This window comes from Cervus elaphus, chromosome 9, assembly GCF_910594005.1.
Source record: "Cervus elaphus chromosome 9, mCerEla1.1, whole genome shotgun sequence".
Taxonomy (NCBI): Eukaryota; Metazoa; Chordata; class Mammalia; order Artiodactyla; family Cervidae; genus Cervus; species Cervus elaphus.
Window position 1 is genome coordinate 12751954 of NC_057823.1, and position 72089 is coordinate 12824042.

Sequence of the window (72089 nt, forward strand, 5' to 3'; positions counted from 1 at the left end):
TACCACTATGTCACAGAAAAGGATACATATATGTATGTATATATCTATATTCTTCTTGAAAACTGGGTTTTAAGATATATGTATACATCTAGATACAGAGAGGGATGTGCGGGGGAGAGAAAAGTCAAATGGACACAAGGGGAAATAAAGACATAATTAGCTCAAATGGCCCCTGAGAGACTGTGGTAGAGAAAAGCATCTTTGGTTCTGGTGATAATTCATGTACTGTTCTATTGCCTTGATATCTGGGAAAAAAATTTAAAAAATCAAATATAACTTTATCCAAATGATAAAGTAGTGGTATCTTTATGATATGAGGCATTTGCAGATTGCATTGCCCAAAAGAAAAATGAATAAAAGGACTAAGACAGCACTTCACAAAAGGATGTACGTAAAGGACAATGAATATGGGTTGAATTTAGACCATTTTTAATATCAAGCAGTAAAACTTAATTCCCCTGTGCCTGTTTCATATCTGTTTGAATAACTGTTTACATATGGTTCAATAGTAGACAAAAAAAAAAAACACAGCCTCTTTAGTGCTTTTTCATATGTGGCATCATCTCTTTGTTATTCTTTGGTTTTGATTATTTTTGTGATAGATCCTATGGGCTCATTCTAGTCTTAGTTCTGATCTTTGTCCAAACATCAAGTATCCATGAGGTCCATACTCATAAGACCTACCCGCATTGTGAGAATTCCACACTTACCACTGAGTAATGTCCTTCATATCAGTCATCACTTACCACTGAGTAATGTCCTCGTATCATAATGAGAACACTATATTCTACACACATTTCTTTCACTGTACTCTGTCTTCCTAATCATAGTGCAAGATCCAAACAAGAAGGAACTTCACCTGTTTTTCTCACCTTTGTATTTTAACAAAGTATGTGAATAGATGTTCATTTGTACAAAAATTAATTTATAAGAATGAAAAGTTAGGAAGTAAAAATATGACAAGGAGTATGAAACCAGGCTAAATAGAACAACACTGAAACAAATGTAATAAACAGAATTAAAAGAAGTTTTCAAAGCTATCTGAATAAGATATAATAACAATAATTTATGACATCAACATGGATTAATTACATTAACAATAACCTAGAGATAAAATAATATGATGTATTATGTTCATAAAATGCTCTATCATGTAACACATACTCAGTTATTGCTGTTGAATGAATCAGAAATAGGTCTCATTACATTTGGATGTTTGACATATGGCAAGGTTGTATTTCACTTTATTTGAAAAGATGGAATTATTAATAAAAACTGGCTTAAAGGTCTATCTTACAAAAATATGAAGTATTCCTTCTTCAAACATCTTACAAAAAATCAGAGATTATGACCTCAGTGTAAGAGTAATAAACACATTATGGGTGGACAGCTTGAAATCTATGTATGAAATTATGAGTGAGTTAACCATCTTAAAGAAGGCAAGGGACTCAGAGGTAAGAAAATAGACATATACAGCTGAATTTTTTTTAATTTGTGGCCCTAAAAATGTTCCCAGAGCCAACTGAAATACAAGGATTTATAAAAATTATTTGAAAGTCTGTTTAGAAAAATGGGCATATAATATGGCTATATGATAATAATAGGTAAATCAAAATGGTGATCAAATATATAAAGTTTTGCTCTAATTCAAGAATGATTTAGGAAAGCAACATGGAACCTCTCTCTCCTGTGGAAAAAAAATCTGTTGAATTAGGGCTGAGAACTTTTGAACTAGTAGCCCAGGAGTATGCTCTGATTTTTCTGGCAGATATGTGAAGTGTTAACAACATTTTAGGGGGAAAATTGAAGACAGCAATAAATAGTCAAAATGCAGGTATTGTTTAATTCTGGGTTCTTCAGTGTTGTCACAGCTGACATTCTGGAACACATTATTTGTGGTGGAGTCTGTCCAGTGCATTTCGGGTTGTTCACAGAAACCCTGACCTTTTTTGATCCCTCAGTGTGTTACTGGAGAAGGCAATGGCACCCCACTCCAGTACTCTTGCCTGGAAAATCCCATGGATGGCAGAGCCTGGTAGGCTGCAGTCCATGGGGTCGCCAAGAGTCAGACAGGACTGAGCGACTTCCCTTTCACTTTTGACTTTCATGCATTGGAGAAGGAAATGGCAACCCACTCCAGTGTTCTTGCCTCGAGAATCCCAGGGATGGGGGAGCCTGGTGGGCTTCCATCTATGGGGTAGCACAGAGTTGGACATGACTGAAGTGACTTAGGAGCAGCAGCAGCAGCAATGTGTCACAGCCATACAAGGCTCTGAACATTACTGTGGGGGACAAAATCATCCACGGTTAGAGACAGAGTTTGAATTTCATTACCATAGTTTTTGTAGCAAAGGAGAAAACATAACTAGATTTGACCACACAAAATTTATATCGATTCATAATTCCCCTCACATGCATCTATACCTAAATAAGAAAACTAAATGGTAATTAGTCAGTTGGTGAGAAAAAAAAAAAAGAAAATCCCATCTTTAAGTTGGAAAGAAATACCTCCATTTCATTTTATAGCTTTCCATAGCTAATACCCAGTTTATTTACCCCAGTTAATTAATAAGATATTTGGACCTGTTCTTCTTTTACTGGAAGCACTTTATGCCTTTCATCCCTCTTCTAGTTGGACCTTCATTCCTGTTGTTTTGCTTGCCCATTTCAGTGTCTACACTTCTCTTTTCATTATTTATTTATTTATTTTACTTCTCTTTTTAGCCTCCTGGTTTGCATTGATATTTTAAGCAAGGAAATGACACCAGTGATTGCCAAGTTCTGAGTTCGGCTGTGTTCGTGTTCATTCTCAGGTGACGTCATGCAAACATTTTTGAATTTTATTTTATCTGACACTTGTCTCAGTGTCTTTTGACTGCTTTGACTCACCTACATGAAAACTGAGAGGAAGGTCCTTGTGTGGAAGTCTGAATCCCTTCCTGGATGGTTGATGGAGATTGAAGCTCTGCCTACAGACAAGACAGCACTTGGGGGGCGAGTCTTGGTTCTTTACTCAGACTTTGAATTCCGAAAACAAAAGCTTGTCTCCTCCACGCCTAGGTTGTACAAGCTCAGGGATGCAGTAGAGGAGCTATTTACAGCTCTCTCTGTCTACACGTTAAGTACATTTCCCTCTTGTTATTAATACAGTGACCTGTAAACACATGATTTCCCTGTGGTACTTGGTCTGGACAAAAATGATGCTTTTCTATTCCTGCTGATTCTGTTCCCAGGAGACCAAGTTACAAACAGGGTGAATTTAGTTATCATTAATTCTTCTCCATTAATTTTTCTCCTGCCAGGAGCCTAAACTCTCAGTGCCAGTGTTATCCCAATGCCAGTGTTAAGTTCTCTCCAACAAGTGATACTGAGGCAACTATCTTGAATGGATCCCTTGGATGGTCAATACATTGACTTTTTGTAAGGACACACAGCTCATGATACTCTCATAAAAAAATTCATTTCTCTCTTTATAAGAGGCACACCTCTGTTTAAAGTGAAGTATTGGGCAGTGCACACACTGGTTTCCTGACTCTTCTGCTAAAACCATCAGGAATTTCATACGTATATCTGAAGTTAATAGCTGTCATTTATCCCCTCATTATAATATGTCTCTAAGTTATAAGACATGTATTTCATATTTTAAGTACCATATCCTACCTTAGCACATTATAGGGATTATCTGTTTGAATTTGGAGAAGTTTATTCTGTCAAATATCAATAGTAGTGTATGCCCTTCATTTTCCATTCTACAAATGGGACTCAGAGGTATTTATTTTCTGATGATTTTTCAATTTTTTTTTTTTTTGATTTTTCAAATTTTTGAGTATGTTAGTTACATAAAAGAGAATAAAGCTAGCTGATAAAATAAATTAGCTAATAAGTATCCTTAAAATGAGAAGATTAACTTGGATTACCCATGATGCTATAAGCAATAGCAATGGTTCTCTAAATGTGGAGGAGAGAAGAGGAAGAGCTGGAGTCAGAGAGGGATCTGAAGATGCTGTGATGCTAGCCTTGAGATGGAAGAGGGACTATAACCCAAAGAGTGCAGATGCCCCCAGAAAGTCATCTAGGAAGGTAATACCTCCTTCCCTGGACTGTCCAGATGGGTCTAAGTTTTAGCAGACATTTTATTCAGCCCGATGTAAGGAATATCAGTGGCTGATCTTTAATTTTTTAAAGCAATTAAAGTGTAAAGTGTTATTGAGTTTAAGTTTCTCAATTCAGTCATTTAGTTTTCCCTGGATAAAGATTGTGTGTGTGTGTGTGTGTTAGAACTCCCACCTAATTTGAAGGAAAAAACTAGAGGCAATTTTGAATATTTACCGTATTTGCTGGTTCATTGAATTCCTCATTGCATTAATATAAATGTGGTTATATTTTGAAGACTTATGATAAGAAAAGTAGTTCATATAAAAAGTAATGTCTCACATTCCATTTTAAATATTTTTTCTGAATTTCTACATTCCTTAAATTCCATGTTAATAAAGACTTTCATTATTTTCATGCTTTTACCCTTTAATTTTCTGTAGAGATTATTCTCAACATAATAGAGGAGACTATCTCTGTGTCTGTGTGTGTGGATATGTATGTGTGTGTGTGTGTGTGTGTAAGATAAAATATATACAAATAGTGCACACACATACACATACAACTCTTACCCTTAAATGTATTCTTTAGATTATCCAAATATTCTTGCAGTTTTCTCATAGCATCCCTCAGAAAATAGGTTTACTTTTCTGTATCACCTTCAGAAGTAAAGAAAGAGGAACTTTGGGGATTACATTTATAGCAATTACATGCTGTTGTTGTTTAGTTGTTAAAGTTGTGTCTGACTCTTTTGCAGCCCTATGGACTGTAGATGGCCAGGTTCTTCTCTCCATGGGATTTCCCAGACAAGAATACTGGAGTGGGAAATTTCCTTCTCCAGGGGATCTTTCTGACCCAGGGATCAAACCCTCATCTCTTACATTGGCAGGTAGATTCTTTCCTGCTGAGCCACCAGGGAAGGCCAACCATTACATAACATAGCAGACAAACTTATTATATACCTTCTTGGATTACACAAATAGAACCAGGCAGTATAAACTCTAAATTTTTGTGGCTTTTAAAATTCTTCAGTTCACATACTTTAATGGGCACAGTTTATTGTTTTCAATTATGCTTTAACAAATTTATTAGCATTCTAAATTCTAGTATGCACACCAGGATAGGCAATGAAGTATACACAGGTGAGTCACACCTAACAGGGCAGGAGACATCTCTTCCAACTGGGAAGAAGCAAAGTTTTACATGTGGGTATTATAGTAGTCAAATTAAATTAAAGCAATTCACATTTAATAAACTCACTTCACCTGAAAACTGGAAGATTAGCCTACATATATAAAAGGAATAAAATATTATTAGTTGGTTCAAGAAGAGCAGTAAGGCCACACACAGCATTACAGATGAAATTTAGAAACATGCTAGAGAGATTCATGCCTGACTACAGACTCATGAACCTGGAGGGCTAGAAGCCCTGGAGAGATCAGAGCAACTCCCCACTGTATCACTTCATTTGACAATGAAGAAATTTTACTAACAATTTTATTTTGGGAAAGTTTGTATGTAACAACACCTGACACAACAATCTAATTAAACAGAACTGAGGGCAATAATCTATAATAATCTGATTCTGCTAATTCAAGACTTTTGTTCTGATATTTGAAAGGTACCATTCATAATTACTTTGTTATTCAAGTTCATTTCATATAACTGTATGAAAAAGTGACTCCATTGCATTCAGTCCCTTTGAGGTCACGTGGACAGGTTGGAAGGACTTGAATGTTAGCACAGCACCTGTGGTCCTGAATCACATTTCTGAACAGGAACCCAAGCTTTCCAGCAAGTCATCCTTTGATTATTAGGATGACATCTAATGGATGATACTGCTATTGTACATTTTCTGCCTCTATACTGTTTGTGACAGAATTATGATTATTGGATATATTTCATTTGGAGAAGTGAAAAGATAAAGATTTTCTGAAAGCACGTGAAATTTTCAAACATATACAAGAAAGAAATTTAATTAAAAAAAAAGCTAAACATAGCACTAGTTCTCAGTTCAATGAATACACCTTACAAATAGACAGCGATGGTGCATATTTGAAAGAATACATTAACTCTCCAAAAAAGAAATGTGCTGTATAGTAATAAATGTGTGATCTAATACTTTCCTTTGTCATACTTAAGATCAGTTCTCAAAAAAAAAAAAAGATCAGTTCTCGGTGTGTATGACCAGAAGTGGGATTGCTGGGTCATATGGCAGTTCTATTTCCAGTTTTTTAAGAAATCTCCACACTGTTTTCCATAGCGGCTGTACTAGTTTGCATTCCCACCAACAGTGTAAGAGGGTTCCCTTTTCTCCACATCCTCTCCAGCATTTATTGCTTGTAGACTTTTGGATAGCAGCCATCCTGACTGGCATGTAATGGTACCTCGTTGTGGTTTTGATTTGCATTTCTCTGATAATGAGTGATGTTGAGCATCTTTTCATGTGTTTGTTAGCCATCTGTATGTCTTCTTTGGAGAAATGTCTATTTAGTTCTTTGGCCCATGTTTTGATTGGGTCATTAATTCTTCTGGAATTGAGCTGCAGGAGTTGCTTGTATATTTTTGAGATTGATCCTTTGTCTATTGCTTCATTTGCTGTTATTTTCTCCCAATCTGAGGGCTGTCTTTTCACCTTGCTTTTGTTGTGCAAAAGCTTTTAGGTTTAATTAGGTCCCATTTGTTTATTTATCTGAAAGAGACATGTATACCCCAATGTTCATCACAGCACTGTTTATAATAGCCAGGACATGGAAGCAACCTAGATGCCCATCAGCAGATGAATGGATAAGGAAGCTGTGGTACATATACACCATGGAATATTACTCAGCCATTAAAAAGAATTCATTTGAATCAGTTCTAATGAGATGGATGAAACTGGAGCCCATTATACAGAGTGAAGTAAGCCAGAAAGATAAAGACCAATACAGTATACTAACGTATATATATGGAATTTAGAAAGATGGTAACAATAACCCTATATGCAAAACAGAAAAAGAGACACAGATGTACAGAACAGACTTTTGGACTCTGTGGGAGAAGGCGAGGGTGGGATGTTTCGAGAGAACAGCATCAAAACATGTCTATTATCTAGGGTGAAACAGATCACCAGCCCAGGTTGGACACATGAGACAAGTGCTTGGGCCTGGTGCACCGGGAAGACCCAGAGGAATTGGGTAGAGAGGGAGGTGGAAGGGGGGATCGGGATGGGGAATACACATAAATCCATGGCTGATTCATGTCAATGTATGACAAAAACCACTACAATATTGTAAAGTAATTAGCCTCCAACTAATACAAATAAATGGGAAAAAAAAGATCAGTTCTACTCTAAAACTATATTACATCCATCTATTCTCTCATATTTGTGTTCACATGTAGATTATGCTTGGAAAAATGTACTTTATTATCCATGATTTCCAGTATCTATGGTAGACACAGTGGACACAGGCTGTATAGAAGAATAAGATCCTAATGCATATAAAAGTATCTTATATTAGTGAAAACAACCAGTATTGTAAAGTTTGGGTTATCAGGAACAAAAATTACACTGCATGTGTGCCTGCGTGCTCAATCATGTCTAACTCTTTGTGACCGATCCTGTGGACTGTAACCTACCAGGTTGCTCTTTCCGTGGAATTTCCCAGGCAAGAATACTAGCAGGTGGGTCATAGAGGATCCTGCTGTGATTTATGTCGGAGAGTGTTTTGCCTATGATCTCCTCTAGGAGTTTTATAGTTTCTGGTCTTATATTTAGATCTTTAATCCATTTTGAGTTTATTTTTGTGTATGTGTTAGAAAGTGTTCTAGTTTCATTCTTTCACAAGTATATTATCTAGGGTGAAACAGATCACCAGCCCAGGCTGGATGCATGAGACAAGTGCTTGGGCCTGGTGCACCGGGAAGACCCAGAGGAATCAGGTGGAGAGGGAGGTGGAAGGGGGGATCAGGATGGGGAATACATGTAAATCCATGGCTGATTCATATCAATGTATGACAAAAACCACTACAATATTGTAAAGTAATTAGCCTCCAACTAATAAAAATAAATGAAAAGAAAAAAAAAGAATACCAGAGTAGGTTGCCATTTCCTTTTAAAGGGGATCTTCCCAACCTAGGGATCAAAACTGAGTCTGCTGCATTGGCAGGCATATTCTTTACCACTGTGCCACATGGGAAGCCTGGCAATTACCATAATGATATGCAAAGAATGACACTCAGAAAAGGGATGAAACAGTGGTCTCAGATTTTCTTCTTTAAGAACCTTATATAAATAGCTGTTGTTGTCAAGAGGAGTTTTTCTCCTCTCCACAGGAGTAGCATAAGTCATGACAATTCATTTAGGCAAATAAAATGAAAAATGCTCAGTATGATATACTGAATATGAGAAGAAATTATTCTTAAGTGATCCATGTAGTTCCTTGAGATGAATGGAAATTTCCAAATCCTTCACATCCAATATTTGGATTACAATTGGTAGAAGAGGAAAATCAAAAAGGAAAAAAAAACAACAAAAAAAAACTTGACATTTCATAGATATCAAAAAATTTAAGAATGAGTTACATAAATTGTACAGAGAAGTTAGAAACAAAATATAAATTCCAAGAAAAATAGAAGAGACATTTTCTATCTCCATCAGTTCAGTTCAGTTCAGTCGCTCAGTCGTGTCCGACTCTTTGCGACCCCATGGATCGCAGTACGCCAGGCCTCCCTGTCCATCACCAACTCCCAGAGTTTACTCAAACTCATGCCTATCCAGTCAGTGATGCCATCCAGCCATCTCATCTTCTGTCGCCCCCTTCTCCTCCTGCCCCCAATCCCTCCCAGCATCAGGGTCTTTTCCAGTGAGTCAACTCTTCACATGAGGTGGCCAAAGTACTGGAGTTTCAGCTTCAGCATCAGTCTTTCCAATGAACACCCAGGACTGATCTCCTTTAGGATGGACTGGTTGGATCTCATTGTAGTCCAAGGGACTCTCCAGAGTCTTCTCCAATACCACAGTTCAAAAGCATCAATTTTTCGGCGCTCAGCTTTCTTCACAGTCCAACTCTCACATCCATACATGACCACTGGAAAAAACATAGCCTTGACCAGAAGGACCTTTGTTGGCAAAATAATGTCTCTGCTTTTTAATATGCTATCTAGGTTGGTCATAACTTTCCTTCTCCATAAGTCTGAGCAAATGAGGCTGAGAACACTGGGCTCAGGCTTTGAACTCTGCTATCATGGGTACTTTTTAAGTCCTAGGAAAATAGGGCTTTTATACTTACCTTTCCAAAGGACATTTTCAAACCTCTCTGTAAGTCTTTATTTCTCAGACTGTAGATGAAGGGGTTCAGCATGGGTGTGACCACAGTGTACATCACTGAGGCTCTTGCACTTGAGTGTAAACTGTGAATAACAGCAGAGCTAAGGTACACTCCTAAGCCTGTGCAATAAAATAAGGAGACAACTGAGAGGTGAGATGCACAGGTGGAAAATGCTTTATACTTCCCCTGAGCTGATGCCATTCCTTGTACGGAGGAAACTATCTTAGAGTAAGAGTAAAGGATACACACGAGGGAACTACCAGCCAGCAGCACAGCTCCAGAATACATCACCACATTATTGAGAAAGGTGTCAGAATTTGCAAGTTGTATCATCTGATTGACTTCACAGAAAAAATGAGGGATTTCTAAGACTGTACAGAAGGACAGTTGCAACACCATTAAGGTTTCTAACAAGGAATGCAGGGCACTTATGATCCAGGACACCAGCACCAACAGTTCACAGAGCCAGGGGTTCATGATGACCATGTAGTGCAGGGGGTGACAGATGGCCACATATCGGTCATAGGCCATCACGGTCAGGAGGAAGATGTCCAGTCCGGAAAAAAGTAAGAAAAAGTACATCTGGATGATGCAGCCTTCATAGGTTATGACTTTATTCTGGGTTTGGATGTTCCACAGCATCTTTGGGATGGTGGTGGAGGTGAAGCAGATGTCTACAAAGGACAGGTTGGAAAGGAAGAAGTACATGGGGGTGTGGAGGTGGGAGTCTGAGCTGACAGCCAGGATGATAAGCAGGTTTCCAAACACAGTGATCAGGTACATGGAGAGAAAAAGTCCAAATATCAGGGGTTGCAATTCTGACTCCTCTGAAAATCCCATAAGAAGAAATTCATTATTTCCTGTTAGGTTCCTTGGTGCCTTGTGGTGGCTATGAGAAAAGGGGGAAATAAAATGACTAATGTTCACATAAATGGGCATTACCACATTGCTGAAATGCTACCATTTATATTTCACCATAAAGAAATTACTTTCAATATTCTATTCATGGATTTCATGCACTTTAGGGAGCTTCTTGTGCCATCTCTAATTAGCAAACTGGTTCAAGTTTTTCCCAGAAAAACTATCAGAGTTTTTCCCAAGATGTCAGATATTTTACAGATTTAATGGGACATTCTTTCACATATTTGAGGATATAAATTGAATTGAGATAATGTACCAGGTACTTAATATACTGTCTATGCAAGAAGCACACGGTGTTGAACAACGAAAGCTCCTAACTTCTGTCTATGGAGACAGAAGAAAATAAAAGTTATATGGCATGTCATTTGTTACAGCTGTTATGAAGGAAAAGAAAGGAGGTAAAGGGGAGATGGGGAAGAGTGACATCTGTTGTATACACATGTTAATCTAGACCTGTAAACAAGGGGATAACTGGAAAGACCTCAAGGAAGAGAGAACCAGGGCCGTGAGTCCACCTGGAAGGTGTGCTTCTGGCAAGGGGACAGTGAGTGTGAAGGCCTAAGGAAAGTGCTTGTTTAAGATGTTTCAGTCCAAAAAGGAAGCCAGTCCCATGAGGGAAATGAACAGGATGGAGAGTGAGGACAGCTGGTGTCAGAAGATATTGAGGAACAAAGAGGTCTCCATGCTGGGCTGAAACTTCCAAGTCATAAGATCTCCCTTGCCCACATTATGTGTCTTCAACACTTTGTAATATTCAATGTTAACAACAACAACAAAAAAATAGATGAAGCAAAATTGAAGGGACATCCAAAACCAACTTATGAAAGATGCACATTTTAAAAAATTTTAGTAATATCAGCTTTATCAATTTTGGAAATGTCTTGGAAATAAAATAACATGACAGAAAATATTTTAAAATGTTGGGGGGAAATGGTACCTAAGTTGTTACTTCCTCTTACACAGGGACGTATGAACTCAAATACAAATTTAGAAGATAAAGGCGATCTTAAGCTAAATGCAAAGAAAGTTTTCCATATGTTGATTGAACATGATGCAACTTTTATAAGTAAATCTAATCACAATAAAATAAATTGAACAATGAGGAATAAGAGATGTGGGAAATAGTGAGAACACGTATAAAGCATGACTTATTAGCTCATAAAATGCACGGGAACATTCATTTTCATTTCTGTTTAAAGCAAGGATTTGCAAGTAAAAATATTTAAGTAAGAATTCTTCATTCCAGCTAAATCTTTAAAGTAATGATGGGAAGGAACATAAGGTGACACAGATTTTACCACATAAAATTTATAAATTCTGGACATTCTGAACAAATTCTTCTATACATATATGAAATAATCACAAACATCTGCTTCATGTTAACAATTCTAATTTGAAACAATACAATTATTTTTAAAAAAGAATAAAAATATGTTGTATTTACTGTACAAAAGTAAAGGAATTGAAAGGAAAATCACTAATTTTTCAATGGAGAAAATAACTGGCTAACTACACATGTATTCAAACTTAGTGTAAATAAAATAATTGCAAATTACATTCATTAACACAGTCCTTTCCATAATATTTTTTTTATTTGAATACCGAGAGACATATTATTCTGAAATATATGTCTCATGAACTGTTCTTGCAAGGTAATGTGTGGCAACATTGCCTGGTCTGTATATTTCTCATCAGTAGTCAAATATGCTCTATATTAAAAATAGTCCTTACATCTCTGTACATCCCAGCACAGCTAATACTCTATTCTCTACTCCAGTTAATCTCAAAGCTCCCTGGACTTAGGTTCTATTTTTAAGAAGTACTTTTCATATCTCATTTCTTCTTCTAATTGGGCTTTTATGTCCACCATTTAGTAGTCAACATTGACCCGTGATTGTAGATTCAATATGTCCTTCTCTTTTGAGCATCATAAATTAATATAGTCATAACTAATCAAGCAAACAAACAACTACAGAAATCGTAGCTCTGGGTTAGTCTGCAGTGGCTCTCAAGTGAACTCAGGTAAACATTCTTGCCTGCCATTCCCTTTGACCATATCCTGCATTATTTCCTGGGCTCTTGGACTCACCTGGTTGGAGTCTCTAAGAGGAACATTTGAACATAAATGTTGAAATTTCTGTTGGTTGGTTGATGATGGAGATAGAAGCTCAGTTTCTAGATAAGACAGAAGGATGGAGTGAATCATTGGTCCCCCAACCAGAGTTATAACTCCACAAGCAACAGCCGTGCACCATGCAGCCCAAGGATGGGCAGGTGGAGGGATGCAGCAGAGGAGATATTTACAGCTCCCAGTGTCTGCTCAAATTAGGTACATTTCCCTCTTGTATCACCACCTCTAATAGCTGATTTCCCTGAGGGAAATCTGGGCAGGTAGGAAAGTTTACCTGCTCATTCTCTGTGTCTAGGAGACAATGTTACAAGCCAGATGAATTCAGTGTTTATTACTCCTTCCATGACCTCTTGTGTTTGCCTACTGGAATAAACCTTAAAGTTGCAGTGTGTGTGCTAAGTCACTTGAGTTGTGTCTGACCCTTGTAGCACTTCATCCCAATTCTGAGTTCAAATTTCTCCAGAATCTCAGTCTGAGGATTCTGTCTTTATTAGGTTCCTAATCAAAGCATCAATCCTGATGAGTCACCACTCCTGCTACCTCTAGAAAATGACTATTACCATCTTCAAGCAGTGGGACAATTTTGTTCCTTTAATACAAAACCTTGGACAGTACACTGTTTCAATTCATAATTTTGCCAAAACATGTGAAAATTTAATACTTACAGCACAAGTTAAGACTAGTTGTTCAGTCCCTCATTAAAATATTTGTTAATCATAGGAGACATTTTTGGATCATAACACCATATAGGGATTACATAATAATTTAATTTTAGTAAAGACCATTCCATGAGATGGTACTATTATGAAATCTGTTTTTTGTTGCAGAAACGGGCTTCATGGGAATTAGTGATCTGCCAGTGATAACCTGAGTAAGGCATGAGGCCTTTATTGGAATCTTGTCAGATAGTTTCCAGCTTTCAAACTCTGCACAAGTGGTTCTCAACCAGAAATGTCTTTGGCCTCAATAATATTTGGCCTTGTCTGAAGGGATTTTGCTAAACAACTGCAATGTCCAGGGTGTGTGTGTGTGTGTGTGTGTGTTAAGTCGTTTCAATTGTGTCTGACTCTTTTTGACTCTATGGACTGTAGCCCTCAAGATTCTTCTGTCCATGAGATTCTCCAGGTAAAAACACTGGAGTGGGCTGCCATTTCCTCCTCCAGGGGATTTTCCCAACTCAGGGACTGAACCCATCCATATCTTTTATGTTTCCAGGACTGTACCACACAAAAATAATTGCTCCAAAATGTCAAGAGTGGGAAAATGAGTAAATCTGTTCTAGACTAGCACTTTTCCTACTTCATTGTACATATCAATTAACCTTTGCATGTATTCTAAGTCACTTCATTGTGTCAGAATCTTTGTGGCCCACCAGACTCCTCTGTTCACGGGATTCTCCAGGCAAGAATACTGGAGTGGGTTGCCATGCCCTACCTCCAGGGGATCTCCCTGACCCAGGGAATGAACCTGCATCTCCTGCCGCTCCTGCATTGCAGGCATATTCTTTACCACTGAGCCACTGGGGAAGCCCTCAATCAACCTGATGAGAGTTCAAATGCAGTTCCTGATTCTGCTCATCCCAAGTGAACCATGAGACTTTTTTCTTCTAACAAGGTCCTGAGAGACATTGATGAAGCAGGTACTAGACTGTAGCCACTCTGTGAGTAAGCCAGGCTGTGGTTATGTTTTTGAGTCATGTGTACAGAGTTTTATGTTTTTCCACCAAAAATTATATTTGCATGAAATTCTTAATGAATTTTTTGCTTGAAATATGTAATGAAAACTGTATGGATTCATTCCAGACTCTGTGATACTTTCTATGTACAATTCTTTTAAGGGCCCTTGAACCATACCAAATAATCTACTTGTGAAAAAATATGTGTAGTGTACACAGTAAGGGTCTCCAAAAGATGTGATGATCTTTGAACATTATATTTTATACCAGCAAGGGATGGTTAAGGACATAAGTAGAATAGAGCTTTTAATGAGCTCAGCCAGGATTATGCAGGTGGGACTAACTTAATCACAGTGGCTCTCTAAATGTGGATGAGAAGTGTTGGAGTCACAGAGGGACTTGAAAACTTGAAGCTGCTAACTTTGAAGATGCTGCTATTAGCCAAGCAATGCAGGTGGCTTCTAGAACCTAGAATAGGAGAGGAAGTGAATTACTACCTTCAGCCTCCAGGAGAAAGCCAGCCATGCTCATCTCATTATTTTAAATCAAAATAAACAATTTTAGACTTCTGATATCCAGAAACATGAGTGTGAATTTGTTTTAAATCACTACTACGGTAATTTTTTTAATGGCAGCAATAGGAACTTAATACAGATGTATATCCAATAAAATTTTTGTTACTTGTTGTCACCACCTTGTCTCTGAGATCTTCAAAACTTATTTATCTTCTAACTGAAAGTTTGGACCCTTTGGCTAACATTCTCCCAAATCCCTCACACCCCCATTCTTGGAAATCACCATTCTACTCTGGCCGTAAATCTGGCTTTTTTACATTTCACATAGATGTGAGACAATGCAGTATTTACTTTTCAGTGTCTAGGTCGTTCTTGTTAGCATGATGCCCTAAATGTCCAGCCATCTTGTCACAGATGGCAGGATTTCCCTTTATTATGGTCAAATACATTCCAGTATTTAGTTTTAAGCCAGCTCTTTCACTTAAAACTAGATATTAAAAAAAAAAAAAAACTAAGATCATAGCTTCAGGCCCCATTATTTCATGGCAAACAGATGGGGAAAGGGTGGAAGTAGTGACAGATTTCCTCTCCTGGGGCTCTATAATCACTGCTGATGGTGACTACAGCTATGAAATCAGAAGACATTTGCTTCTTGGCAGGGAAGCTATGATGAACCTAGACAGTATGTTGAAAAGCAGAGACATTACTCTGCTGACAAAGGTCTGTATAGTCAAGGCAATGGTCTTCCCAGTGGTCATGTACAGTTGTGAGAGCTAGACCATAAGGAAGGTGGAGCACCAAAAAACTGATGCCTTTGAACTATGGTGCTTCTCAGAAGAAGACTTCTGAGAGTCCCTTGGACAGCAAGGAGATCAAATAAGTCAATCTTAAGGGAAATCTACCCTGAATATTCATTGAAGGACTGATACTAAAGCTGAAACTACAGTATTTTGGTCTTCTGATATGAACTGTTGATTCACTGGAAAAGTCCCTGATCCTGGGAACAATTGAGGGCAGAAGGAGAAGAGGTCATTAGAGGATGAGATGGTCATATGGCATCACTGATACAATGGAGATGAGCTTAGGCAAACTTGGGAAATGGTGAGGGACAGAGAGGCCTGGCGTGCTACAGTCTATGGATGCAAAAATTTGGACATGACCAAGTGACTGAACAACAACAATATTCCAATATATGCAACATTTTTAAAAAATCTATTTACAAAATGGGGCTATCCAGGTGACTCAGTGGTAAAGAATCCACCTGCCAGTGAAGGAGATGCAAGAAACTTGGGTTCCATTTCTGGGTCAGGAAGATCTCCTCGTGTAGAAAACAACAACCTGCTCCAGTATTCAGCCTGGAAAATTCCACTGACAGAGAAGCCTGGTGGGCTACAATCCATGGGGTTGCAAAGAATCAGACACAACTGAGTGATTGAACACAACAGTCAGAGGCATTCAGGCAACGATTAATACTTCAGTTGTTTCCATATGTTTCATCAGGATGGATAATGTTGCAATGAAAAAGGGGTGCATATATTTTTATGGAGGGTTCAATTCTTTGGAAATATACCCAAAAATAAAATTGTTGTAACATATTCCCATTCTATTTTTTTCATTTTTTGAGTAACTTAGATGCTGTACTGTTTCTCATCATGACTATACCATAAATTATATCAACACCAGTACTGCACAGGTTTAACTTTTCTGCCCATTCTCACCAATACTAGTATTTGGGTCTTTTTCCATTTTATTGAAGTGATGTTGTCTTATGGGCTTTGCTGGTGGCTCAGATAGTAAAAAATCTGCATGCAATGCAGAAGACTTGGGTTCAATCCCTTGGTTGAGAAGATCCCTGAGAAGGGAATGGCAGCCCACTCCAGTATTCTTGCCTGGAAAATTCCATGGACAGAGAAGCCTGGTGAGCTTTAGCCCATGGGGTCCCAAAGAGTCAGACACAACTGAGAGACTCACACACTAATGTTGGTTCACAGCATTATATATGTTTAATATGTGCAACATTATATTTTGAATTCTCTGTCTACAGCAAATATTCTCACCACAAAACATTATGTGTCTCTTGTCATTGAACAGTTGGCCCCCTTGACCCATTTTGTCCTCCTATATACTTTCCCTCTGGTAACAACTACTCTCTTCTCTGTATCTATGTGTTGATGTTTGATTGCTTCTTCATTTATTTTTCTGTTTTTTATAATCCAAGTATAAGTGAAATCATGTGATTTTTTTTCTCATTTATTCCACTTAGCATAATACTTTCAAAGTCTATATCCATATTGCTGAAAAAGGCAAAATTTCATGTTTATACTTAAATAGTATCCCATTGTATATAACATATCATTTTTATCCATTCTTTTGTCAATGAACACTTAGGTTGAACCCATGTATTGGCTATTGTAAACATGAGATAATTGAATATAGGGACATATTAATTAACATTTTCATTTACTTTGAATAAATACTCAGAAATATAATTTCTGGATCATGTGTTAGTTCTATTTTTAGCTTTTGAGGAACTTCCATACTGTTTTCCACAATGCCTGCACCAATTTACATTCCTGCCAACAACTTGCAAGTGTGCCCTTTTCATGACATCCTCTTCAACATTGTGATTTGTAGATGTTCTGATGGTAGTCATCCTGACAAGGATGATATGTCATTTCTGTTTTGATTTTCATTTTTCTAGAAATTCATGATATTGAGTAACTTGTCATGTGCTGGTTAGTCATCCGTCTGTCTTCTTCAGGAAAAAAATGTCTATTCAGGTCTTCAGCTCATTTTTTTACTGGGTTGCTTTATTTTTAATTGAGTTGTATGAATTGTTTATATATTTTGGATACCAAGTCCCATCAGTGAAAATATTTTCTCCAATTCCATGGGTTGTCTTTTTACTTTTTAAATGGTTTCCTTTGCTGAGCAAAATATTTTAAATTTAATTAGGCATCCCCCCTCCTTTTCCCTTGCTTTTATTTATTTCTCATTCTGATAGTTGATTATTGATTACTGGTGAACAGACAAGCTACAAATATCTATACAGTAATCTTTTATCTTGCATCTTTTCTGAATTTATTTAAGGCAGCTTTCAATATTTAAAATGCAGATAGCCTTAATGTGGGGGTCTTCAGAGTTGGATGATTGACATTCAGGTCCAGATCATTGTGGTGGAGTCTGTCTTATACATTGTAGAAGGCTTAGAGCATCTGTGACCCCTGTGGAACCACCTGTGTGACAGATTTAAAAAAAAAGTTTGGATATCGCTTGGAGTACCCTGGGTGACAAAATCATCCATGATTCCAAACACTTCGAATATCACTATCTCATCATGTATTAGTAGCATTGACTAAAGAAGCTACATAATGATAAAGAATATGAGAGGCAGAGTGAGAGTAACACAGTCACAACATGAAATGCTGAAGGGCCATAAACAACGAATCATCATTATACTAGTGACTGGAGGCAAGTCCTCGAGGAAATATTAAAATGGAGCAAAAGGTAGGAAAAATGACTGCATTCAAACAAAAGAGCACTTATGAAGTATATGGAGTATGTGTGGATAACATAAAAAGCGAGTTTTAAAAGAATCTGAGAATTTATGGAGAACTGTCAGTGAGACTAAAGTTAGGTTAAGTAGAGGGGTTTAAAAACATATACACCATGGAATATTACTCAGCCATTAAAAAGAATTCATTTGAACCAGTCCTAATGAGATGGATGAAGCTGGAGCCCATTATACAGAGTGAAGTAAGCCAGAAAGATAAAGAACATTACAGCATGCTAACACATATATATGGAATTTAGAAAGGTGATAACGATAACCCTATATGCAAAACAGAAAAAGAGACACAGAAATACAGAACAGACTTTTGAACTTTGTGGGAGAATGTGAGGGTGGGATATTTCAAAAGAACAGCATGTATACTATCTATGGTGAAACAGATCACCAGCCCAGGTGGGATGCATGAGACAAGTGCTCCGGCCTGGTGCACTGGGAAGACCCAGAGGAATCGGGTGGAGAGGGAGGTGGGAGGGGGGATCGGGATTGAGAATACATGTAAATCCATGGCTGATTCATATCAATGTATGACAAAACCCACTGGAAAAAAAAAAATAAAAATAAAAAAAAATTAAAAAAAAAAAAAACAACTATATGTTATATGTGGAATCTAGAAAAATAGTACCGATGAACCTATTTGCAGGGAAGGAATGGAGAACAGACATCGAAAATGGACTTGTGGATGCAGCGGGAGAAGGAGAGGGTAGGATAAATTGAGCAAGTAATGTTGATATATATACACTACCGTGTGTAAAATAGCTAGCTGTTGGGAAGCTGCTAGATAACACAGGGAGCCCAGACCTAGAGGAGTGGGGTTGCAGGGCGCGGGAGGGAGGAGGCTCAAGAGGAGGGGATATAGACATATATATATATATATATATATATAATTCTGGCTGATTCGTGTTGTTCTACAGCAGAAACCAGAGCAACATTGTAAAGCAATTATCCTCCAAATAAAAAACAACTGTATGAGACAAAATGAAAATCTATAACTAAGTTATATAAAAATATGGACTAGTCATAATTTAATGACATCAACATTGGTTACTACCATAAAATTAAACTAGTAAAGACCTGAAAATAAGTAATGCAACAGAAGAGCTTTTAGAATGTAGGAAGAAAGCAGTGTTTAGGTTAGAATTTCATCTTATAAGAAGATTCCTGGATTTCAAAGTGCTAAAAGAGAATAGAGATTATCTTTAGTCAAATGGTAAAGAAGAATACCTTCCACATGACGGCCAAATGTGATGCAACTTTTAGACATAGATCTAATAAAAACAGGCAAAAAGAACAATAAAAAATGACAGAGATGTAAAAATGTGTTGCATGTCAAATGCAAATTGGCACTTGCCATTTGACAAGTGTGCTGTTGGAGCTGCTGACCTGCACCCCCTGAAGGAACTTAGGGTGGAGAGCAGAAATGAGGCACTCTGTGCTGGTGGCAGGAGCAGGGGCCAGGGGGACCTGGTGGGACAGGTCTCCAGACAGTTACTCTCAGGAACTGATTTATGAGCCCAAGTCTTGGATCTCCTCATATCTAGAAAAGCACTAAAATCCTGCTGTTGCTGCTGCTGCTAAGTCTCTTTAGTCGTGCCCAACTCTATGCGACCCCATAGATGGCAGCCCACCAGGCTCCCCAGTCCCTGGGATTCTCCTGGTAAGAACACTGGAGTGGGTTGCCATTTCTTTCTCCAATGCATGAAAGTGAAAAGTGAAAGTGAAGTCGCTCAGTCGTGTCCAACTCCTAGCGACCCCATGGACTGCAGCCTACCAGGCTCCTCTGTCCATGGGATTTTCCAGGCAAGTGTACTGGAGTGGGGTGCCATTGCCTTCTCCTTACTAAAATCCTTCATGGTGACAATTGTTTCTTGAGAATAGCAGAAGCTTCATGAGACCAGCAGAAACTGTCTACAAAAAAAATATGTGCTCGACTGCATACCAAAATCACATATATACCATCGTTTCCCCGCTACCTCTTTGGAGTTATCTGAGGTGCTGTCTTCCAGGTTGCAGACCTCCTATTGTTACAAATAAATTAACTTGCAACTCTCACGGTGTGCTTTTTTTTTTTTCGTTGACACAGAAAATGTGTAAAGGGCAACGTATTAGCACTGTGTTAATTTGCTTCAGTCGTGTCTGACTCTTTGCAACCCCACTGACTGCAGCATGCCAGACTCCTCTGTCCATGGGGATTCTCCAGGCGAGAATACTGGAATGGGTTGCCATGTCCTCCTCCAGGGGATCTTCCCAACCTAGTGATCAAACCCACATCTCTTATGTCTCCTGCATTGGCAGGCAGGTTCTTTACCACTAGGGCAACCTGGGAAGCCCCATATTAGCACTAATGAGTCAGAACTTTTAGCATCATTTTTGCTTAAAACAGTGATTTGCAAGTGGAAAACATTAAAGTGACAGCTCATTTCCTTCAGGGAAAAAAAATAAAAATAAAAAGCAATGGAGAACACACAGTGTGATTGATGGATAGGTTTGACCACACAAAATTTATAAACACCCACAGTTCTCCTCCAATACATTATATACAAATAAAAGAACTAAATGACAAACAGCCACAAACTTTTTGTGAAAAAAAGTCCAATTCTTTTATTGAAAGGTTGCAATCAAAAATAGGAATAAAGTTTCTCTGATTCTTCTCTACCAAAGAAAGGAGTCATACAGATAATTTAAGATAAAGAAAGTAAATGGCTAATAAATCCACAAACATATCTACCCTCATAGGTAATGAAATGATTGCAAAGTAAGATAATTAGCATACCCCTTCTACATCTAAATTTTTTTTTCACAGAAGATACTGTGAAACATGTTTCTCACAACCACAAGGATTTTTGCAAAGATGCATTTGCAAGAATTCCTTGGTTTGGATCTTTCTTATCAATAAGTAAATATGGTCAAATATGCCATCTTAAAAGTTAGAAAGAAATGCCTTCATTGCATTTTATACCCCTCCACAGCTAGTACACTATTTCTCCACTCCAGTTTATTAATAAGATACTCATCCCTGAACATTACCTTACTGAGTTCAATGTTCACTTCTCTTTTTTAGCATCTAAAAAATACTTTGAATTTTTACCGAGCAAGCAAACAACCAAAGTGTTCTCTGGACTCCTTGATAGGCTGACTTGTTTCTCAGGTGCCCTCGGGTAAATATTCTTGGATTTCATTATTTCTGACTTTTTCTTTGGGCAATGTCTTTTGGGCTCTTGGACTCATTTGCTTTGGAGCTCTGAGAGAAATGTCTTTCTATGGAACTCTGAATCCCTTCCTGGGTTGATGATGAAGACTGAAGTTGTCTGCAGATAAGACACTGGACATTTAGCCAGACTTAGGACTCCAGTTGCAGCATTGTCTTGTCCATGCCCAGGTTATACAAGCTCAGGGATGGTTATAACTCTCTATACCTGCTCATTAGACACATTTTTGCCTGTTTTACAATGACTTATACATACATGATTTGCTTGTGGAACTTCTTGATCTAGACAGAAAGTTGTTTTTTTTTTTTTTTCCAATTGATTCTGTGTTCTCTGGAGATCAGATTATAAGGCAAGAGAGTTCAGTTTTTATTAATCTTGCTCCATTAATTCTCCTGCCTGCACCTTATCTCATCCCTGAATTTAAGTTTTCTCCAGCATGTGAGACTGAAGCAACTGTCTTCACTATGTCCTTTATATAACTGAAGCATTGACTTATGGTGGGGACACAGCCCATGATACCCTTAGAAAGTCATCATTCCCCTCCTTATAAGAGGAACAACTTTGTCCATTTAAGGCAAAACATTGGGCAGTGCATTCCTTGGCTTCCTGACACTTTTGCTGAAACATTAGTAACTTCATGCTTATGCATGAAGCTAATAGCTACAAACTGTGTGTAAGTTATGAGATATATTAATATTTAGATGTTTTAAGTGCCATAACCTCCAATAGCACATTATAAGGATTATCTAATCTCATTTTTAGAGAAGTTTCTTCTGGGAAGTATACCATTATGTACTTCATTCCTCATTGTAGGTGGTTATTTAGCATTATGCTGAAAATTACCAACCAGTTTTGGGAGGGAGTCTTGATTGGAATTCTATTAGAAGGTTTCCAGTTCTCAAACTCAGGGTCGTGGTTCTCAGCTAGAGGTGGTTTTGCTTCTGAGAATATGTGGCAATGTCAGAAAGGATGTGGCTAAATACTGTCAATACACAGAATAGCATCAGAGAGAAGTAATTATTCTGTCCGAAATATTAACAGCTAGAAGATGAGAAATCTCATTTTACACCGACACTTCTCCACCTTTAATGTGCACACAAGTCACCAGGGACCAAGCACAAATTTTGATTGGGGAGGTAGGCTTTCAGTGGGCCCAAGGACTCCACATTTCTATTAGCCACTAGAAGCTGCAATGCTACAGGTCCTAGTATGTTGGTCACACTTCAACTAACAAGGCTCTGGTCCTGTGTTAGAGTCAGATACAGTTAAGTTTATGTCTTCTCTACCAAAAATGATTTTTGTATGTAATTTTGAAAGAAAAAAAAAATCACTGACTACAGAGGCTGCGATAAACTGTATTTAACTCTTTATATAAGGGGTCTTGAATGACATCAAGTAGTAAACATCAAATAAAGACTTTGAAGTAGGCAGAATAAATGTCTCTAGAAGACGTCCATATCCTAATTCCAAGATCTTTAAACATGTCAGCTTATATAAAGGGGAGAAAAGCTAGCATATAAAATAAATTTGTTAATCATTGACTTTAAAATGAAAAGATTAGCTTGTCCAGTCAATCCTAAAAGAAATCAACCCCAAACATTCAGTGCTTTCAAGCACTGATGCTGAAGTTGAAACTCCAATACTTTGGCCACCTGATGTGAAGAGCTGACTCATTGGAAAAGATCCTGATGGTTGGAAAGCTTGAGGGCAAAAGGAGAAAGGGGCAACAGAGAATGAAGTGGTTGGATGGCATCACTGATTCAATGGCTATGAATATGACAAACTCTGGGAGACAGTGGAGGACAGAGGAGCCTGGTGTGCTACAGTCCACAGGGTCACAAAGAGTTGGACATGTCTTAGCGACTGAACAGCAAAAAAAAGCCAAGCTGATATAAGGTAATTTCAATGGTTCTGTAAATATGGAGAAGAGAAGAAGAACTGGAGTCAGGGTCAGATTTGAAGATGCTATACTGCTGACTTTGAAGATGGAGAAAGGACCATGAGACAAGGAATTCAGGTGCCCTTAGAAAGGGGTCTAAGAAGGCAATGCATTCTTCCCTGGAGTGTCCAGGTGGATCCCAGTTTTAGCAGACATCTTCTATTCAGTCCAATTAGAAGGAATATCAACTTTTGATCTCAAAAAAATCGCTAGGGTAGTAATGTCTTATTGCAACAATAAGAATGTAACACACACATTTATCTAATAAATTCAGTTCTCTGAAATTGAATTTAAACTCTTTAATTCAGTCACTTAGTTTCCTCTGGATAAAGGTATTTGTATTGAAATCCCATATTAGTAGGAGAAAAAAAATAGAGTCAGTTTGTAAATAGTTGCCTCATTTGTTGGTGCATTGAATTTCATCTTGCATAAATATAAATGTGGTTCTGTCTTGAAGACTTAAGATAGGAAAAGTACTTCATATCAAAATAAGGTCACACAAGCTATTTAAAAAAAACTTTTTTCTGAATTTCTACATTCTTTTATTGCTGTTGTTTAGCTGCCATGTTGTATACAACTCTTTTGAGACCCTATGGGCTGTAGCCTGCCAGGCTCCTCTGTCCATGGGATTTGCCAGGCGAGAATACTGGAGTAAACTGCCATTGCCTTCTACAGGGGATCTTCCTGACCCATGAATCAAACCTATGTCTCCTACATTGGTGTGCGGATTCTTTATCACTAAGCCACTATGGGCTTCCCTCCTTGAATTTCATGTTAATTCAAACATCTATTATTTTCACTTCTTTACCCTTCAATTTTATGTAAAGTTCTTTTTCAGCATAATAAATGGGATTATAAATGAATATGTGTGTGTATGTACATGTACCTGTGTGGGTTTAAGAAAAATATATATATAAATAATACAAATATGAATAATATGAATATGAATAATAATACATACTCCTTATGCTTTGAATATGTTCTTTCAACTATACTATTTTTATACATTTCATGTTTTCTCACACCCCCTCTCAAAGTTATTTTTATTATTCTACACTGCCTTCAGAAATAAGGAAGAAATCTGTGGGGATACACTTGTAGCAACTACATGTGTAGTTGCTCAGTCGTTCAGTTGTGTCCGACTCTTTTCAACCCCATGGACTGTAGCCTGCCAGGCTCCTCTGTCCATGGGATTTCCCAGGCAAGAATACTGCAGTGGGTTGCCATTTCCTACTACAGGGGATCTTCTTGACCAGGGGCTTGAAACTGCATCTCCTCTGTCTCCTGCATTGGCTGGTGGATTCTTTTACCACTGCACCACACAAACCATAAAACCATTGCACACCTCCTTAAGATATATGTAAATGGAACCAGGCAATGTGTACTCTTAATTTGTTTTTTCATTTATTTTTATTAGTTGGAGGCTAATTACTTTACAACATTGTAGTGGTTTTTGCCATACATTGATATGAATCAGCCATGGATTTACATGTGTTCCCCATCCCGATCCCCCCCTCCCACCTCCCTCCTCATCCCATCCCTCTGGGTCATCCCAGTGAACCAGCCCTGAGCACTTGTCTCATGCATCCAACCTGGACTGGCCATCTGTTTTGGAATTCTTCAATTTGTACACTTTAATGGACATAGTTTATTATATGCAATAATGCTTTAATTAAGGTATTAAAATTTAATAGTTCTAGTGTGCATGCTGGATTAGGGTCTGAAGCCCAGGAAGCTGAGTCGCACCTAACAGGGGCAAGACATATCTCTTCAAACTGGGGGAAAAAAAGAGTTCTATATGTGAATAATGAAATAGTGGAATTAAAGAAATCCACATTTTAATAAGAGAATTTTCCTTGCAAACTAGAACATTAACTTACATAGGTATAAAAACATAAATTGGTTCGAGTCGAAAGAGCAGTATAGCCACACACATCATCATGGATGAGCCTTAGAAACACAATAAAGAGATTCATGTCTGACTACAGTCTCATGAGAAATCTGAAGAGATCAATACAACTCCACGCTGACCATCCCATATGATAATAAAGATATTTTATTAAACAATTTTATTTTAGAAAAGTTATATGCAGCAATAACTAACTGATAAAATAGTCAAATTGGATAGAACTGAGGGCAATCTTAATAATCTAATTCTTCATGCTTTAGGCATTTGTTTTGATATATGAAGACAACATTCATGAACATTGTTATTCAAGTTTATTTCATATAACTGTATGAAAAAGTGACTCATTGATGTTGTTTTGAGGTCACAACGGGAGATTGGAAGGACATGGGTGTTTTCACACCACCAGTGACCCTGAATCAAGAATTCGTTTCATACTGAGTCACGCCTTGATTATGAAGATGGTACATAATGGATGACATTGATGTTCATTTATTACCCCGTTCATTAGTTATGACAATACATTGAGTAATGGGAGAAATTTCATTTAGAGACATAGAAAGTAATATTTTATGTAAGTATTGGAAATTTTTAAGCAGAGACGAGAAAAATAATTTAATAAAAACTCAAAGCATACTTCCAGTCATTCAGCTCAATGAGCACACCTTACAAATGGACACTGAAAGTCCGTATTTCAGTGAGTGGAAAACTCATTGAAATAGAGTTGAAAAAGAAAAATTCTGAACTGCCTGAAAATATCTGCAGAGTAATAAATGCATGATTTTATATTTTCCTTCATCTTGCTGAAGATCAACTCTACTGCCCGGTCATATTATTTCAATCCGTTTTCTATATTTGTCTTTTGCTCTAGATTCCACTTGAAGACATGTATTTTATTATCCACTTGAAGACATGTATTTTATTACCGATTTTTGCCAGCAACTATGGTAGACACAGTGGCATAAGCCATGTATCAGAGCCTAATGAGTAGAAAAAGAACATGACCAGTGATAACATCCAGTATGTTAAAGTTTGGATTATCAGGAAGAGAAATTAAGGTAATGATGTGCAAAGAATGATGTTCACAAAAGTGATAAAGAATGGTCTCAAATTCTTCTCTGTAATAATGTTATATAAATAGCTATCTTGCCAAGAGGAATTTCCTCCTCATAGGAGTAGTACAGCTACTATTACCATAAAAAAAATACATGGTGTGATTTATTTTATTTGAAAAGAAATTAAATACTTCATGTTCAAGGTTGGGAATACCATTTGGATAATAGATCACAAAGCTTAAAAGTGAGTTGGATAAACTGTATAGAAAATCTGAAATAAAAATAGAAATTCCAAGAAAACTGGAAGAGACATGTTCTATGTCCACAGTCTAAGCAAAGACTGGAAAAACTTTTGGCTTGCTTTGAGCTCTGCTATCCAGGGCACTTCTTACGCCCTAGGACAATGGCCCTTTTAGAGTCACCTTTCCAAAGAGTATTTTCAGACCCCTCTTTAAGTCTTTATTTCTCAGACTGTAGATAAAGGGGTTCAGCATGGGTGTGACCACAGTGTACATCACTGAGGCTGTTGCACTTGAGTGTGAGCTGTTGGTACTGGCAGAGCTAAGGTACACTCCTAAACCCGTACAATAAAATAAGGAAACAATGGAGAGGTGAGATGCACAGGTGGAAAATGCTTTATACTTCCCCTGAGATGATGTGATTCCATATATGGAGGAAATTATCTTAGAGTAAGAGTAAATGATACATGTGAGGGAACCACCAGCCAGCAACACAGCTCCAGAGTACATCACCACATTGTTGAGAAAGGTATCAGAACTGGCAAATTGGATCATCTGATTGAGTTCACAGAAAAAGTGAGGGATTTCTAAGAAGGTACAGAAGGACAGTCGCAACACCATTAAGCTTTGTAACAAGGAATGCAGGGCACTCATGACCCAGGACACCAGCACCAATAGTTCACAGAACTGGGGGTTCATGAGGACCATGTAGTGCAGGGGGTGACAGATGGCCATGAATCGGTCATAGGCCATCACTGTTAGGAGCAAGATGTCCAGTCCTCCAAAAAGTGTGAAGAAATAAATCTGGGTGATGCAGCCTTCATAGGTTATGACTTTGCTCTTTGTCTGTATATTCACCAGCATCTTTGGCATGGTGGTGGAGGTGAAATAGATGGCTACAAAGGACAGGTTGGAAAGAAAGAAGTACATGGGGGTGTGGAGGTGGATATTTGAACTGATAGCCAGAATAATGAGCAGGTTTCCAAACACAGTGATCAGGTACATGGAGAGGAAAAGCTCAAATATGAAGGGTTGCAATTCTGGTTCTTCTGGAAACCCCAGAAGAAGAAACTTGGAAACACTTGTTAGGTTCCTTGGTGCCATGTGGTGGTGGTGACTATGAAAAAATGGGTAAATAACATGACTTATTTTCACACAAATGGGCATTACTCACAAGGTATAAATGCTACCATTTACATTTCCATCAATAAATTACTTTTAACATTATGTCCATGAATTTTGTGCACTTGAGGGCACCTCTTGTGTCACCTCTAATGAACAAACTTGTCCAACTGTCAGTTTCCCCCAGGATGTCATGTATAGTACAGTTTTAATAAAATTCTGTCATGCATTTGAGTAATATAAATTGAATTGTGACAATATTCTAGCTACTATGTGAGCAAGGAGTTTAGAGTGCCGAAAAACAAAAGCTACTAAAATCTGGTTGTGGAGACAGAATACAAGCAAATAAAAAGGTTGATATGGAAATAAACACACACACACATACGATGTCTTTTGGTTATAGATGTTACGAAGGAAGCAGGTACAAAGAGAGAGCAAAAATAGAGTATGGTTTTTATGCATATTTAGGCAAGACTTGCAAAGAAGATATTCAAATAGACTTCAAGTGTCACTACTGTGAGCACATTTGGGGAAGGGTATCATCATAAAGGAATGGTTAGTGTGAAGACCCCGAGGAAAGGGTTTGTTCAAGATGCTCCAGTGGGTAAACGGAAGCCGGTCTGGTGAGGAAATGAGCAGGAGGGAGAGTGAGGAGAGATAATGTCAGAAGATGTTGAGGGAAAAGGTGGCCTCCATGCTGTTGTTGAAACTTCACGTCACAAGGGGGCCCTTGTCCATAAAAAGTATCTTCAGCACTTCAGGAAATTTCATAGTTTAAAAAGCCTAGTCTGAACCAAAATTGAAGGGAAATCCAAAACTAAATTCTTAAAGAAATGATATACACTAGTCACAACTTAATGATATCCCTGAGGGTCACTAATTCAATGTTAGATTGCAAAGATTTGGATGTGAAGGAACATGACAGAAAGCCTTTTAAAATGTGAGGAGCAAGCAGTACCTAAGTTATAATTTCCTCTCACATACAGACATATAGATTTAAATACAGGTACAGAAGATAAAATTTATCTGTAGTTAAATGCAAAGGAGAATGCATTACAAATGGTGGCTGAATACGATACAACTTTCATGAAGAGATCTGATCACAATAAAATCAATTAAACAATAAGGGATAATAGATGTGGAAAGTAGTTGAACATCCATAAAAAGCATGACTTATTAAGATGTATATGCAGAAGAATATTCATTTTCATTTATGTTTAAAGCAAGGATTTGCAAGTAAAGAATATTTAAGTGGCAGCCCTCTTCCTTCGGTTAAAAAAAAATACAGTAATGAAGAATATAAGATGATGCTGAGATTTTACCACACAAAGTTTACAAACTCTCAGACAGACATTCTGTACAAATTCTTCCATATGTACATAAAATAGCTAAAGGCCAAACAATGAACTTGAAAAAATTCCAATTCTGTTAAAGAATGAAATAAAAACTAGGAATAAAAACATGCTGATTCACCGTATAGAGGCAAAGGAAGTGAATAAGCATAGTTCTACTTTTTTTATAAAAGGACTGACTAACCAACAAACGTATTTAGCCTTACAGGAAATAAAACAATCACAAATTAAACTCATTAGCACAAGCTTTTCTCATAATAAATATTTTTTTGATTTGAATACTGAGAGAGGAGATACTGAGAAATTTATGTCTCATGAACTGCTGTTGCAAGGAAATATGTGTCAACATACCTTGGTCTGGATTTTTCTCATCATAGTAAAGTGTGCTGCATATTAAAAAAAAAAAAAAAAAAAGGTGTTGCATCTCTGTACATTCCTCCACAGTTAATACCCCATATCTCTACTATAGTTAAAAGTTAATTGGGTTCTGCTTATACTGGAAACACTTTACGTGTCCTATTCACCCTTCTAACCGAGCTTCCATGTTCATCATTTGGGCTTCCCTGATAAATCAGTTGGTAAAGAATCCGCCTGCAATGCAGGAGACCCTGGCTTAATTATTGAGTCAGAAAGATCCGCTAGAGAAGGTATCTGCTACCCACTCCAGTATTCTTGGGTTTCCTTTGTGGCTCAGTTAGTAAAGAATCTGCCCACAATGTGAGAGACCTGGATTTTATCCCTGGGTTGGAAAGATCCCCTGGAGAACGGAAAGGTTGCCCACTCCAGTATTCTGGCCTAGGGAATTCCATGGACTGTATAGTCCATGGCATCGAAAGTCAGCATTGACTTTTACATTGCTGAGTTCCATGTTCATTTGTATTTTGGGCATCACAAATTAATAAATTAAAGTATTAATCAATCACAGGGGAAAAAAACACAATAATTTTGGGTTTGGGCTAGTCTGGATTGGCTCTCATGAGCTCAGGTAAACGTTGCTATTCCCTTTGACCATCTTCAGTATTTCTGGGTTCTTAGACTCACCTGTTGGTGTCTCTCAGAGAAAGGTCTTGACATAAGTGTTCAGATTCCTCTTGGGTGGTTGATGATGGAGATAAAAGCTCTGTTCCCCAACAAAACAGTGGGATGGACTCAAGCATTGGTCCCCTGTATCAGTTATGACACCCAAAGCAGCATCCCTGTCTCGTCCATGCCAAGGATGCACAGGCTGAGGGATGCAGCAGAGGAGATATTTATAGCTCCCCATGTCTGCTCATTACCATTTCCCTCTCCTTACCACCATCTCTAGTAACTGATTTCCCTGGGGAAAGTGGTCTGGACAGATAGGAAGTTTTGCCTGCTCATTCTCTGTGTCTAGTGCACAATGTTACAAGCCAGATGCATTCAGGGTTTATTACTCCTTCCCCCAATCTCTTCTGTCTTCCAGAAGAATAAATCTGAAAGTCCCATTACCTCACTCTAGCTTGAATAAAAGTTTTCTCCAGGATCCAAGACTGAGATTTGTCTTGATTATGACCCTCCCTAGACAAGCACTGGCTGTAGTGAGTCACAGTCCCACTATTATGAAAATGGGACTAAATTAATCATAACTGTCCTCTAAATGTGAAAGAGAAGGGGCAAATGCATGTTACTTTGGAAGAAACTTGAACTTGGAGGAAAGACCATTAGCAGAAGAATGCAGGTGGCCACTGGAAACTGGAGTAGGAAAAGAAACTAATTTTTGCCTGGGGTCTTTGGAAGGAAAGCAGCCCTGCTGACATCTTGGTTTAGTCTAATGAGACCCACTTTAGGCTTCTGATCCTAGAACTTTAGTCTAATGAGAACATAACTTCGTTTGATGTAAGCCAGTAGTGTGGTAACCTTTCAAAGCAGCAGTAAGACATATTAATAATATACACATTTATCCAATAAAATGCTGTTCAGGAAATTGAGATAGACAGCACAATTCATCCTTTTAGTTTTCCTTGGGTGAGGATATTTTGTATTACATCTCTCAAGTAGAAGTAGAAATCTAAAGACAATTTGGATATAAATAGTTTGGATAGTTGATAGAGAACGCAACCATGCCTCAAGATTAGATGCTTTTGACGTGTTGCTATAGGAAAAGAAATCATTTAAATATAAATTATTCAATTACTCTTAAATTTTGTTGTCTAAATTGTACATTCAAGATTATGTCAACTCAAATGTTCATTCTTTTCATTTTTGTTCTCTCCAAAAATTTTTCATGCTTCCTTTCAACACGTAAGATGTAATTAAATAAGTCTGAGTTTATGCACTGATTGATGTGAGAATGCCAGCATAGCCGCTCAGTGCTATCCGACTCTTTGCATCCCATGGACTGTAGCCTGCCAGGCTTCTCTGTCCATGGGATTTTTCAGGCAAGAATACTGGAGTGGGTTGGCAATTCTGGGGAATCTTCCTGACTCAGGGATCGAACCTGTACCTCCTCTGCCTCCTGCATTGGCAGGTGGGTTCTTTACCTGCTGAGCCATCAGGGAAGCCTGTATGTGAGTGCACTTACTGTAAATAAAAATGCATACAAATGTACATATACATACACATGCACAACCTTTACTTTTGAACATTTGACTCAATGATGTATTTCTACACCTTTCACTTATTCCTCACTATATCTATCTGAAGTTATGTTTACTATTCCATACATTCTTCTTTGATAATAAAGGCACTATGTTATATCATTTGCTTGTAGCATGGCTTGTATGCAGGAAGAGTTATGTAACTCAATCATCCAAGCAAACAGAACTGAGGGCGGTTATAATGATCTGCTTGATTATCAGCACTGTTGTTGTATTTGAAGATAGCAGTCATAGTTACTCTGTTAAGATGTTTATCTCAGACGGCTGTATTAAAATATGACTATATTGGGAATACATTTCAGGTATCCAAGAGAGGCTGAAAGTACATGCATATTTCTGTGGGAAAAATGCTGATGTGGAGCTGTATGACTGCATAGCAATTTAAAATTTTTCATCACTCATTCTTCACCCATAGAGATAGATTATTGAGCATAAAAGATATATATATACACATATATAATTGGAAGATACTGATATATATATATATACACAAATATACATATGTATATGCTAAATATATATGTACATACATATGTATATATGACAAATATATATGTATATACATATGTGTGTGTATATATATATATATATATATAATTAGAAGATGCTGATAATGATCACTCACCATGCCTTTAGTTATCATGACGAAGTATTGAAGCAGGGAGACATTTCATTCAGAGCAATGCAATGAGTCATCCTGAAAGCGCATCAGGAGATTTTTAACACAAACAGGAAGATAATTCAATAAAAAATATTTTAAGTGCCAATCAATTGTTAAACCATATCTATACACTCCTGCATACCTAGACAACAGTCCTCCACACTCCGATGAGTAGATAACCAACGTGAAAAAGAAATATTGTTACATAATAATGCACTACATAATTTAAAACTTTGCTCCAATAAATTTAAGGTCAATTATGGCTCTTCTGGTTCAACCAGATCACCTGAAGAAGGGCATGGCAACCCACTCCAGTACTCTTGCCTGGAGAATCCCATTAACAGAGGAGCCTCGAGGGCTACAGTCCATAGGGTCGAAAAGAGTCAGACATGACTCAGGTGACTTAGCACACATGCCTGCCGGCTTCTCTGTTTATTTAAAGTTCTATTTCTTTTTTTTTAAACCAATAAAATATTTATTTATTTACACTTAATTTTTGCTATCAAGCTCCTTCTACTCCTTTTCTAATGATCTTTTATTCAATTTATTTTTTTTAATTTTCTTTTTCATTTATTTTTATTAGTCAGAGACTAATTACTTTACAATATTGTAGTGGTTTTTGCCATACATTGACATGAATCAGCCATGGATTTACATGTGTTCCCCATCCCGATCCCCCCTCCCGCCTCCCTCCCCATCCCATCCCCCTGGGTCTTCCCAGTGCACCAGCCCTGAACACTTGTCTCATGCATCCAACCTGGGCTGGTGATCTGTTTCACCCTTGATAGTATACTTGTTTCAGTGCTATTCTCTCAGAACATCCCACCCTCGCCTTCTCCCACAGAGTCTAAAAGTCTGTTCTGTACATCTGTGTCTCTTTTCTGTTTTGCCTATTGGGTTATCATTACCATCTTTTTAAATTCCATATATATGCATTAGAACACTGTATTGGTCTTTATCTTTCTGGCTTACTTCACTCTATAATGGGCTCCAGTTTCATCCATCCAGAAACTATAAAACTCCTAGAGAAGGACATAGGCAAAACACTCTCCAACATAAATCACAGCAGGATCCTCTATGACTCACCTCCCAGAATATTGGAAATAAAAGCAAAAATACACAAATGGGACCTAATTAAACTTAAAAGCTTTTGCACAACAAAGGAAACTATAAGCAAGGTGAAAAGACAGCCCTCAGAATGGGAGAAAATAATAGCAAATGAAGCAACAAAGCATTAATCTCAAAAATATACAAGCAGCTCCATTCCGGAAAAATAAATGACCCAATCAAAAAATGGGCCAAAGAACTAAACAGACATTTCTCCAAAGAAGACATACAGATGGCTAACAAACACATGAAAAGATGCTCAACATCACTCATTATCAGAGAAATGCAAATCAAAACCACAACGAGGTACCATTACACACCAGTCAGGATGGCTGCTATCCAAGTCTACAAGCAATAAATGCTGGAGAGGGTGTGGAGAAAAGGGAACCCTCTTACACTGTTGGTGGGAATGCAAACTAGTACAGCCACTCTGGAAAACAGTGTGGAGATTTCTTAAAAAACTGGAAATAGAACTGCCATATGACCCAGCAATCCCACTTCTGGGCATACACACTGAGGAAACCAGATCTGAAAGAGACACGTGCACCCCAATGTTCATCACAGCACTGTTTATAATAGCCAGGACATGGAAGCAACCTAGATGCCCATCAGCAGACGAATGGATAAGGAAGCTGTGGTACATATACACCATGGAATATTACTCAGCCATTAAAAAGAATTCATTTGATCAGCTCTAATGAAATGGATGAAACTGGAGCCCATTATACAGACTGAAGTAAGCCAGAAAGATAAAGTTTTATTTCAATGAAGAAAACTTTTGGCATCATGTATTTAATGATTGTTTTTTCATAAGGACTATGGTTTGCACCATGAACAGAGAGCTGAATAAGAGAATAAGATTTCAATGAGAGGAATAAATCCAAATGATCACCTATAAAGCACGGTATGTGCTAAAGTATACATTATCCAGAAGAGCAGCTAAGATAGTGATATACATAGGATTGATATGGCTTTAGATTCACTTCTTTTTTCTTTTTTTTTGCAAAAATATTTTTTTTTCCTTGGGAGCTGTCACGTTCTTAAAATTTTTAATTGGAGGATAATCTTACAATGTTGTGTTGGTTTCTGGCATACAACAATACAATGTGAATCAGCCGTGTGTGTGTGAGTGGGTGGGTGGGTGCTAAGTTGCTTCAATCATGTCTAACTCTTTGTGACCCTATGGACTGGAGCCCACCAGGCTACACTGTCCATGGGATTCTCCAGGCAAGAATATTTGAGTGGGTTGCCATGGTCTCCTTCAGGGGATCTTTCAGACCCAGGGATCGAACTTGCATCTCTCATGCCTCCTGCATTGGCAGACAGGATCTTTACCACTAGTGACATCTGAGAAGCCCTGCGAATGAGCCATAAGTGTGTGTGTGTGTGTGTGTGTGTGTGTATACATATATATTCCCTCCCTCTTGAGACTCCCCTCCCATCCCTCTAGGTAGTCTCAGAATGAGTGGCTGGGTTTCCTGTATTATATAGCAGCTTCCCATTAGCTATCTATGTTACAAGTGGTAGTATGTGTGTGTGTATGTATATATATATATATATATATATCAATGTTACATTCTCAGATAGTCCTACACCTTCCTTACCCTGCTGAAAATTACTAGAGTTAATCAATGACTTTAGTAAAGTCATATGATTTACTTCTACTACAGATTTTATAGACAATGTTAGTTTCCATGTGTATTTTCCCCATAGTAATAGAAATGCTCATGGAATTTCTTTTATGTAAAACAAAAGATAAATTATTGAGTATGATTTTGAGATGAAAATATTCTTTAAAAATATACTTTGTCTCATTAGGTAAATGAAATTTTTAAATATTTCTAATGCAAGGTCAACAACACATTCTGTAAAGTAAAAAAGCAACAAAGGGATATGGTAGGCTATCCAGGACCAGAAAGCTTAATAAAGTGAGTTACTTAATTTGAATAAAGAAGTTGAAATAAAAACTTCCAAAAAGACAAAAAAGGAGTAAGTTCTATACACAGAGCCTCATCAAAGTGTTATAAATTCTTAGTCTGAGAGTCTGATCACTGCAATCATGACACTTCTTCACCCTAAGAAAAATGTCCCTTTTAAAATTCTCTTTCCAAATAAACTTTTCAGAGCCCCCTCTATGTCTTTTTTCCTTGGACTGTAGATGAAGGGGTTCAGCATGGGTGTGACCACAGTGTACATCACAGAGGCTGTTGCACTTGAATGTGAGCTGTGGGTAGCAACAGGGTTAAAGTACCCTCCTAGACTCGTACAATAAAATAAGGAGACAACTGAGAGGTGAGATGCACAGGTGGAGAATGCTTTATACTTCCCCTGAGCCGATGAGATTCCAAGTACAGAGGAAACTACTTTTGAGTAACAGTAAAGGATACCAACCACTGAAATATCACCCAGCAGCCCAGTGGCAAAATACATCACCATACTATTAAGAAAGTTGTCAGAACAAGCAGATTGGACCATTTGTTTGAGTTCACAGAAGAAGTGAGGGATTTCCAAGGCTGTACAGAAGGAAAGTCACAATAACATTAAGTTTTCCAACAGGGAATGAAGGACACTCATGACCCGCGACACCAGAACCAGCTTTCCCAAAGCCAGGAATTACTGTATAGCACAAGGGGTGGCAGACGGCCACAAACGAGTCATAAGCCATGACTGTCAGGAGAAAGTCATCCAAACATGCAAAAAGCGTGAAAAAATACATCTGGATGATGCAGTCTTCATAGGTATTATCTTTGCTCTGTGTCTGTATGTTCCACAGCATCTTTGGGATGGTGGTAGAAGTGAAGCAGATGTCTACAAAAGGACAGGTTGGAGAGGAAGAAGTACATGGGGGTGTGGACGTGGGTGTCCAAAGTGATGGCCAAGATGATGGGCAGGTTTCCAAACACAGTGATCAGGTACATGGACAGGAAAAGTCCAAATATGAGGCGCTGCAGTTCTGGATCTTCAGAAAATTCCAGGAGAAGAAATTCTGAAATTTGTTTATTATTTGCTGGATCTATGTGGTGGAGGTGACTACAGGAAAAAGGGAAAACCTGATCAATTTTACAGAAATGAGCATTAAAATGTAGCTGAAATATTATAATTCTTACTTTACAATGAAGAAATATTTCCAATATTTAGTGCCCATACACAAAATTCTCTTGCAAGCAATCTCCATTTTATCCGTGATTAGGAATTTTTATACCCAAATGTGCATTTCAGTCATGAGAATATAAAGTCAATAGTTTAAATGAGAAATTCTCTCATATATTTGAGAAATACAGAAACACACACACACATACATATATATTATATATATATATATATTATATATATATATATATATATATTCAGTGTAGACTATCACTAAGGCACTGTTGCTGAAAGACAACACGCTACAATCTAATAATTGTGAAGGTACATAAGTGAATATAAGAATTATATAGCATTATATAGGCATGCTTCATAGCTCCAAATCATATGTGACTGGAGCTATGAAGCAACCATGCAGATATAAAGCAGGGAGTAGCTATGTGGTGTCATGTTTTACTGGATGTTGTGGCAAGAGGTCAAATAAAGTGACAAGTGAACAGAGACCTCAAGGCAGAGGAAGCAGGAATTGGAGCAAATCTGGGAAAGTGTATGCCTGGCAGAAGCAACAGTCACTGCAAAGGCTCTGAGGAGGATGCTTCTTTCAGATGCTGAAATCCAAAAATAGAAGTCAATGAGGGAAGAAGGGTAAGTGAGAGGGAGACTGGTGGATGATGGAGTTAGTGCATTTTTAAAGAACAAGGGGCCTCACTGCTGCTTAAAATTTAAGACACAGGGTGTCTCTCAACCACACGATCTACCCTTTGCACTTTTTAATTCTTTGAATTGAAACAGATCTCCTTAGTATCATCAGTTGATTGTATTCTAAGAATGACTTTGGAATACATGAGCTCATGTACCCCTGTCTGAGAATAATTCTCAGTCCACAAGGCATACACACACACACACACACAGAGCACACCGTAGCCTCCTTGTAGAAGTTACTCTTATGTTCTTCTCACACTCCTCACTGTTTATAAGTTCACACAATTTATATTCCACTGTTACCCAGGAAAAATAATAAAAGGTAAAATAAATAAACAAATAAATTTTTCCAAGAAAAAACTAGTGATATCTTTATGGTGTAAAACTTCTTACAGATTGAACATCAACAAGAGAGAAATGACTAAAAGGGTTAAATCATCACTCCATAAATGTTTTATTTTTGTGTGTGTTAGTCACTCAGCTATGTCCAACTCTTTGTGATCCCATGGACTATAGCCCACCAGCCTCCTCTGTCCATAGAATTCTCCAGGCAAGAATACTGGAGTGGGTTGCCATTCCCTTCTCCTCATATAAAAAGGTTATATCAAATATATTTAATTTTGGTTTGGGGATTTCAAATATCAGATATCAGAAAGCTTGATTTTCCAGTACTCAATGATGGAGTAGAAGAATGTACACATCTCTTCTCCTGCAAGAACTTCAAGATTACAACTCCCTGCTGAACAACTGTTGACAGGAGGATGTTGAATCCCACCAAAGAAAGATACTCCATGTCCAAAGCAATGGAGAAGCCCCAGTAAGATGGTAGGAGGGGTGAAATCATGTTTGGAATCAAACCCCATACCAGCTAGAGATGCTTGGAGGGCTCAAACAAACCTTGTGCACACCAGGACTCAGAGACCCCACAGAGGTTGAGCCAGAACTGTGTTTGACTGTCTCCTGTGGAGGTACGGATCAGCAGTGGACTGCTGCAGGGACAGGGGCTCCAGGTGCAGCAGAACTGGGTATGGCAAGAGCCCTCTTAGAGGAGGTCTCCATTAACCCCACCGTAGAGCTGCCAGAACTTACCCAGGACTGGGGAAACAGACTCCTGGAGGGCACAAACAGAACCTTGTGTGCACCAGGACCCAGAAGAAAGGAGCAGTGACCCCACAAGAGACTGACCCTAACTTGCCTGTGAGTGCCCACAAGTCTCCGTCAGAGGCGTGGGTTGGCAGTGGCTTGGGGGCACTGAGTGCAGCAGAGCCTGCATGGAACCTTTTGAAGGAGGTCGCCATTATCTTCATGACCTCCACCATAGTTTGGACTCAGGTCAAACAAAAGAGAAGGAATACAGTGCCACCCATCAACAGGAAATTGGATTAAAGATTTACTGAACGTGAGTGAGTGAGTGAAAGTCGCTCAGGTGTGTTCGACTCTTTGCAACCCCATAGACTATGCAGTCCATGGAATTATCCAGGCCAGAATACTGAAGTGGGTACCCTTTTCCTTCTCCAGGGGATCTTCCCATCCCAGGAATCAAACCAGGTCTCCCTCATTGCAGGTGGATTCTTCACCAGCTGAGCCACAAGAGAAGCCTTTACTGAGCATGGCCCTGCTCATTAGAACAAGACCCAGTTTCCCGCCTCAGTCAGTCTCTCCCATCAGGAAACTTCCATAAACGTCTTATCCTTCTCCATCAGAGGGCAAGCAGAATGAAAGCCACAATCACAGAAAACTAACCAATCTGAACACATGGACCACAGCCTTGTCTAACTCAATGAAACTATGAGCAATGATGGGTAGGGCCACCCAGACAGACCAGTCATGGTGGAGAGTTCTGACAAAATGTGGTCCACTGGAGAAGGGAATGGCAAATCACTTCAGTTCTCTTGCCTTGATAACCCCATGAATAGTATGAAAAGGCAAAAATATAGGACACTGAAAGATGAATTCCCCAGAATAGTAGCCCTGTACACTACTGGAGATCAGGGGAGAAATCACTCCAGAAGGAATGGAAAGACGGAGCCAAAGCAAAAACAACACACAGTTGTGGATGTGACTGGTGATGGAAGTAAAGTCAAATGCTAAAAAGAGCAATATTGCATAGGAACCTGGAATGTTAGGTCCATGAATCAAGGCAAATTGGAAGTGGTCAAACAGGAGATGGCAAGAGTGAACATTGACATTTTAGGAATCAACAAACTAACATGGACCGGGATGGGTGAATTTAACTCAGATGACCATTATATCTACTACCATGGGCAAGAATCCCTTAGAAGAAACGGAGTAGCCATCATAGTAAAAAAAAAAAAAAAAAAGAGTCCGAAATGCGGTACTTGGATGCAGTCTCAAAAACGACAGACTGATGTCTGTTCATTTCCAAAGCAAACCATTCAATATCACAGTAATCCAAGTCTATGTCCCAAAAGTAATGCTGAATAAGCTGAAGTTGAATGGTTCTATGAAGACCTATAAGACCTTCTAGAGCTAACACCCAGAAAGGATGCCCTTTTGATTATAGGGGACTGGAATGCAAAATTAGGAAGTCAAGAGATGCCTGGAGTAACAGGCAAATTTGGCCTTGGAGTACAAAATGAAACAGGTCAACGGCTAACAGAATTTTCCCAAGAGAACACACTGGCCAACACACAAGAGAAGACTCTACATGTGAACATCACCAGATTGTCAAATAGCAAAATCAGATAGATTATAATCTTTGCAGCCAAAGATGGAGAAGCTCTATATGGTCATCAAAAACAGGACCAAGAGCTGACTGTGGCTCAGATCATGAACTCCTTATTGCCAAATTCACACATAAATTGAAGAAAGTAGGGAAAACCACTAGACCTTTCAGGTATGACCTAAATAAAATCCCTTATGATCATACAGTGGAAGTGAGAAATAGATTAAAGGGATTAGATCTGATAGACAGAGTGCCTGCAGAACTATGGATGGAGGTTCGTGACAACCTACAGGAGACGGAGAAAAAATCATCCTCAAGAAAAAGAAATGTAAAAAGGCAGAATGGTTGTCTGAGGAGGCCTTGTAAGCTGAGATAAGAAAAGATACAAAAGGCAAATGAGAAAAGGAAAGCTATGCCCATTTGAATGCAGAGTTCCAAAGAATAGCAAGGAGAGATAAGAAAGCCTTCCTCAGTGATCAATGCAAAGAAATAGAGGAAAACAATAGAAAGGGAAAGACTAGAGATCTCTTCAAGAAAATTAGAGATACCAAGGGAATATTTCATGAAAAGATGGGCACAATAAAGGACAGAAATGGTAGAAACCTACCAGAAGCAGAAGATATTAAGAAGAGGTGGTAAGAATACACAGAAGAACTATTAAAAAAAAAAAAAAAAAGATCTTAATGACCCAGATAAACACGATGGTGTGATCCCTCATTTAGAGCCAGACATCCTGGAATGCAAAGTCAAGTGGACCTTAGGAAACATCACTGCAAACTAGTACAGCCGCTATGGAAAACAGTGTGGAGATTTCTTAAAAAACTGGAAATAGAACTGCCATATGACCCAGCAATCCCACTTCTGGGCATACACACTGAGGAAACCAGATCTGAAAGAGACACGTGCACCCCAATGTTCATCGCAGCACTGTTTATAATATCCAGGACATGGAAGCAACCTAGATGCCCATCAGCAGATGAATGGATAAGGAAGCTGTGGTACATATACACCATGGAATATTACTCAGCCATTAAAAAGAATTCATTTGAACCAGTCCTAATGAGATGGATGAAGCTGAGCCCATTATACAGAGTGAAGTAAGCCAGAAAGATAAAGAACATTACAGCATACTAACACATATATATGGAATTTAGAAAGGTGATAACGATAACCCTATATGCAAAACAGAAAAAGAGACACAGAAATACAGAACAGACTTTTGAACTCTGTGGGAGAAGGTGAGGGTGGGATATTTCAAAAGAACAGCATGTATACTATCTATGGTGAAACAGATCACCAGCCCAGGTGGGATGCATGAGACAAGTGCTCGGGCCTGGTACACTGGGAAGACCCAGAGGAATCGGGTGGAGAGGGAGGTGGGAGGAGGGATCGGGATTGGGAATACATGTAAATCCATGGCTGATTCATATCAATGTATGACAAACCCACTGGAAAAAAAAAATAATAATAATAATAAAAAAAAAAAACAAAGCTAGTGGAGTGATGGAACTCCAGTTGAGCTATTCCACATCCTAAAGGATGATGCTGTGAAAGTGCTGCACTCAATTTGCCAACAAATTTGGAAAACTCAGCAGTGGCCACAGGACTGGAAAAGGTCCGTTTTCATTCCAACCCCAAAGAAAGGCAATGCCAAAGAATGTTCAAACTACCACACAATTGCACTCATCTCACACGCTAGCAAAATAATGCTCAAAATTCTCCAAGCCAAGCTTCAACAGTACATGAACCGTGAACGTCCTGATGCTCAAGCTCGATTTAGAAAAGGCAGAGGAGCCAGAGATCAAATTGCCAACATCCGCTGGATCATCAAAAAAGCAAGAGAGTTCCAAAAAAACATTTGCTTCTGCTTTATTGACTACACCAAAGCCTTCGACCATGTGGATCACAACAAACTGGAAAATTCTTGAAGAGATGGGAATACCAGACCACCTTACCTAATAAATCTGTATGCAGGTCAGGAAGCAACAGTTAGAATGGGACATGGAACAACAGACTGGTTCCACATCAGGAAAGGAGTACATCAAGGCTGTGTATATATTGTCACCCTGCTTATTTAACTTATATGCAGAGTACATCATGAGATTTGCTAGGCAGGATGAAGCACAGTTGAAATCAAGATTTCCAGGAGAAATATCAGTAACCTCAGATATGCAAATGACACCACCCTTATGGCAGAAAGTGAAGAAGAACTAAAGAGACTTTTGATGAAAGTGAAAGAGGAGAGTGAAAAAGTTGGCTTAGAACCAACATTCAGAAGACTAAGATCATGGCATCTGGTCCCATCACCTGATGGGAAATAGATGGGGAAACACTGCAAACAATGACAAACTTTATTTTGAGGGGCTCCAAAATCACTGCAGATGGTGATCACAGCCATGAAATTAAAAGACGCTTGCTCCTTGGATGAAAAGTTATGACCAACAGAGACTGTATATTAAAAAGCAGAGACATTACTTTGCCAACAAAGGTCTGTCTAGTCAAAGGTACAATTTTCCCAGTAGTCAAGTATGGATGTGAGAATTGGACTATAAAGAAAGCTGAGGTGTGAAGAATTCATGCCTTTGAACTGTGGTGTTGGAGAAGACTCTTGAGAGTCCCTTGGACATCAAGGAGATCCAACCAGTCCATCCTAAGGGAAATATGTCCTGAATACTCCTTGGAGGGACTGATGCTGAAGCTGAAACATCTTTGGCCACTTGATGTGAAGAACTGACTCTTTGGAAAAGACTCTGATGCTTGAAAAGATTGAAGGCAGGAGGAGAAGCGGACGACAGAGGATGAGATGGTTGGATGGCATCACCAACTGGACGGACATGAGTTTGAATAAGCTTCAGGAGTTGGTGATAGACAGAGAAGCCTGGCATGCTGCAGTCCATAGGGTCTCAAAGAGTCAGACATGACTGAACAACTGAACTGAACTGATTCCATATTTATTTGATGATTTTGTCTTTTTGTCATCCAATAGAGCACGAAGCAAGTTCATTTGTCACTTTTCTTAAGTGGCATCTTCTTTTTTGTTATTCTCAGACTTTGGGTTTTGATATCTTTTTTGCCAAGTCAGTGGACATAACTGTTCATGGTTTTGTTGCTTCTCCAATATTCAGAACACACTGTATAAAATCCTGAGCACCCCATTACAATACACCCTCTTATCCAATTATTTTTCTTTGTGCAATTTAGCTCAGGTTATTACATCATACTCACCTTTATTTCATGAACTCTGCCTTTCCCATTATGATGCAATTAGCAAAGAAGCAAGGACTTTACCTGCTTTGGTCACTTTTACATTTCCATAAAGATATGTAAACATATGTGCACTTATATAGAAATTCAATTAAGAAAACAAGATGTTATAAAGTAAAAAAGTGAGACAGAGGACAGTTAGGTTAAATGGCATGGTTTTCAAACAACTGAATTAAACAAAATTGTATTGAGCACTGAAAACTAACTGAAACATATTACACAGTGTAAGTATGTTAACACATCAATAATAATTAAATTACCAAAGACCTTGACATGTAAGAGTGTAACATATAAAGATTCTGGAAATTTCTGTCTGGCAAATGCTTTTTTTTTTTTTTCCCCAGATGACACCTAGTGGTAAAGAACCCATCTCCTAATGCAGGAGGCAGATGCTTTTTTATTGTTTGTTGAATGTCAGGACTTATGTCTCAGTATACATGGGCATTTAATATATGACAAGCTTGTATTTCATTTGGAACAGGCTGGATTGTTGAATAAAAGCTGGCATAAAGCTCTGAAAATGTGAAAGAGAGTGAAGTGGTTCCCTGTGTCACACATCTAACAAAAAATCAGAGGGCTTAAACCCTCAGGTTAAGAGTAACTATTATGTTTTAGGCATAAATCTTGAAACCTAAACATAACATCTATAGAGGCCCAACCATCATAAATAAGGAAAGAACTTTAGAAGTAAGAAGATATACATATTTAACACCATAAAAGTAGAATATTTTATGGCCCAAAATACCTAACCAAAAGTCAATAGAAAAACAATTGTCTGTAAAAAAAATCATTTTAACAGAAAAAGAGCATATGATATACCTGCAATGGGCTTCCCTGGTAGCTCAGACGGTAAAGTGTCTGCCAACAATGTGGGAGGCCTGGATTCGATCCCTGGGTCGGGAAGATGCTCTGGAGAAGGAAATGGCAACCCACTCCAGTATTCTTGCCTGGAAAATCTCATGGACTGAAGATCCTGGTAGGCTACAGTCCATAGGGTCTCAAAGAGTCAGACACGACTGAGCGACTTCATATAAGCAAAGGAACATAGTGACCAAATATATGCGTACTTGCTCCCACTCTGTAATAGTCTGAGAAACAAGAAGTTTCTTTCAAATCCATTATTCCTGGGGTGGGGGGGCGGAGCTTATAGAGCTGCCACATAGATTGGAATTGGAAATTATAAACAGGTAATGAATGCAGTATTCTGTAATTTTTTCTAGTAGAATTGCAAAGTGTTACAATATCTTGGAGAAATATTCTGAACATATTTAAAAGTATTAAAAACCCAGATATGCCTTAATTCGGTGTTTCTCAGTCTTGGCTCTGTCACTATTTTGGACCAGATCCTTCTCTGTGGTGACGTCTCTCCTATGCTCTGTAGATGTTTAGCAGCATCCGTATTTCCACCCATCCTTCTGCAATGTGGCAGCTAAAAATGTCTCCAGACATGGTTCAGGTTCCCTGGGCATACAATTGCCTTCTGTTGGGAAACAATAGTTCTAACTTAACTGTCCTGAAAGCAGTCTGTAGCACTGATACAAGTTAATAAAAAATAATAATTTAATGAAAAAATATGAAAAGCCATCAAAAAGTGCAATTCATACAGCCTGAATAGGAACTATTTTTCAGGCATTGAAATAATGAATCACTGTGCTAGATGTTTAGAAGATCATCTGTAAGGTAGTATTGAGTAAAAATGGAGGAGAAAAACTAAAAAAGATCATGTTAAAAAATAGAGCATATTTGTTGTGTGTAGATTTTCTTTCATATATTTGAATTAAAAATGTGTGAATGTGTACAGGTCAGGCTCAAACTCCTTAACTATACCTCCCCTCCACCCTACCCCATTGGTAACCATAAGTTGGTTCTCTATGAGTCTGTTTCAGTTGTAAAAATAAGGATAACCAACAAGGACCCACTATATAACACAGACAAATCTGTTCAATATTATGTAACAACCTAAATAGGGAAAAAATTTGAAAAAGAATAGATCCATGTATATGTATCTATATGTATATGTATGTATATGCATGTATATGTATATGTATGTATCTATAACTGAATCACTTTGCTGTATCCCTGAAACTAACAAAGCATTGTTAATCAACCATACTGCAATATAAAATACAAAATTTAAAAAACATGTGAATTTATATGTGTGCATAACATAGAAGAGTTTTCAAAGAAACAAAGACTTTTGGATAATAGAATGGAGGTGAAAATGCAATTAGATTAAGTACAGTAGTTCAAAACAGCTGTGTGAAACAAGATTGAAAGAAATCCAAAGTTAACTTCTGAAAGAATATTGAATGTAACAACATCAAGAGGGGTCACTAACTTATATTAGACTGCTAGAGGCAGGAATTTTTAAAATATACATGTATGAAAGTACTTTAAAATGTGAACACTAAAGAGTATCTTAAGTTTTAATTTTATCTTATATGATATGTAGATAATGAATTGCCGGGGTCCAGCCTCGGCAGGATCCAGGGGGTACCCCCAGGATGAACGGCGTCGGCGAGAGAGAGAGAGAAGACACGTGAGACCAGCCTTGATAGGGCCAAGTCTGCGAGGGAGAGAGAGAGAAAGAGAGAGAGAAGAGAATGACCAGACGGGGGTGTTTGCAGGGTCTGGCAGAGTCTGGCAATGCTTTATTTTTTACCGTGGCTTTTATACCCTAAATTAGTACATTTCTAAGGGGAAGATAGTTTAACATTACATCAGCTTGTTCTTCACGAAACCAGGGTGTTTTCTGTGTACTTCTTTGTTTATGAGGGTCTTGTACATTATCTTCTGGCCTTAGGGCCTATTGACATTTTATGACCTAGGTGAATGCAAAGCTGTTTTCCGTTAATGAACACAAAGGTCAGTCCTTTTGCAGAAGTTATCAGTTAAATTTATCTACAAGGTTTACCACACAAAGACTCTGCAGCTCCGGTGAGGCAGCCCCTGTTTAGCATTCCTGGTTAAAATTAACAATTCCAAACTCTTATTTTTCTAAATCTTTAACTATAACCACTTTTAGAATAATATTTTTATGTTCTCTAATAGGGCTTCCTCACCCCCGAAGGGCTCTGTACCTATTAGGGCCTTTATGTGATCAGGTTCTTTATGCTGTTTATGATTAAGGTGTTGTGAGCAGCCATGTGCATTAGTAGGCATTTGCCAAGCAAGCTAGAAAGCCAGCAAAGGGGTCTAAATTGAAACACTCCTTTCATCCTGGATAATCTTATAGGATACCCCCGTCCTTTGGCGACATATTGATTAAAGTTCTAAGTTGATTCTGTTTGGAGAGAGATCGGGGAAGGCCTTCTGCCTGTGTCACAGAAATTAGGGAGTATTGTATTGAAGCAAGCATCAGAAAGACAGATATCATCTTTAAGGTGAGTGCCGGGGGCAGCTTTTCAGAATCCCTGAAAACCTGATCCGCCTTGCCCGTCAGGTTTTCTCCCTCATGACCTTGTCATGGGTGGGATCTCATGTGCTGGCTCCCGGCAATGAATATGATTGCAGTGAGGAAAGCTGATCTCTAGTCAAATGTAAAGAATGCTTTCCAAGGGCTTCCTGATAACTCAGATGGTAAAGAATCTGCCCACAATGCAGGAGATCTGGATTTGATCACTGGGTCAGGAAGATTCCCCTGGAGAAGGGAAGAGCTACCCACTGCAGTACTCTTGCCTGGAGAATTTCATGGAGAGAGGAGCCTGGCAGGCTATAGTCCATAGGGTCAGAAACAGTCTGACATGACTGAGCAACTAACACACACACATAAAGAATGCTTTCCAATAGTTAACTGAAAGTGATGCAAGTTTTAGAAATAGAACTAATTACAAAAGGTCAAAAGTAACAATAAGGAATAATAGAGATGTGAAAAAGAGATATGTCCAGTTGCCCTTTAGTACTGGGTAATTGGTTCTAGGGCCCACTTGTTTAGTCATTGAGTCGTGTCTGAATCTTTTGTGACCCCATGTCAGGCTCTTCTGTCCACCGGATTTCCCAGGCAAGAATACTGGAGTGTGTTGCCATGCAAAGTAAGCTCGTTTGCATACCCTTCCCCACATAATATATAAAAAATATTTTCACTTGAATACTCAATTAAAAGAGGCACTGTGATGTATCTCTCTCATATATTGCCATTTCAAGGATGTAATTGCTAGCATTCTTTCCTCTGATTCTTTCTCTTTAAATGGAACATAAAAAGAAATGCCCTCATGTTACTGAATATCCCTCCACAACTGATACCTTACTTCTCTACTCTGTTCAACTGCCAAGACCCTTGGTCTCATGTTCTACCTTTACTGAAAGCCTCTCATTCCTCTGACTAATTGGGTTTCCATTATATTATTTAATTTTTGACATTAACCCCTGCATTGCTGAGTTCAATTTTAACATCTCTTTTTAGCATTATAAATGAACACATATTTGTTAATCATTACAGCAAACTCTAGGTTCCAGATTAGGCTGAACTGGCCTTATGTGACCTCAGGTAAATATCCCTGGCTTTCACTCTCTCTATCTTCTCCTGAAACACCTACAGGGCTCTAGAGCTCACCTGGGTGGGGTCTCCGAGAAGATCTCCACTTGGAAATGAAAATCCTCCTCTGTGTGAGAGATGATGGAGATGGGAACTCTGTTCCCAGACAAGAGCAGAAAGAAGTCAAGCTTCAGTGACTCAGCCAGACTTAGGACTCCAAAGGTGGCAACCACATCCTGTCCATCCTGAGGGATGCAGCAGGGGACTATATACAACACCCTGTCTGCTTATTAGCACATTTCTCTCTTGCCACAAATGCTTCTAAATAATTGGGCTTCTTGCCGGACACTGGTCTGAACAGAAAGAATAATTTCCTTGTTGGATCTCTGTCCCTATGTGACTGGGCTATAAGCCAGGTGAATTCAGTTTTTATTATTCCTTATCTAATAATTCTCCTGACTTCCAGAGGTCTAACCTTAAGTTGTTTTATCCAGTGTATAATATTGAGCAAGTCATCTTGCTTAAGTTTCTTGGACTTTCAAAGTCCTGACTTGTGATGGGGATAAAACTCCTGATATTTCTAGAAGGTTGATTTTTTTTTCCTCCTCAACAAAAGGGATACATTTTTTTCTATGACATAAAACTTTTATAATATAGTCCTTAGCTTTGCGACACTTTTGCCAAATAATGAGGGATTTCATATTTATATAGCAGTAGAAGTGTTACTTAAAACTTCAGTATTAAAAGTTTGTTAATTACAAGAGATATATTTAGGCATTAGCACTTTATATGTATTGTCTAATTGTTTTGAAAAGTCTTGTTTATGCATGCTTAGTCATTTAGTCGTGTCTGACTCTTTTGTAACACTATGGACTGTAGCCTGCCAGGCTCCTCTCCATAGGATTTATCAGGCAAGAGTACTGGAATGGGTTGCCATTTTCTCCTTCAGGGGATCTTCCTGATCCAGGGATAGAAGATGTATCTCCTGTATCTCCTGCATTGCAAGCTGATTCTTTACCCACTGAGCCACTGGGGAAGTCCTATTGTCTATAAACACTTACAATTATGATCTCTGTTCTTCATGCAAGAGTGGGGTTTAGAGGGGTTTAGTGATCTGCTCATGTTATAGTCAGAGTAACAAATGGAGTTTTGATTGGAAATCTGTCAGGATGCTTTCAGTTCTCAAACTCTGTAGCAGTGTTTATCATCCATGTATGATTTTCCTCCTAAGGATATTTGACATTGTCTGGAGGGACGGGCTGGTAACACTGGCAATGCAGAGAATAAACACCAACAAATAATCATCGAACACAAATATAAATGGTAAGAATATCAATTTTGGACCAACACTTCAACTTTTTGATGTGCACAGGAGTCACTAGTAAACTAGGGAACTAGTGATGCTAGTTCATATATAAATGCTGATTCAGTATGTCTCCTGTGAGCCCAGAAACTGTGTTTCTAACAAGCTCCTGGGTGATATTGATGCTGCAGGTCCTAATCTATGGACCACTGTCTGAGTTGCAAGACTGTGGTCATGTGTTAAGAGTCAGGTGTAGTTAAATTTTTCTTCACCATGTATTTTGCTAATATAAGACTTTAATGAAAAGTATATTCAACCAATTCAGAAGCTACCATATATTCTGTGTATGACATTTATTACAAACCTCAAGGGACTTCATTTAGTATACTTCTGAAAAGACTGTGTCGTAAACAGAATGTGTTATTGTACCCAGTTGAATCAGACTCTTTGTGACCCCATGGACTGTAACCCGCCAGGTTCCTATGTCCATAGGATTTTCCAAGCAAGAATACTGGAGTGGATTGCTATTTCTTCCTTCAGGGGATCTTCCTGACCCAGGAATCAAACCTGCATCTCTTGCATCTCCTGTATTGGCAGGTGAATTTTTTACCACTAAGCCACTTGGGAAGCCAGTAAACAAAATAAGAACTTCCAAAAGATGTCTACCTACAAATCCCAAAACCCTTATAATATGTTAGTTTATATATTATATAAATATATTATATAATATATAAACTTAATTATATATTAAATAAACTTTTGTCTCAGTCAACTAAGTTTAAGCCTCTCATTTCATTTGTTTAGCTTACCTTGGGTGAGGATATGTTACCTTGAAATTCCATCTTAATAAAAGACAAAGTTTAAAGTACTTCTGGAGACAGGCTACCCACTTTAGCTGGCCAAGTAAATGGCCTTTTCATAAATGTAAGTGTGAGTCTGATGGTCTGATTCTGAGGCCTTTGAGGAATAAATATAGGAAAATAATTTACTATGAAAATTAAGGTCACCAATTCTATTTTAATTCTGTTTCTGAATTTCTATACTTAACAGTTCATGTTAATTCAAACATTCATGCTTTGATTTCTATCCTATCCAACTTCCTCTCAAATTCTCTTTCACCATAAAAGAAGAGATCATAGTTGTCTGTGCATTTGTACATAAACGTGTTTGTGCTTATTTGAAAGAAGAATGTGTACAAATGCACATACACAGACCACTCCCATGAATGTTTTCTTTGAATTTAATGATATATTTCCACACACTTTTTAAACTCACCATACATCTCTCTGAATTTTTTTTTTAATCCCACAGTACCTTCATAAATATAGGCTTCCCAGACGGCTCAGTAGTAAAGAATCCACCTGCCAGTGCAGGAGGCATGGGTCAGAAATATTCCTTGGAGAAGGGAATGGCAACCCGCTCCAGTATTCTTACCTGGGAAATCCTGCCAGAGGAACCTGGCAGGCTACAGTCTATGGGGTTGCAAAGAACCAGACACAACTGAAGCAATTTAGCATGCATGCACTTTCAGAAATAAGAAAATTGAAGTTTATGGAAACTAAATTTTTACTAATTACATACAAAACCCTTAATGTGTATTTTGTATTTTCTTGAATTATTAATATATACAAATGCAAAACTGCAGTATGCCCTCTTGATTCTGTAAAGTTTCTTTACTTCATCAAAATTTACACTTAGTGGGTGCAATTTATTATGTTCATTATATGCCAATGAATTCTTTATTTTTTTGTAAATTAATTTATCTATTTAATTGGAATTCTTTAAACGAAAAAAATCTCTTGGTTGAAGTAGGACCTAGAAAGCACAAAAGTAGCTGATTCACCCTTAAAATGAGAGAAAGGTATGTTTTCTAACCATGAAAAAAGTAAAATGTCACATACATATAGGATCAGTGCATTGAAGTCAAAGTAATTTATATGCTAAATATGGCTTTTTTTTTCTGTAAATAGAACTTTAATAATAGAAATGAAGTAAACAGACCATAAATTGATTCAAGACCAAAAGGCACTATAGACACACACGGGACATGGATGAGCTAAGGCTTTTAAGGTTAGGATTTTAAGAAACCCACTGCAGAGCCTGACAGCTGACTCCACTCTCATAAGGAACCCAGTAGAGTTCAGAACAACTCCACATCGTGTAGCCTCTTTTAATAATAAAGGCATTCAATTAAACCACTTGCTTTTCTGAAGACCTATTATACAACAATAGTTAACTGATACAACAAAGTCATCTGAACTGAGGACAGTCCTAAGAGTTCACTGCTTCTTACGTCAGTGATCTCTGTTCTGATATTTGAGGACACTGTTCATGATAACTCTGATACAGTTTATTTCAGACAACTCTACTAAAATGTGAGGTTCTGTTCCAGGGAACTTGGACAGGTGAGAAGGAGTTGTATTTTCATGCAGAAAATCTGCTGTCCCTGAATCACATGATTGGAAAGGAATTCAAACTCTCCTGTGAGTCATAACTTCTCATGAAGATTAACATCTTGTTCATTCTGCAAGTAGACATGGAATGAATAATATGTTAGTCCACTACTCCTTTAGAGATGATGCTGCAACTTAGAAAAGATTGAGGCGTATCATCTATAGAAATGGAAGGATTTATATAGGTGGGCAGCACTGGACATTTTCAAACAGGTTTAGGAAGATCATCAATCTCATTGAAATACATGAAACACTCCAAGTCCTTCACTCCATTATATAAACCCTCTAAAAGATAAACACAAATCTTCCATATGTCAATGAGTAGATTTACAACTTGAAAAGCAAATATTTTGCATATAATGTATAATTTTAAATTTTGCTTTGTCATATTTAGGGTCACCTATGACTTAATATTGGGGAAAAAAAAAAAACAGATCATGGCAACTGGTCCCATTACTTCATGGTGAATAGAATGGGAAAAGGTGGAAGCAGGGACAGATTTCCTCTTCTTGGGCTCTGAAATCACTGTGGATGGTGACTGCAGCCATAAAACTAGAAGACAATCATTTCTTTGCAGGAAAGCTATGACAAACCTAGACACATGTGGAAAAACAAAGACGTCACTTTGCCAAAAAAGGTCCATATAGTCAAGGCTGGTCTCTCCAGTAGTCATGTATGGATGTGAGAGCTGGACCAGAAAAAAGGTAGAGTGTCAAAGAACTGTGATGCTGGAGAAGACTCTTGAGAGTCCCTTGGACAGCAAGGAGATCAAAACAGTCAAACCTAAAGGAAATCAATCCTGAATATTCATTGGAAGGATTGATGCTGAAGCTAAAGCTCCAATCATTTGGCCACCTGATGCAAGGGAGCTGACTCATTGGAAAAGACCCTGATGCTGGGAAGGGAGAAGGAGAAGAGGGCAACAGAGGGTGAGATGGTTGGATGGCATCATCGACTCAATGGGCATGAACTTGGGCAAACTCTGGCAGATGGTGAGGGACAGGGAAGCCTGGCATGCTGCAGTCCATGGGGTCACAAAGAGTCAGACATGACTAGGTGACTGAATAGCAACAATGACTCCAAGTACATATTAAGTTAATTTGTTTATTCTAAGTTGTGCTGAATAAATACTCCACATGGAGACACATAACCTAATGACCTATTTCTTGCCAATGGCCATGGCAGGCATTGTGGACATGTAATTGAATAAGAGAATAGGATCCTAGTGAGGAGACTAAAAGTCAGTGACTGGATATAAAACACAATATAGATTAGAGTCAAGTACCTATAAATTAATATAGAGATACAGAAAAATGATGGCCCCAAAAGGAAAAAACTGTCTGAGATCTTCCTCTAAATCTTGTATAAACATATAAATGTGATTGTGTCTGAGTGTATTTCTTTCCAAGGGAGTGTACAACTCATGACTAATCTTTTACTAAAAAAGCAAAACAAAGCATGGCTTCAGGCAGTTCAGTCACTCAATTGTGTCTGACTCTTTGCAACCCCATGGACTTCAGCATGCCAGGCTTCCCTGCCCATCACCAACTCCTGGGGTCAATACAAACTCATGCCCATTGAGCCAGTGATGCCATCCAATCATCTTATCCTCTATTGTCCCCTTCTCCTCCTGCCTTCAGTATTTCCCAGCATCAGGGTCTTATCCAATGAGTCAGTTCTTTGCATCAGGTGGCCAAAGTACTGGAGTTTCAGCTTCAGCATCAGTCCTTCCAATGAACACCCAGGACTGATCTTCTTTAAGATGGACTGGTTGGATCTCCTTGCAGTCCAAGAGACTCTCAACAGTCTTCTCCAAACCACAATTCAAAGGCATCAGTTCTTCGGCCCTCAGCTTTCTTTACAGTCCAACTCTCATATCCATACATGCGTACTGGGAAAACCATAGCTTTGACTAGATGGACCTTTTGAAAGGTTGTTGCTGAACCACGAAAGACGCTGGGATTCTAGGCCTCCGGAGGAGAAGAATTCAATCTGGGGCCAGAGATGAGGCTTGATCACTCAGAGCTTTTGTGTAATAAAGTTTTATTCAAGTATAAAAGAGATAGAGAAAGCTTCTGACATAGACATCAGAAGGGGGCAGAAAGAATACCCGCCTGCTAGTTTTTAGCTGGATGTTATATAGTTACTAGCAGTCTGTTAATGAAAGAGGAATGCCTAAAAACTCAGAGAATGGCACCAGGCCCCTCACCCACAAGATGCATTTTGAGATAATCTTGGCACCAGGTGAGTCATCCTGGGCCATAAAATTATTGACTTGAATCTTGTAGAATGGCAGATTACAGTACAAATAGTTCCGTTTACATGGATTAGGAGAACAATGTATGAGGATAACATACTGGTTTGTCAAATCAGTTCTGAGCCTTTAGGTGGAACCGACTTGAAGATCGAGTTTGGGATAAATGCATCGTACATTAACATAGCTTAAGACAAGCATTTCCATAAGAAAAATGCATTGGTTAGCTCAAGATTTGAGAAAAGTTAAGTTCAGGTGGAACCAGGTGTCATTATGGCAACATAGTATTTTAAGAGAAACCTCTTTTTAAATTTGTATACAGAAGGGGAAAAATACATCACTAGTTTTTTTCCTCCTGCCACTTAAGAGAGAGATAAAAAAATGTCTGACACTTGCAATCTATTTCGTCTCTTTGGAGACCCTGGCCTTCCTGTGTGTTACCCTCTCACTTTGTTGGCAAAGTAATGTCTCTGCTTTTCAATATGCTGTCTAGGTTGATCATAGCTGTTCTTCCAAGGAGCAAGCATCTTTTGATTTCATGGCTGCAATCACCATCTGCAGTGATTTTAGAGCCCAAGAAAGTAAAGTCTGTCACTGATTTCATTGTTTTCCCATCTATTTGTCATGAAGTGATGGGACTGGATACCATGATCTTGGTTTTCTGAACTAAGCCAACTTTTTCACTTTCCTCTTTCAATTTCATCAAGAAGCTCTTTAGTTCTTCTTCACTTTCTGCTATAAGGCTTGATATTATATTTTTTATCTGAGAAAAAGAGTTTTTAAAGAAATCCAAAGTCCTATGATTTGAAATAGAAAATAATTTGGGAGAGCAGGAAAATGATAAGAGGTAAAACTGCTGAAATTATACCTTCTGGCTCCAAGATTATAAATCCTGTACTCATATGGCCTTGTTCAACTCCAGGACAGTTGCACCCTGTGTAGCTGTCATCCCCACATATCTTTTCATAGCCCTCTTTATGTCTTTATTTCTCAGACTGTATATGAAGGGGTTCAGCATGGGTGTGACCACTGTGTACATCAATGAGGCTGTTGCACTTGAGTGTGAGCTGTGGGTAACAGCAGAGCTTAGGTACACTCCTAAGCATGTACAATAGAATAAGGAGACAATTGAAAGGTGAGATGCACAAGTGGAAAATGCTTTATACTTCCCCTGAGATGATGAGATTTTACAAATGGAAGACACTATCTTTGAGTATGAGTAAATGATACCAACCAGGGGACCACCACCCAGAAGTGGGGCTGCAAAATACATCACTATGTCATTAAGAAAGGTATCAGTGCAGGCATGTTGAATCAACTGATTAAGTTCACAGAAATAATGAGGGATTTCTAAATGTGTATAGAAGGAAAGCTGCAAAACCATTAAGGTTTGTAAGAAGGAATGCAAGACACTGATGATCCAGGAGACCAGGAGCATAATGCCACAAAGCCATGGATTCATAATGACTGTGTAGTGCAGGGGGTGACAAATGGCCACAAAGCGGTCATAGGCCATCATTGTTAGGAGAAAGTCATCCAACCCTACAAAGAGTATGACAAAGTACATCTGAGTAATGCAGCTTTCATAGCTTATCAGCTTGCCCTGGTTCTGGATGTTCCACAGCATCTTTGGGATGGTGGTAGAGGTAACACAGATGTCTACAAAGGACAGGTTGGAGAGGAAGAAGTACATAGGTGTGTGGAGGTGGGAGTCAGAAATGGTGGCTAGGATGATAGCCAGATTTCCAAACACAGTGATTAGGTACATGGAGAAGAAAATCATGAATGTGATGGACTGCAATTCTTGTTCCTTTGAAAATCCCAGAAGAAGAAATCCTGAAACTACTGTGAGATTTTCTTCTTCCATTTGTTGAAGTTGAGAATAAGAAAGGAGAAAAATAACATTAGCTATCTTTACACAAATGGCTTTCACTCACAAAATTGAAATGGTTAGTTTACATTTTGCAGTAACAAAATTTATATCAATACTTTTGTGTATGGACCTAATCCTCTGTGGGATTCCCTATTATTATCCCTGATAAGGAAATTTTCCCATTTTTGGCTTTTTTGTCACCATGTTATGTTCCACCCTTAATGAGAAGTTCTATCATTTATTTCTGAAATTCATATTGTTTGCTGATAATTTTCCTATTACTGTCTGGTCTTTGAGTGTAAGAAGATGAAAAGCAAAAACACCTAACATGCATAAAAACATCACATGTGATGTACCCACAGCTAACTTTATACTAAATGGTGAAAAAAATAAAAGTTTTACCTGTATGATTAGGAGCGAAGCAAGGATACCCTCTCTCACCAGTCCTATTCCACATGGTACTAGAAGTCCCTAGTCAGAGCATTAAAGTACAAAAAAGAAATAAAACACATAAGATTTGGAAAATAAGAAGTAAAATTGTCTTTATTTGCAGATGACATACATATAATACAATCCTAAAAAAAATCTGTGAAAAATGTTACAGCTAATTAAAAAATTCACTAAAATGCAGGATACAAAATTGACATATAAAAATAAGTAGCAACTGTATATACTAACAACAAATTATCTAAAAGGAAATAAAGAAAGCAGTAGTACTTACAATAGCATTAAAAACAACAAAATGTTTTGGAATAAGTTCAACCAAGGAGGTAAAGTATCTCTATGCTGAAAATTACAAGACATTGTTGATAGGAATTGAAGAAGATACAAATAAAGGGAAAGTATCCCATGTTTGTAGATTGGAAAAAAATATATATATTTTTCTTATAGTGTTTGTATTAGTCAAAGCAAATCTATAGATTCAATGCAATCCCTGTCAAGATTTCAATGGCATTTCTCACAGAAACAGATAAACAATTCTAAAATTCATAAGAAATCACAAAACCATAAATATCCAAGGTAATCTTGAGAAAGAAGGACAGAGCTAGAGTCATCACACCTTCTGCTTTCAAAAGTATACTACAAAGCTACTGTCATCAAAACAGCAGGGTACTAGCATAAAAACAGACACGCATAACTATGTAACAGAATTGGGATCCCATTAATAAAATGACACTTAGATGGTTAATTAATCTATGATAAAGAACACATTAATATAAAATAGGGAAAATATGGCTTCTTCTGTAAGTAATATTGGAAAAATTGTCCAGCTATGTAAAGCAGAATGATATTGGACCACTACTTTATGGTGGTCAAAGAAATCCCTCCTAAATGAATTAAAGACATAAGTAGACCTAAAACCATTGAAATCCTAGGGGAAAACATATGGAAATGATTTCTTCGCATAGATCTTGGAAATATTTATTCTGGATTTGACATGTCAACAAAGTATCAAAATAAGAGATAACCAAGTGGCACTATATCAAACTAGCATCTGCAGAAAAACAAACAAACTAACAGCATGACCAAAAAAAGATATGGAAATGGAAAAAATATTTTCAAACAAGATATCTGGAAGGGAGTTAATATTCAAACTATAAAAGGAACTCATACAACCCAGCAGAGCTTCCCTGGTAGCTTAGTGATAAAGAGTCTGCCTGCCAATGCAGGAGTCACAGGAGATGTGGGTTTGATCCCTGGGTCAGAAATATCTCCTGCAAGTGGAAATGACAACCCACTCCAGTATTCTTGCCTGGAAAACCCCATGGACAGAGAAACCTGAGGGTTACAGTTCATGGTGTTGCAAAGAGTCAGACACAACTCTGACAAATGAGCATACAACCCAGGAGCAAAAGAAATTCAAATAAAAAATAAGGAAAGGATATGAGTAGACGTTTTCCAAAGAGATACTCAAATGGTCAACAGGTTCGTGAAAAGGCACACAACAATGCTGTTCATTAGGGAACTTCAAGTCAAAACTGAATGAAATATTATCTATTCCTGTTATAATGGTGATTGTCAAAAATACTAGAGCTAAAAAGTGATTGTAAGAATGTGGAGAAAAGTTAACTTTGTGCACTATTGGTGTTAATATAATTTGTAAAATCTGTGTAATTTGTGAAATGGCCATTATATAAAACAGAATGGAATTTCATCAGAAATAATTAGGAAGAGACTACAATTTAATAACTTCATCTCTGGAAAGTGAAAGTGTTAGTCACTCGGTCATGTCTAACTCTTTGCAACCCCATGGATTATAGTCCACCAGGCTCCTCTGTCCATGGAATTCTCCAAGCAAGAATACTGGAGGGGGTTGCCATTTCCTTCTCCAGGGGATCTTCTTGCCACATTGGGAATAGGTACACAAATGATTTATTAGCACTAAGGAGATAGAGGAAATTTCACTAATATTTTTGTTAAAAGCAATGACTTGAGACTGAAGAATGTTAAAGTGACACCTCAAATATTTTAGCAAAGAAACGAAAAATTAAAATGCAATGGAGGGAGCAGTCTATGGCTGGTGGATTGATTTGATCATGAAAAGTTGTAAACACTCACAGTTGCCCACAGACACATTTATAATATGTAAAAGAGCTAAATGGCAAGCAGTCAGTTTGTGGAAAAACTTCAATTCTTTGAAAGAACTCAGTGAAAAGCAGGAGTGAAAATATTTCAACTCACTATATCAAATCAAATGCCACATACCTATAATTTGCATCAAGAAAACAAATGTCTAACAAATCCACATATATATTCAGCCTCACAAGGTAATAAATAGTTGCAGAATAAAGCTGGTTGCATACCCCTTTGACATATAAAATATTTTTTTTTCCACGTGGACACCCTGAGTGACAGAAGATACTCTGAAATGTGTATCTCATGAAATGTTATTGTAAAGATTCATTTGCAGTCATTCCTTGGTCTTGATCTTCTTATCATATGGGTATATAGTCAAATAGGCACTATCTTAAAAATGAAAGGAAACCCCACACTTCCCTCAACATCTCTCCACAACTAATATCCTATTTGTTTACTCCTATTAATTAATAGGTTCTTGGACATAAATTTCACTTTACTCAAAGTACATCGCACCTCCCGGTCCCCCTTCTAACTGGATTTCTATCACTAAGATTTAATTGGTATCATCGACCCTCAAATTGCTGGGTTCAATGTTCATGTCTCTTTACAGCATCATAAAAATACATTGATCTATTAATCAAACAGCTTTTCAGGTGGCACAGCGGTAAAGAATCAGCCTGCCAATGAAGGAGCCATAGGAGACTCAGGTTTCATCGCTGGGTTGGGAAGATGCCCTGGAGTAGGAAATGGCAACCCACTCCAGTATTCTTGCCTGGAAAATCTCATGGACAGAGGAGCCTGGGTCACAAAGAGTCGGACATGACTGAGTGTGTGCACAGCACGCACCCGCGTGCACGTGCATGCACACACACACACACACACGCACACACACATCAATCAAACAAGCAAACAACCACAGTGGTCTCTGGACACTGGGCTAGACTGGATTGGCTTTCAGATGACCTCAGATAAGCAGTTAGCTTCCATATAATCTGATACCTTCTGTATCAGTTGGGCAGCAGAACTAACCTGGTTGGAAACTCTCTGTGTGGAAGTCCTCCCTGGGTGGTGGATGATGGAGACTGAAACTCAGTCCCCACAGGTCATCAGTTAGGGGTCAGGCATCCTTCCCTGATCCAGACCAAGGACAACAAAAGGCTAACTGTGCCCCACCCAATCCAAGTTTGTACTCAGAGGGGACTGCAGTGAGAAGGTGTTTACAGCTCTCTGCCTGCTCATTAGGTATATTTCCCTCCTTTACTTCCAAATTCATGTACATGATTTCCCAGTGGGACACTCATCTAGATAGCGTGAGATTTTTTCTGCTGATTCTCTGCTCCTAGGAGACCAGGTTATGAGCCAGGTGAATTCATACTTTATTACTCCTCAATTAACTCTTCTTCCTTCCAGAAGTCTAAACCCTAATGACCTCATCAAAACCTGGAGTTAAAATTTTCTCAAAGCCTAAGACTGAAGATTCTGTATCATTTAGGTTCCCTGGAAATTCACACATTGATTTTTTATTGGGATAGTGTCCCTGAAACTCCAGAAAATTATTATTCCTCTGTTTTTAAAAGGGACAGGTTATAAAATTTAATATAAAACTTTGGGCAGCATACTCCTTGGCTTCCTGACACTTTGACCAAAACAATTAGAAAACCCATAGTTATATCACAAGATAAAAGCTGTAGCTTAGTCCTTTATTATAAAGTATGTATTAACTACAAGAGAAACTTTAAAATAGACATTTCTCCAAAGAAGACATGAAGATGGCCATGAGGCACATAAAAAGATGCTCAACATAACTAATTATTAGACGAATGCAAATCAAATCTACAATAAGGTATCACCTCACACCAGTCAGTATGCCCATCAATAAAAAAAATCTACAAACAATAAATGCTGGAGAGGGTTTGGGGAAAAGGGAACCCTCTTACACTGTTGGTGGAAATATAAATTGATATAGCCACTATGGAGAACAGCATGGAGGTGTCTTGAAAAACTAAACATAAAGCTACCATCTGATCCAGCAATCCCACTCTTAGGCATATATACAGAGAAAACCATAATTTGAAAAGATAAATATGCTCCAATGTTCACTGCAGCACTATTTACAATAGCCAGAACATGGAAGCAACCTAAATTTCTATCGACAGAGGAATGAATAAAGAAAATGTGCTACATATATACAGTGGAATATTACTGAGCTGTGAAAAAGAATGAAATAATGCCATTTTTAGCAATATGGACAGACCTAGAGATTATCATACTGAGTAAAGTAAATCAGAAGAGAAACATCATATGGTATCATTTATATGGTACAAATGAACTTATTTATAAAACAGAAATAGAGTCACAAATGTAAAAAGGAAACTTATGACTACCAGGGAGAAAAGGGAGGGGTAAATTGGGAATCTGAGGTTGACACATACACACTGTTGATGTAGTTTAGTTGATGAGTCGTGTCCGACTTTTGGGGGCCCTTTGGACTGTAGCCTGCAAGACTCCTCTGTCCAGGAGGCTTTTTCCAGGCAAGAATACTGGAGTGGGTTTCCATTTCCTCCTCCAGGGGATCTTTCCAACCCAGGGGCTAAACCCGTGTCTCTTGCATCTCCTGCATTGGCAGGCAAATTCTTTACCACTGCACCACCTGGGAAGCCCCAATGCTGTTAATGGGAATGTAAATTGGTACAGTCACTATGTAGAGTAGTATGGAGATTCCTTAAAAAAAAAAAAAAGCTAAAAATAGAGCTACCATATGATCCCACAGTCCTACTCCTGTGGCATATATCTGTAGAAAACCATAATTGGAAAAGACACATGTACTCTGATGGTCACAAACTAGTCAATGGTCACAAACCAGTCAAAGGACATCAAACTCAGGAGAATATTGCCCAACTCTGAAAAGACTGTGAAAAAATACATCTGGATAATGCAGCCTGCATAGGTCATGACTTTCCTCCTTAATTACATACTGACTCTAAACAGTGGTTGAGGTGAAACACATGTTGATAAAGGTCAGCAAGAGATAAAGTACATGGGGTTATGGAAATAAGAATCTGATCTGAAGATTGCAGGGACAAGCAGTTTTATGCATACAGTGATCAGGTGCTTGGAGCGGAAAAGTGTCAAAATGTAGTTGCACTTCTTGTGCCTCTGAAAATCTCAGAAGTCGTTCTGAAATTCAGGTAACTTATTCTGGTTCCATGTGGTACAAGTGACTGCCAATAAAGTGTTTTAAGATTAATGTTCACAGAAGTTCATGTTAGTAACTTCAAATAAAAACTGTGATATAATTTTAAAGCAGAGAAGTTTCATTTCAATATTTTCATTATGGATTCGTGCCCCTTTAGGACATTGCATTTCCATTTCTTGCAAGGAATTCCTTTACTAGTCTCAGCATCTTTTTCAAGCATAATTTATACCATTTTTATTAAAAATATCTTTCATTTAATTGAGGAATATATATTGAGTACCAAATATTTTCCAGGCACTACCCAGGCAAGGAGTATTGGGTACTGAGAAAAAAACATCTGTACAATCCAGTTATGGAGAAAGAATACAAACAAATAAAATAATGATATAATAGGTCAGATGGTGACAATTGTGATGAAGAAAACAGAAACAGGTATAAAAGAAAGAGTGGAGAGCAGCAGCTATTTTTCATTGGGTGTTCTGGCAAGACTGCAGTCAAGATGATGTTTCAAAAGAGACCTCAAGGAAGAGACAGCAGGGGGAATGAACTCACCTGGGGAAGTGTGTGTCTGGCAGAGGGAATGGCCCCTGCAAAGGTCCTGAGGGAGGTGGCTGTTTCAATCAATCAAGTATAGGAAAGGAAGGCAGTGTCTGGTAGGGGAATGAGAAAGCCGGAGGGTGATGAGAGATGATGTCAGAGAATGTTGAGCAACAAAGTGACCTCCCTGCTGAAGTAATTTCAAGTCACAGGTGTCCCTCCTCCACACCATGAACCTTTACACTTTATTAATCTGGTTGCAAAGACATCCCATGAATTGAAATAGATCTCCCCCCTCTCCCTCACCTGTTACCATCCATTGGTTGAGTTCTGGCCTCTGTATTATTAAGGGTCATCTTGAAAATATAAACCCAGTTACTTCTGCACAGAAAAGAAACAGTCATTGTTTTCCTTGTTTGATTTTTTTCTGTCTTTTGTTTTCATGCAGTTTATTAAATTTCTTTAAGAGGATTATTATATATATTTAGTTAGACAGTTTATAGATCTCTGCTGCTTTAGGAGCATTCATAGGAGCTGTATTAGTTTCCTTGCAGTTTAGGCATGTTCAGTCATGTCTGACTTTTTGTAACCACATAAACTGTAGCATGCCAGGTTCCTTTGCCCATGGAATTTTCCAGGCAGGAATACTGAAGTGGTTCCCCATTTCATACCCAGTGGTCTTCTGGATCCAGGCATTGAACCCACATCTCCTGTGTTTCTTGCCTTGGCAGGTGGATTCTTTACCACGGTGCCACCTGGGAAGTCCTTTAAGTGGTTTCTTTTTTTCCTTGAATACTTGTGATCCTCATGGCCTTGCATCAGTGTGCATTTAAAGAAGCTGGTATCTCTTTCTGTCTTGGCATAGAAATTCCTTCACCAGACAGCGTGTTATGTTTCTGGATGGGCCACATGGTTGTCTTTTGGTCAGCTTCCTTCTGGAGTCCTAAAATGGGCAGGTCTCATGTCTGGGCTGGTAAGTGATAAGACTTGATGCTTGGGGCCCTGGGGATAGACCTGGACTTTGGGTTTGTAGGAGTTGAAGAGGCATCAGGGAACACTGGAATAGGCCAGCTGGGCTGCAAGAGCTGGCCTTATGCTGGGGTAGACTGAAAGCTCTGGTTAACGGGAGTCAAGCTGACTTGGTACTTAGATGAGCTTGGAGCCTAGGGTCTCAGCAATCATATGGTATTCTATTCTCAGGACCGGCCTACAGTTTGGGTCAATGCAGGATGTCCTCAGGCTTGGGGGCATGGAGCATTTTTCTACTGGAGCCTCAGTCTGGAGAAGTCTGCCTGGAGCCTGAGGCTGCAGGGGGTGGCCTGGTGCATGGGTTACAGTGAGGTCAGACAAACACCAGCTTCTTTCTGTCATGGGGAGGGTGTCTGTCTCCATGTTTTGTTGCCCACTTGTGGAAATGTTGTAATGAGGATAACAGAAAAATGTCTTTACTAATTTTTTCTCTTATTAATGTACAGTTATCAGTGGCCTAAAATCCTGACACTTACGAAGGTATTGTATACAGTTATTCAAGTTGATGTTTCTAGGGGTGGAAGAATGCTAGAAATCCCTATATACCTCGTAACAAGAAGGGCATGGCAACCCACTCCATTATTCTTGCCTGGAGAATCCCATGGACAGAGGAGATTGGCGGGTTACAGTCCATGGGGTCACAAAGAGTCAGACATGACTGAATGACTAGCACACACACAGACACACAATCATATACCATCTTACTGACATTACCCAGAGAAAATCAGTTTCCTCCATCTATCACCTGTACTTTTAAAATATGTCTTCTTTAATGTATGTCGTTATATTCTAATAGGGCTTCCCAGGTGGCACTAGTGGTAAACGGATCCACCTGCTAATTCAGAAGCTTCAGGAGATGTGAGTTCGATCCCTAGGTTGGGAAGATACTCTGGAGGAGGACGTGGCCACTGACTCCAGTATTCTTGCTGGGATAATCCCATGGACAGAGGAGCCTGACGGGGTCACAAAGAGTTGGACATGACTGAGCATAGAGCATGATACTCTAATAAATTATTTAAAAGGAAAAAAAAATAATTTGAGAACGTGAAAGTGAAATCACTCAGTCGTGTCCAACTCTTTGTGACCCCATGGACTTTAGTCTACCAGGCTCCTCCATCCATGGGATTTTCCAGTCAAGAATACTAGAGTGGGTGGCCACGTCCTCCTCCAGGGGATCTTCCCAACCTAGGGATCGAACTCACATCTCCTGAAGCTTCTGAATTAGCAGTTGGATCCGTTTACCACTAGTGCCACCTGGGAAGCCCTATTAGAATATAATGACATACATTAAAGAAGACATATTTTAAAAGTACAGATGATAGATGGAGGAGACTGATTTTCTCTGAGTAATGTCAGTAAGATGGTATTTGAGACAGTGTGATAGTGTTAGTATAACTAATCAATTAGTTAAAAGGAAAAAAATTAAATTTGAGGTATTAATTAATCAAAAATTAATAAGTCAGATAATATTTAGAGTGAAGTATGGAATATAGGTCTTCTAACTGGGAAGAAATCAAAGTACTATATATGGATATAGGAACTGTGACATTAAGGTATAGGGATTCATATTTCAGGAACTCATTTTTTCTGTAAATGGATAAACTGGGTATAGACAAGGAGTGAAATGACCATAAATGTGTTCAAGACAAAAGATTCCGAGTCACACAGTTTCATGGATGAGTCCTAGAAACACCATGAAGAGACTTCTAGCTGAATACAGACTCATCAAGGAGCAAGCAGGGCTCAGGACCACTCCTCATCATACTGCCTCATTCAATAATAAAGTCATTATGATAAGTTGTTTTATTTTATGTTGGCTTGTTATGCTGCAATAACTGATGCAATAATTGATACAATAACCCAAAGGCACAGAACTGAGGGCAATGACAATAATCTACTTGATCTTATTTTTGACATCTATTCTGATATTTGAAGATAGCATTTCTGATTGTATCATTATTTATTTTTATATCAAATTCCTGATAGCTCAGTTGGTAAAGAATCCGCCTGCAATTCTTGGGTCTGGAAGGGCTGCTGGAGAAGGGATATTCTACCCACACCAGGATTCTTGGGCTTCCCTTGTGGCTCAGCTGGTGAAGAATCTGCCTGCAATGCAGAAGACCTGGATCCAATCCCTGGGTAGGGAAGATCCCCTGGAGAAGGGAAAGGCTACCTACTCCAGTATTCTGGCCTAGAGAATTCCATGGACTATATGGTCCATGGGGCAGCAAAGGGTTGGACACAACTGAGCGACTTTCACTTTCACAAGTAACAGTAGTAAAAAATGACTACACTGATATCCTTGCCAGCTACCTAGAAGAACTTGGAAGGACATGCAGGTTGGTGCAGAAACTCAGCTGACTCTGAATCACAACTAAGAAGATTCACATTGTCTTGGGAATCATTTATGATAATAAAGATTGAAGAAATGTCCCTGTATAGGAGATATATAGTAGATGATTGTGGTTATTAACTGTCCCTTTAGTGTTCATAATGAAATTTAGAAAAGGATAAGTTATTTTATTTAGAGCAATAGAAAGAATCATGTTTGTATGCATTACTGGAAGATTTCAAGGAAAAAAGTCAGTAATTCAATGAAAAACCTTAAAATATACCTCCCAAAACTTCACACCAAAGAATAATCCCCCTTAAACAAGTGACATTTACCTTACTTCAAAAAGTAAATGTATATTTTAAAAAAGAAATATCATGCAGAGTGATACAAAGTATAGGTTAAAGCTTGCTTCATCATATTCAAGGTTGTATTAATTCAATGGTTTATTCAAATATCTGTTTTCATGGAGACATCACTAGGAGACATGTATTTGGTAAACAAAGTCAGGGGCTAGTGTTGGCACTGTGCATACAGGGTGTCTAAGAGAAAAAGAATACCCATTCTAGTATTCTTGCTGGGGATTAATTAATTAAAATTAATTAATGAAAACAAATGATTAGCTAAAATGCACTATATGTTAAATCTATATAGTTATGAAAAACAACTGTTTTTGATACACAAGCAGTTGTGCTCATATAGTGAAAAATGGTCTCAGATTTTCGTCTCCTATAAACTTATATAAATGATCCTATTTTCTCAAATGTGTTCTTCTTTTCCCCCATAGGTTTAGTACAGCCTATAGTTATGCTTTTAGGAAAACTAAGAGAAGATTACATAGTATTACATATGTCATTTGAGAAAAAAAAATACTGAGAAATGCATAGTTTCCCATGAGACAAATGAGATTCTCCAAATATTTAATATTAGAGATTGGGAATAAATTTGGAATAATTGGAAGACAAAAAAGGAAGAAAATGTTCGACATCAGAGAGAGAAGAAAGCTTAATAATGGTAGTTAAGTTCTTTAGATAAATGGAAGCCGAAGAAATTAAAATTCCAGAAATAAATAGAAAGAGCAAGTTCTAGTTTCAGAATGTGATGCAAATAATCACAATTTATGACTTTGAAGTTGTGAGCCCTGCAATCAACAGCAGTTCTTCAACACCAAGTCAATGATCTCTTTTATAGTTTCCTTTGTAAATAATATTTTCAGAGCTCCTTTTATGTCATTATTCCTGAGACTGTAGATGAAAGGGTTCAGCATGGGTGTGACCACGGTGTACATCACCGAGGTGATTGCACTTGAATGTGAGCTGTGGGTATCAGCAGAAGCAGTGTACACTCCTAGGGCTGAACAGTAAAATAAGGAGAGAACTGAGAGGTGAGATGCACAGGTGGAAAGTGCTTTATACTTCCCCTGGGCTGATGAGATTCCACATACAGAGGAGACTATCTGAGAGTAAGAGTAAAGAAGACACGTGAAGGAACCACCACCGATCAGCGCTCCTGCAAAATACATCACCATGTCACAGATGAAGGTGTCAGAGCAGGCAAGGAGGGCAACCTGGCTGGTTTCACAGAAGAAGTGAGGGATTTCATTGTTTGTACAGAAGGACAGCTGCACCACCATTAGGCTCTGTAGCAAGGAATACAGGAAACTCACAATGTATGATGACAGAACCAGGAGACCACAGAGCCGGGGGCTCATGATGACCGTGTAGTGCAGGGGGTGACAGATGGCCACATACCGGTCATAGGCCATCACCGTCAGGAGAAGGACATCCAGTCCCCCAAATAGTAAGAAAAATTGCATCTGGATGATGCAGCCTTCATAGGTCATGCCTTTGCTGTGAGTCTGGATGTTCCACAGCATCTTTGGGATGGTGGTGGAGGTGAAACAGATGTCTGCAAAGGACAGGTTGGAGAGGAAGAAGTACATGGGGGTGTGGAGGTGGGAGTCTGAGCTAACAGCCAGGATGATGAGCAGGTTTCCAAACACAGTGATCAGGTACATGGAGAGGAAAAGCCCAAAGATGAGGGGCTGCAGTTCTGGTTCCTTTGATAATCCCTGAAGAAGAAATCCTGAAACCTGTGTGTTATTACTGGTTCCATAAGGTAGATGTAATGACTAGAAAAGAAAAAAATAATATGACTAATTTTCGTACAAATGCACATTACTAACTAGGTAAAATATTACAATTAACTCTCTCTCTCTCTAAATATATATATATATATATATATATATATTGCATATATTAAAGTTTTAAATTAAGCCATATATATATACCAATGAGGAAGCCACTACCTAGCAGCCCACATGTATATATGGCTTAACCGCAAGCTTACATGCTTACTAAATCCATTCAGTCATGTCTGACTCTCTGTGACCCTATGGATGGTAGACCGCCAGGCTCCTCTGCCCATGGGATTCTCCAGGCAAGAATACCAGAGTGGGTTGCCCTCCAGGGGATCTTCCCGACCCAGGGATCGAACCTGCATCTCTTATGTCTCCTGCATTGGCAGACTGGTTCTTTAGAACTAGTGGTGCCACCTGGGAAGCTCAACTCATATATATATGGAGAGAGAGAGAGAGAGAGACAGTAACCCACTCCAGTATTCTTGCCTGAAAAATCCCATGGACAGAGGAGTCTGGCGGGCTGCAGTCCAAATGTTTTCAGAAGAGTCAGACACAATTGAGCAACTAAGCGTGCGCGCACACACACACACACACACACACACACATAGAGTTTGAATCTCATCCCCTTAAAGGAGTCTTTGTGGCTTCCCTGCCTATGAATTCTTGTCTTATCTTTGTCCTACAAAAGTCCCACAATCTAATCATGAATGAGGAAAGAATATAAGCAAATATATTTCATGCCAGGTGGTGGCAGCTGCTATGAAGTATTGACTCAGATGGTTAAGAATTTTGCTTGCAATGCAGGAGACCTGGGTTCAATTCCTGGGTTGGGAAGATCCCATGGAGAAGGGAATGGCTACACTCCAGTATTCTTGCCTGGAGAAGCCCATGGACAGAGAAGCCTGGCAGGCTACAGTCCATGGGCCAGCTAAGAATTGGACATGACTGAGCAACTAACACTTTCACTTTCATAAGAGAAGAGGGCTGTTATTTTTTTTATTGGGAATTCAGGAATCCTGTAAACAAAATGATATTTAAAAAGATACTTCAGTGAGGACACAACAGGTGATAAGAGGTTATCAGGGTGGCATGTGTGTCCTTAAGGGACAAGAACCTGCGAAAAAAACTGAGGGTCTTTTTTTCCCCAGATATCCAAGTTTCAAACTTAAGCCATTGTTTGGGGGAATGTAAGAGGGACTTGATGAAGGGTTGTATTAGAGGATTCTGAGGAATCAAGTGGCTTCCCTGATATTGTTAAAACTTCAAGACATGGGGAGTCCCTTGCCCATGTGTATCCCCTTTGCACTCTGTGCATCCCCTGGATACCCAGAATAAATAATAAAGCAGACAAAAGATGTAAATGATAAAAGAGATATCCCTATGATATCAAGTCACTTTATCAATTCAACATCCCACTAGAAAAATGAGCAAAGGGAATGAATCCACAATTTAGAAAAGGAAATGCATCATATACAACAATAGTGGGAGATTTTTAAGGTGAAATGGTAAAAGAAACCTCTAAATTATATTCATAACACCTTTTGAAATTAAAAACTTGGCACTGCCTCTTGGATCTATCACATATTAGCTGTTTGAATTTCGAGAGGCAACTGAACTATTCAAAAAGTTTACATCTTTACCCAAATAGTGGGAATAGGGGTATTTATCCTCCTGAAAGTGTTAGTCACGCAGTTGTGTCTGACTCTTTGTGACCCCGTGGACTGTAGCCTGCCAGGCTCCTCTGTTCGTGGAATTCTCCAGGCAAGAATACTGGAGTGGGTTGCCATTCCCTTCTCTAGGGGATCTTCCCAACCCAGGGATCGAACCCAGTTCTCTCACATTGCAGGCAGATTCTTTCCCATCTGAGCCACGAGGGAAGCCCTTATTTTCCTGAGGAGGTGGTTGACCATCTATGTAACAAGATTAGCATGAACACTGGGCTTGGGCCCCTGTATTATATAGAAGCTTCCCATTACCTCTCTATTTTACACTCGATTGTTTATATAGGTCAATGCTAGCAAACTCTTGGCTCTAGGACCAGCAGTTGGCTCTCAGGTGACTTCAGGTATACATGCATGGATTTGATCTTCTTGGACCCTTTCCTGCAGTACCTCCTGGACTAGTCAACTCACCTGGCTGGGAACTCTGAGAGGAAGATCACTGGGAGAAGGTCCAAACTCCTCCTGGATGGTTAATAATGGAGACTGAAGCTCTGGTCCCACAAAAGACAGTGGAAAGGAGGCTTGCATGAATCTCCAGCCAAACTTAGGACTCTAACCTCAATAACCACGTTCCATCGAGTGCAAGGTTGTACAGAGTGAGGGATGCAGCAGAGGAGATATTTACAGCTCCCCCTGTCTACTAATCAGCACATTTCCCTCTTTTTACCCCAACCTCTAGGCCCATGATTTCCCTGTGGGACACTGGTCTGAACAGGGAAGGGAATGTCCTGGAGATTTTGTGCTCCCAAGAGACCAGGTTAGAGTCAAGAGAATCCACTGCTAATTATCATTGTTCTTCCTCATGCACTTTGCTGACTTCTTCAGTCTAACTTTTGAAAAATGCCTCATCCCAAACCTGATTTTCTCCAAGTTTAGGAATAGATTACATCCCTTCCTGGAATAGATCCCTTGACCCTTCAAATTTTGACTTGTAGTAGAGACACAACCCCTGATGTCTAGAAAAAAATTTCTCTTCTCCTCTTCAACAAGGACAAGAAGGAGAACTGTGTTCCTTTGATATAAACCTTGAGCACTGCACAGCTTGGCTTGGTGCCACATTGTCCAAAATCATTGTTGCTGCTGCTGCTAAGTCACTTCAGTCGTTTCTGACTCTGTGCAACCCCATAGACGGCAGCCCACCAGGCTCCACCGTCCCTGGGATTCTCCAGGCAAGAACACTGGAGTGGGTTGCCATTTCCTTCTCCAATGCATGAAAGTGAAAAGTGAAAGTAAAGTCGCTCAGTCGAGTCTGACTCTTCACGACCCCATGGCCTGCAGCCTACCAGGCTCCTCTGTCCATGGGATTTTCCAGGCAAGCATACAGGAGTGGGTTGTCATTGCCTTCTCTGGCCAAAATCACTAGGAATTTCTTAATTCTATCACAAGTTGAGTTCTGATTTAATCCCTCATATTGAAATGTTTGTTCATTGTAATAAATATATTTATATTCTTTTCCTACGATAGTCTGAATGCAAAATAGGGAAAATAGATTCTTCCCTCTAGCTTCCAGAGGAAATCCAGCCCTGCAAACATGTTGATTTTAGTCCAGAGAAACCCATATCAGGCCTCTGAACTCCAGCATTGTCAGAACATAAATTATTTATTTAAATCACTGATGTGGAATTTTATCTTAACATTAGAAATTGAATACAGACATTTTCTTTTTTCCCAGTAAAATTTTGTTCCAGAAATGGAGATTATACTTCTCAGTTCATTTATTGAGCTTCCCCTGGGGAAAGATATTTTGTGTTATAATCTCATCTTAAGTAGGAAAAGGAAATTTAAATTCAATTTGGGGATATTCCGTCTCTTCAGTTGATAGAGATATTCTCATGGCATAAATGTAAACTTGCTTCAGATTGTGATGTCCATGAGGCATTAAGATAGGAAAAGTAATTATTTAATTTGTTGTCTATCATTTACACTATATTTTGTGCCTAATTTTCTACATTATTTGATTTTATATTCAGTCAAGCATTCATTATTTTTACATGTATTGTCTCCATCTTTCTCACACATTTCCTCTCAACATAAAACATGAGACTGTGTACAAATCAGTGTGCATATGTTTATTTGAAATAAACATTTATATAAATGAACACACATACACATGACTGTCTTCTTTGAAGATTTTATTTGGACCCATCAAAATATATCTACACATTTCATTTGTTTCTTACAACATTTGTCTGAAGTCATGTTTACTATCCCACATTTTCTTCAGAAACAAGGACAGTAAGACCCAGGAGATTAAATTTTTGACAGTTTCCTAAAAATGATATTAGAGTTACTATGAACTTTCTTGAACTAGACATAAGCAGAACTATGCAGCGTGTCCTGCTATTTCTGTAAGACTTCTATATTTTGTTAAAAAGTGCATTTTAACTATGTGCAGATTACAGGATGTAAATAATGCCAGTGAGTCTATCATTATTGTTGTTCAGTCACTAAGTCTTGTCCTACTCTCTGTGACCTCATGAACTATAGCGCGCCAGGCTCCTCTGCCCACCACTATCTCATAGGGTTTCTCAAACCCATGTCCATCGAGTCGGCGATGCCATCAAACCATCTCAGCCTCTGATGCCCCCTCTCCTCCTGCCCTCAATCCTTCCGAACATAAGTGTCTTTTCCACTTTTCCAATGAGTCAGCTCTTTGCATCAGGTGTCCAAAGTATTGGAGTTTCAGTTTCAGCATCCATCCTTCCAGTGAATTATTCAGGGTTGATTTCCTTTAGGATTTGGTTTGATCTCCTTGCAGTTCAAGGAACTCAAGAGTTTTTCTCCAGCACCACAGTTCAAAAGCATCAATTCTTTGGTGCTCAGCCTTCTTTATGGACCAACTCTCACATCTGTACATGACTAAATAAGTCTATTAGAAAAGAAATAAAATACAGCTGGGCATGGATCAAAGAGGAACCTGAACCCCAGGTACCTGACTCACACTGAGCAGTGGTAGTGGATATCTCCTCTGCCTGTGAAAAAGGGAAATGTAGATATAGGGACTCTAGTAGTAAATTAAGGCAATTCATACTTGAC

General features: G+C 38.5%; 3 protein-coding genes and 2 pseudogenes across 3 annotated transcripts; all 5 read right to left on the reverse strand.

The window, feature by feature from the left end:
- Window positions 1-9335: 9335 nt before the first annotated feature.
- LOC122699925 (olfactory receptor-like protein OLF4) lies at window positions 9336-10274 on the reverse strand. The gene has a single exon (XM_043912383.1). The coding sequence runs from the start codon at window positions 10239-10241 to the stop codon at window positions 9336-9338; it is 906 nt and encodes a 301-aa protein (XP_043768318.1). The 5' UTR covers window positions 10242-10274.
- A 16418-nt stretch (window positions 10275-26692) lies between these two features.
- LOC122699940 lies at window positions 26693-27663 on the reverse strand (annotated as a pseudogene).
- Window positions 27664-35489: 7826 nt separating this feature from the next.
- LOC122699941 lies at window positions 35490-38509 on the reverse strand (annotated as a pseudogene).
- Window positions 38510-54543: 16034 nt separating this feature from the next.
- Window positions 54544-55413, reverse strand: LOC122699943 (olfactory receptor 7A10-like). Its single transcript, XM_043912417.1, has 2 exons — window positions 55066-55413; window positions 54544-54780 (listed from the first exon to the last, which is right to left on the reverse strand). Exons 1-2 carry the CDS (start codon window positions 55411-55413, stop codon window positions 54544-54546), a joined length of 585 nt encoding a protein of 194 aa, XP_043768352.1.
- A 10926-nt stretch (window positions 55414-66339) lies between these two features.
- Window positions 66340-67209, reverse strand: LOC122699441 (olfactory receptor 7A10-like). Its single transcript, XM_043911378.1, has one exon. It carries the CDS (start codon window positions 67207-67209, stop codon window positions 66340-66342), a length of 870 nt encoding a protein of 289 aa, XP_043767313.1.
- Window positions 67210-72089: the final 4880 nt, after the last annotated feature.

Bases quoted from the DNA above. Each gene is read 5' to 3' on its own strand.
- LOC122699925 (XM_043912383.1), bottom strand. From the start codon at position 10,241: ATGGGATTTTCAGAGGAGTCAGAATTGCAACCCCTGATATTTGGACTT.
- LOC122699441 (XM_043911378.1), bottom strand. From the start codon at position 67,209: ATGTACCTGATCACTGTGTTTGGAAACCTGCTCATCATCCTGGCTGTT.
- LOC122699943 (XM_043912417.1), bottom strand. From the start codon at position 55,413: ATGTACCTAATCACTGTGTTTGGAAATCTGGCTATCATCCTAGCCACC. The intron at 54,781-55,065 runs ATCATCAGTGTC...TGTGCATCTCAC, and splicing joins TTATGCTCCTGGTCTCCTGG to CTTTCAATTGTCTCCTTATT.